Below are 72089 nucleotides of genomic sequence, written 5' to 3'. Positions count from 1 at the left end.
CATTATTATCGTACATTACCTGATCAAGACCAAATTCATCGCCCGTGGTTACTTTACTCATTATCACTAAATAGTGTTTTTTGTGCACCTTGTAAACTGTTTTGTTGTGATGAAAGCAGCCGACAATTACTTAGTGGAATTAATGGGGTAAGTGACTGGCAACATTTAGCTATTATTTTAAAAAGACATGAATCCGGTGCAGCTCATATAAAATATTCTCAAAAACTGTTTAAACTATCTACAACATTAAAAAAAGGATTAACAGTTACTCTGTTCATCAAAAATTATATGAAATGGAGAAAAAATATTGGGGCGCACGTAGAACAAATAACAATTGTACTAAGATGTGTTTCTGCTTTCTGCAATGTTATCTATAGAACATGAAGTATGTGCGACATTGGACATTAAAGATATTGTCAAAAAGTTTTCCGAGACGAAAGCCCGAAAAGTGCGTTTTTAGTTTTTTTATGTGTTTATGTTTCTATTCACGGTTTATTTTAATTAAATTGACGTTTAAATTAGGATATTGGGATATACATATTCTGGACGTTGGATCATGGTTATTAAATTAGGATAATGGACGTTTAAATTAGGATATTAGGATGGGATATTAGGATATAAATTAAGATAATATATGGACGTTGGATCATGGAGATTAGTCTAAATGTTCAAGTAAGTATTTATCTATTTACAAATTATTATTGTTATATTATGCATCTTCTGCACATTTCTTTAAATAATAGTATGTATGTCTAAAGTGTTGGAAGAGAGGCGGCAAATATTAAGTTGCACACGGGCGGCCAATACTTTAGCGGCGGCCCTGCTGGGTAGGGAAAGTGTAAGATAATTCAGAAAGTGAACAAGATGAAGTCATCGAACCTTTTGATATATGTAGATGAAAAAAAAGATATGCAGAACAAAAATAGTAAAGAAACGGAAGACATCGATAAAGCGGAAAATGATGGTCAAAATAAAATTCGAGTGAGAGATACTGGCGACATGGTAAACGTTGTTAGTGTACCTACAAGACTTTACGGTAAAAACAAATGGAGTCGAGTGAGACCCATCAATCGTACTCGACGCACTCAAAAAATATTTTAGTTCATCTAGTATAGATTCGACTCCGTATAAAAGTGACCATGGGAGCGTGGAAGACCAAGTAGAGTTTGTGAATGCTGCCATAAGACCCATTTTTACCATACATACTACCATAATTGAATTGAAGGCACTATTTGGGCTCTACATATTGGCAGGAGTTCTAAACATGAATCATGTCACAGTAAAAGAATTATTTCATAGGTATTCAGGCGTAAGCTATTTTCGCTCGTTGGATACTCAACGATTTGAGTATCCAACTAACTGCTTAAGATTTGACGATCGTAATACCAGGAAAGAAAGAAAGAAATAGATCGCTTAACTCCTATTAAAGCTCTGTTTGATCTTCTTCTTCTTAACGTGCCCTATCAAGTCCCCTTGACGTTGGCGATTAACATGGCGAAATTGTCTCTGTCTTGAGCTATTCTAAAGAATTTCTCAGCTTTCCTCATTCCTGTCCACTGTCCATTTTACCCATTATAATAAGTTGAAGAATATTATATCGGTCTCCCCTTACTACGTGTCCAAAATAGGCCATCTTTCTACATTTGATGTTATCAAGCAGCTCGCGAGCAGCATTTGCTCTCTCAAGGACTGCCACATTTGTCAGCATAGCCGTCCATGGAATTTTTAGTATACGTCTGTGCAGGCACATTTCAAAGGCCTCCAGACGATTAATGGTGGATATTTTTAATGTCCATGCTTCGAGCTGGTATAAGAGGACTGACCAAATGTAGCATTTAACCATGTGCTTTCGAAGTTGAAGTTGCAAGTTATCATTACAGAAGAATGACTTCATTTTTAAAAATGTCGTGCGGGCTATCTCGATTCTACGTTTTATCTCTTGATCTGGATCTAGTTGTTCAGTAATATGGCAACCAAGATAATCAAAACAGGACACTCTTTGAATTATATGACCATCTGTTTGATCATATAGTTCAAAGAAGCCAGGATTTATACGTCACCGAATATTGCACTGTAGACGAGCAGCTACTTGCATTCAGAGGAAAATTTCTATTTAAGATGTATATTCCTTCAAAGGCTGATCAATATGGCATTAAAATTGTTGCATACCCGTTGCAGAATATTATTCAGTTAAAATCCACGGCACAAACAGAAACTGTACATTTGGTAATTGGTGCACTTCTATTCTGATGGCCCAAAAGTTGTTAACAGAACATCAGGTAATTGTAGGTAGAGAGAGTGCAAGCACTCCTGACCACGGCGCAGTAGACGAAATTTGGTTTAGTCCCCACTTCCATGCGAAACGCATTGTACTATGCACTGTATAATTCCACTTACAATAGAACTTTTCTGCCTTTACGTGAATTTGACTCCGCCTTCGCGCAGCTCCATGGTCAGGAGTGTTTGAACTATCTCTACTATGAAAGTGAATAAACCTAAAATATCACCAAGCTTTATAGATAAAGGATAGAAATAGAAATATCGCTATGTTTGCATTGAGTGAAGATCTAGTTCTCCTTTTTTATTGCCCTACAAAATCTTAAAACTAAAAAACTATTATATTGCTATCCTGCATGCATGAGGAATACCATAGAAGGGCTGCATGAACAAAATAACGGAAACAAGAAGAACATATGGACTGGATATAAACACCAGCAAAACCAAGCTAATGATCATCAGTAAGGAAAACATAACTGGAGCAAATATGTATGTGAACCAAATAAGAATTGAACGTGTCTCATAGTATAACTACTTGGGAACTATAATCAATGAGTCGTGGGACAATACCCGAGAGATTAAATGTCGCATCGGAGAGGCAAAAAGTGCATTCTTGACTATGAGCTCTGTGTTCAAGAGCCATGACCTCACCCTAGAAACAAAATAAAGCTCCTTAAATGTTACGTGTACTCAATGCTTCTGTACGGAGTAGAAACGTGGACATTGAAGGTGAAAACTCTGTCAAAACTTCAGGCTTTTGAGCTCTGGTTATATAGAAGGATCCTGAAAATTCAGTGCATTTTGCAAGGTAAAGTTAAAGGAAAAAGGGCCCCAGGACGAAGAAGAATATCTTGGCTTGCTAGCATGATATAGAAAGACCTTAACACAGCTATTCCGTATAGCAACTAACAAAGTCACCATAGCGAGAATGATCGCCAACGTTCGGAACGGACTGACACCCTAAGAATAAGATGCATGAGGAACCGGATAAAGATAACAATGTTCAATTGCCCGAGATAATACGTTCTACAATAGCACAAAATGGGGAGTTGATAGTAAAGACAAGCTTTGTCACCAATACTCCGTAATATAACCCGTCGTTGGTCTCTGTGCATGTTTTACGGACTTCTTAACATTGTGGGAGTTAATACGCTTTTCTGCTAAAGGGTTCAGAAGCAAGAGAAAAGGTGAACGTATCGGACAGGAGGCTGTACTTGAAAACTTTAGCCTTGTCACTCATGCAGCCAATATGAGGGAAAGACTGGCTTAGCCAACTTTGCCAGTATATCATCGCGAAGCTCAAGGGTATTTTAAAGGAAAGTGGGCCTAACGATATTCAAGAAGAAACTCAAGTTGCAAATTCAGGCAAATGCAGTTTCTGTGTGCGATCCCGAGACCGTAAGAGCCGAACGAGGTGCAATGTCTGCAAAAAATTCATCTGTGCAGAACATCAAATTAAAGTTTCTCCAGGCTGTTTTGAGAAACAATGATGTTCACAGAGTTATTAAAATTCGTTAGTTATATTTGTGTTAAAAAGTTGTTTTTAATAAATTCATTCAAACATTACTTTTTGAGTCATTTTTTATTCGGGTTCTAGTGTACCCCAGGGTGGTAAAAGTGCCAGTTAAAATATGCCTAGGGTAAGAGAAAAAAGGTTAAAGCAATTTTGTCTAGCAAATGGCATAAAAAATACAATTATACAAATACAATGATACAATTTAATATAAATTTTTATTTTTAAGCTACCGAAAATTAATTTATGTTAAAATTGTTAAATTTGAAATTTAACTTAGTTGGAGTTCTTGAATACTTTATTACTACGGAAATAACGAGATTTTTACTTCTATAATGATTTCTTGCCTTTTAGAATAGCTCTAGGTAGATTTAAATCAGGATTATATATTAATTTTATTTTCAAGTATTGCTTAAAATATAACTATACAGACATGTATGTCGGAGATACGCGCGACCGTTCTAGTTACTTTGGTAGGCACGCTTATCGGAAGGTTAAGAATGCTACATATGCTGAATCGTTGTGATGAGAATTCAAAATTTTAGAAACGTGGCATTATTTAAACGTGGCAAATTATTTCACTCTGTAAAAAGACGACTGTAGAAATTGCGAAAACTATACAGATATTAGTCTATTGTATGCTATCTGTACAAAATACCAAAAAGTTATTAACAATAAATTAAAAAATACTACATAAGTCATTATATGGTCAAACGGACCGTCATTATTATCACTATTAATACAAATCGCAAGGAAGAAGAAACTAACGGCGCCCATTAAAAAGATAAAACAAAGTTTGATGCTAAGAAGAAGAAGAATTACTATAATTTGTTGTTGGAAAATATATGGAAAATATATCCACCAATCTTTTTGTTTTAAATTGTCTTGGAAAATGAGATTTGTTCGTATCTTCTATAAATATATTTGCTATAAGTGAAGCATATTTCTGAACCTAAACGATAATAAATTTATCTAATTTAGTATAATTATATATTTTTTTTGGTAGACAAGCTGCTGTACTATTTTTGCATCTACCTCTACAAACAGGACCCCCGGGCTTGCCGGGATTGGGGCCGAGCGCGAATTGAAGTTCTTCCGTGCCAGGCGCTGCCTCCCCCGGATCATCGCGAATCCAGAATATCCAGAGGTTTCCATGGGGAGAAGGGAGTTCGTTAGTGACAAATTTCTCTCCTTGCTGTGTTTACGAGGATTCTGAGGGTGGTACGGCGGCAGGATACTGTTGCTATGTCGACAAAATCTGGCTTTGTTAATTAATTTCCCAAAAATACAATTATAATTAATGTTTATTTTCCATAGGTCATTAATAACCTCTTGGAAGTTAGTAAATAAATACTCAATGGTTTCTGTAAAGTAATACCACGGGTTATTATAGATTTTTATTATACAAAACAATATTCATTGGTTTTTATATAATTTTGAAAAGCTAAGTTTTTAAAAATATAATGTATTACAATGTTTAATAGCAAGCGAATGAGTAGGTATATACTCCATGTGAAAATGATTGGTAGCAATTTGTATGATACAGCTAATAATCTCCAACGTACTATCACAAACCAGTGATGAAGAGTTTCAAAATACCAAAATATAGATGCGCCCAGTTATACCTCTCTCGTTTAAGCTTTAGACACAAGATGTGTCCAACAGCATCTAAAAGCAGGTTTCCAAAGTCAGCTGAAAAGTAGATATCTAAAACCTAACGAAAACCTGCACGAATTTGAAACCGATATTAAAAGATTATTGCATTTGGCACCTAAAGATTTTCTGGTACAAATTGGTATACAGGAATTCTTAGATGGACTACAGGATGTTGATTTGCATCAAGGTCTCCGATTACAATATCCCAAAAATCTAAATAGATTACTAATCTCAGCCCACGAGTATGAAGCAGCGAAAAGTATTTCCAAATCTCATCCAAAATTAAAAGAAATAAGATTTCATAAAATAAGAAAGTGACTACCGCAGATAACCAACAACCTATTTTATCCCAAATGTTACTGAACTGTACTGAAAAATTTTCAACAAAAATCTCAAAATAAAAACAGAAGCGAAAGAATTGCAGACATTTGCAAAATAATTGCAGAAGGTCATCCAGAAGACCGTCACATAGTCATATTAGAAATACTAGTAGATATAGGTCTCTAAGCAATTTACCACAACTGAAGAAATAATCTGGAATCTGAATTTGCTCATTTAAAGAAGCAACTAGCGATTAGCAAAAATGAAATAGAAAAGTTAAGATAACAGGTGTCAATTCTGCTAGAGGAGTGCTAATTCTGCTAACGCGAAATAATACAAAAAGTACACAGTCGGATCTATAATACAAATGCGATAAGTTAGTGAAGAAGAAGAATGTGTTAAACGGACAATTACAAGAAATTCAAGATGCATTGAATGAATTACAGGTTCAAAGCCAGTGTCAGCTTAAAGAAAAGGGGAATGTAAGCGAAAAAGTAAGTCTACAGATGACCTCAGTTAAACAAGAAGAAAATAATGATCAAACTTCCCTGATAAGCCTTAAAAAAGTCAAAAGAAAGATGAAAGTCATACTACAATGGTTTAAAAATAGAGTAAGACTTATTTGGCAAGAAATAACCAAATATAGTGGAACTACAAAGGCGTACTGGGCTCAATGGGAATATCTGTATCTTTGAAATGGTCTATCATATTGGAAATGGGAAAGTCCCGACGGGGTACCCGATGGGGTACGTATAGCTCAACAATTGATACTGCCAAAATCACACATTCAAAGTGTGATGCAATAACTTCATAGCAGCCTTTATTGATGACATTTTGGAGTCGATAGAATACTTGCCACAGTTCCAGGCAGATTTTACTGAATCAATTGCCGCCGAGGTGTAGAAGTTTGGTGCAAAAAATGCGATTTATATAACGTAGACCAATTTACAGTGGATATTGTGGATCCACTTCAGATGAGCGAGAAAGGAAACAAGTACTTAATGTTCGCAATAGATTATTTTTCAAAATGGCCTGAAATTGCATAATCAAGCAATCCTAATCAAGAAACGACTACAGTAGCAGAAGTATTCATAACACATATCTTGTCAAGGCATGGAGTTCCTTTAGAGTTACATTCTTCTTCTTCACGTACCATCTCCTCTACGGAGGTTGGCAATCATCATAGCTATTTTAATTTTTGAGGCAGTAGCTCTAAAAAGTTGTTTTGAGCTGCATCCAAACCATTCTCTCAGGTTCTTGAGCCATGAAATTCGTCTTCTTCCGATGCTTCTTCTGCCATCTATCTTTCCTTGCATTATGAGTCGCAGGATGCCATACTTCTCGCCCCGCATCACATGTCCGAGATACTGTAGCTTTCTTTCTTTAATTGTTAGTTCAACTTCCTTCTCTTTACCTATTCTTCTCAGTACTTCATTGTCCATAACTCTATCTAACTAGGAAACCCTCATAATTCTTCTATAGGTCCACATTTCAAAGGCGTTAAGTCGTCTCATTGTGTCTAGATTTAACATCCATGATTCCACTCCATAGTATAGTACACTGTATACGTAACATTTTGTTAGGCATACTTTAAGAGCTAATGTTAAATCTTTGTCCAATAGGACCTTTTTCATTTTCATAAAATTAGAACGTGCTTTTTCGATTCTGACTTTGATTTCTGCAGTGTAGTCATTATTTAAGAGCTAATGTTAAATCTTTGCCACATAGGACCTTTATCATTTTCATAAAATTAGAACGTGCTTTTTCGATTCTGACTTTGATTTCTGCAGTGTAGTCATTATTTTCTATTATAAGTGTTCCTAGGTAAGTGTACTTTTTTACTCTTTCGATCTGCCGGCCTTCTACTGTCAAGATTTCGTTAGTATTATGGTTGTTTTTACAAATTTTCATAAACTTCGTCTTTTTGATATTGAGCGAGAGTCCGTACTCCCTACTACACATTACTATTTTACTTATGAGTCTTTCCAGGTCTTGTAAACTATCGGCTATTATTACTGTGTCATCTGCATATCTGATGTTGTTAACTAAGACTCCATTTACTCTTATGCCGACTGTTTCATCTTCCAGAGTTTCTCGAATTACCTCTTCAGAATAAGCGTTAAATAATAGAGGTGATAGTATGCAGCCTTGCCTGACTCCTCTCTTTATTTCCATTCCAGTTACATTCTGATCAAGGGCAAAATGTTGAATCAGAATTATGGTAAAAATTAATTAAAATCTTGGGTATTAAGAAAACGCGCACTACTCCTCTCCAGCGAAATTTTCCATTCCAGTTACATTCTGATCAAGGGCAAAATTTTGAATCAGAATTATGGTAAAAATTAATTAAAATCTTGGGTATTAAGAAAACGCGACTACTCTCCAGCGAAATTTTCTTCAAAATCAACCTAAATAATGAAGAGTTTTAAAGGGAATTAATGGAAACTAGCGGACCAACTCGACATCGAGTTTTTTAAATGAAATTTTTATTTTGCGGGAAAAATATACAATATATACAATGACCGGAAGTAAAAATATTTTTATCAATAACTCAAAAACTATAAATGATAATTTCGTGAACTTACATTTTTGAACTCTACGTTGAATTCTCTATTGATTTGACTAATAAAAACTAAACCGGAAGTCGACCTCAAAACCGGAATGCAATTTTTAGTTCATCAAATGTCGACCTGGATATCATTTAGCAGTTAATTTTGCATGCTGATCGCTCTATCTTGACGTTTTATGCGCGTTTCGGGTCACTTCCGGTGTCGGATCGCAACCGGAAGTACATATTTAGATTCGTCTTGACGAGACCTTTCGATTCATATATACATCGTGTGGTCTAAAACTTAAAGTAAATTTTAACTTCCGGTCATCTCAAAACCGGAAGTGAATTTTTGTACCAAAAGTATATCTTGACAATCTCATACGTAATACTAATAATATTCCGAAAAACTATTTTAATTATCTAATATGGTTTTTGAGTAAAGTGGTGGACAAGAAAAGGGCTTAGCGTTTTAGTATATAAGATTGTCCGTGATTTGTTTACCTGCCTTATGATAAACCGACCAAACCTCAAAACACAAACTTTTTTCAAATAGAAATTAAAAAAAAAAAACTTTCTCAAAACTTATACATGCATTATGCACGAATGTTCCGCATATAATGTCACAACAACCTACTAAAATTAACGAGAACATGCTTCATTTATTCGTACTAAAACCTTTAGTGTCGTTTAATGATTCAAAGGACCGAACTGCACAAAAGTAAGGCATCAGTTAGTAAGCCATCTCTCGTGCTCAGCTAGACACAATAAACATAAAATTTAAATTCCTCGTGTGCTAGCTCTGGAGCTGGATGTACGAAGAAGCCGTAAAAAAGTAAAATATGTCTACGATGGAGGTCGAGATGGATATAAAGGACACGTTTCGGCACTCGTGCACGAGAAATCGAACTAAAAGGAACTAAGTTCGATGAGGATTCTTCATTCGTAACGGAAATATTTTAAAGGCAACGACTGTTGAAAAATACAGTACCAATCATTTAAACATATAAAAAGAAATCATTTAATAATATATAAAGAAATATGTATCATCATCAATCCACTCTCGAATGTTAATTGATGATCATTTTGAAGAATGCACGTGCCGTCCTAGTATCGGGAATAGGGATAGTTTTTAAACAATTCCTGTATTATAAAAAATAAATGGTTATTTTTGTTATTTACACACGCATCGAGAAATCCTGAAAATTATAGAGGCATTAGTCTGATGAATAGTACATTAAAATTGTTAACGGCAGTCATAAAAGATAAAATCGAGGAAAAAGCGAACATGGCAGATGAACAACAAGGCTTCCGGAAGAACCGCAGCACAATAGACGCAATTTTTATTATCAGACAAATAATAGAGAAGTCTATTGAATATGGAAAACCAGCATACATGTGCTTTGTAGATTTAAAAAGTGCTTTTGACAGGGTGAAGCGGAATGACATCTTAAATTTATTACAAGCTGAACAAATAGACGATCAGATAATAAGGACAATTAATGAAATTAACAAGAACAACAAGACCAGCGTTATAATGCCAACAGGGGAAACAGAATGCATAGAACTAAAAGGAGGAATCCGCCAAGGAGACTCGCTCAGCCCATTGTTATTCAATATGGTGATGAATCAAATAATTCACGAAGTAAGAAAACGACACGGATACCACATGGGAGCACATAAAATCACGATACTATGCTATGCCGATGATGCAGTACTAATTGCTGATAACGAAGATAACCTACAAAGGCAGCTCCACACCTTCAATATCACAGCAAACAAACTTAATATGAGAATATCAGTAGAAAAAACTAAATGTATAGTGATCAGTAAAGAGCCGCGTAGATGCAAGCTAGAAATAGACGGCAAAATTGTAGAACAAGTAATGAAATTCAATTACCTAGGAGTAGAGATCACTAGTGACAGGGATATAAGAACAGAGACCACAAGGCAAGCATCAAAAGCGGCAAGAGTAAGTGGTTGCCTCCGAGAAACCATATGGAGAAACAAATATCTGACCACGGAAAGCAAAATGAAAGTATACAAGACAACAGTAAGACCAATCCTAACATATGCAGCGGAGACAACAAATCAACAATATTAAAATGAAAGTATTAAGATCAATAGCGGGCATATCATTAAGAGACCGACAAACCAACAGAAGTATACGCGAACAAAGCAAAATTCAAAATATTAACAGGTGGATAAAAACAAGAAAAAACACTGGAACGAACATGTAAACCGAATGGGACCAGATAGATTAGCGAACATCTGTAAAAACAACAAGCCGTATAGCAGAAGACCCGTTGGAAGGCCGCCAAAAAGGTGGAAAGATAATGTACAGTCAACAACGACTGAAACAGAATAAGAGGCAGACAAACAGGAGTAATCTTAGTCGCGCGAAGAAGAAGAAGAAGAAGAAGACACACGCATGACTCTTGTTTATTCTTTTATCAAATGAAATGACTATGCAGAAATATGTAGGTATAACAATGACCTATATATAAGATTTAAAATCAGAATGTGCGTGAAAAGCAAGGCAAATTAGACGGGTTCCTACCCTAAATATAACAAGCATGTAGTTAAGTTATTAATAAACGTATTTTGTTGAAAAAATGTTAAAGGAAAAGCGGGTGTTTTTCTACGAATTTCCTGTTGGGTGTTAAACCCTTGTAATGACCTGTCAAAATGGATTTATTCACACGAATTTGATTTTAGGTGACTGATTCTATCTCTTGTGGAGATGGAATTATACACTGCACCTTTCTTTACCGATTTGTTAAACTAATATACAACTAAACACTTAGTTAAAATTACTTTACTATCATATACTTCTGAACGTTAGACAAAGAGAAAACTAAAATTTTTTGTGTGTGGTAGAAAAAATGCCGAGACCGATCTACTTGCTTCAGTTATCTTCTTTTGAAACTGTGTGCGAGGAGACGGAAGTCGGAAGTGATTTTTTGTAAAGTTAAATTTTGTGGAGTGTTAAACAAAATTTTCTTTAGTAGTATACTTGTGTATGAGTTTTCAATCAATTTAAAATCAGTGATACCGCTTTCCATACAAAAAATCTAAAAATCCTTTACAACCTATTCATTGAAAACTCATACCCAAGTATACTACTAAAGAAAATTTTGTTTAACAGTCCACAAAATTTAACTAGTCATTTAAGAAACGATGAAAATCTGTCTGTATCACAAGATAGAACTGGACCTGTAGATCCTTTACCAAAACAAACTACAATTAGATATGTATCTCTTCCATACATTAAGGACATTGTACAGAAACTAAGTAGAATTTTTTCATCAATTACTAACAGGTACTAACAGTTAACAAAGTTTTTTCTAAACTTAAAGACCAATCCGCACTCTTGTCTTTAACGGATGTTGTTTACTGTATACCGTGCGGATCATGTGAACAAGTATACTATGGTCAAACATCAAGATGCCTTAAAGATCGCATTACATCCCACAAGTCAGATAATAGACTGCATCCTGAAAAAAGTGCATTGGGTGAACATGCATTTAAAAATGGGCATCAGATAGATTATAATAACGTCAAAGTAGTAGAACAGGAAAGTAACATCACCAAAAGACTTTTTCTTGAAATGGCCTACATTTGCCAAAATAATAATGCAATGAATCATAGAACGGATATTGGTCATCTAAATAAAATGTTCTCCTATTTGTTACAACTAGATAAATGCAATAATAACACAAACAATAATTTATCAATTGACATTTAAAAGAATTTTGTCAGAATAATGTCATGTATTTATTTAGAATAATTAATGTAAGAACTTTTTACTAGGTAAGAAAAGTTGGTATACCTAGCTGCAGCTATCCAAAAAAAAATCGTCAAGATTCGGTAGTACAGCGCAACCTTTAGATTTAAGTATATATTAAATCCAGAAACTAAATTCTTAAGCACAAAAAGCCGATAAATTTAAGGATTCTACTTGTAAAATAGAACAAATGGCTATCGCTTTCAGCCAATAGCGTCATTCTGATCGTGTTTTGTTTTCGACATGACCTGTCAATTTGGCTGTTTGTCTTTTAAACGACGCGTGCAAAGAGGAAGTGCGACCCTTATTGGTTCGGGATAATAAATTCGTTGTTTTTTTCTATTAAGTTGCCGTTTAAAATGTGGAAGGCCAATGTCAGTGTTTGTTTTTTTGTGTTTAGTTTTCTACGATTGAAAAAATTCGACCGAAAAATTTTACATAGTACTGTTGTAAGAAAGTATTTTGTAGTAAATGTTCTTTTGATTCATAAGTTGTCTTCCCTAGTTAAAAAATTTTAGTACATGCAAAATTTGTAATCAAAATTACAATTCCAAAAGTCCAGGATACAACGGTTTTCTGCTCAGAAATCATTTTATACGCATGGATTTTCTTGAGATTTTGACAGTATGTAGAACCTATGGGGGTTCTTCCTCTGGGGGTGCTTACCACTTCAACTCGGGAGTGGAAAATGTTTATAAAAAAATCTATAGTAATCGCTAGAATAGTGAATTTTAAGACAAAAATGTTCTTTGGAGTTTTTTTTCGAAAAGTTAATATTTTTGGAGTTATTCGTGACGGAAGTTCACAAATTACACAACAAAACAGCAACAAGTGTTAAAGTCCACATATTTTTATTTCTTAATCAAGTGGTATTTGCGCAGGAAATATTATTGTTAATAAGTGAAAATTTAAGTGTTCAATATGTCCAATAAAGACCAGTTTTACGAGAATCTTGATAAACTTATTTCCACAAAAAGGGATGACAACAGTGCTTATTTATCTCTAGTGAAAAATATGATTTAATTTGTGATCAAATGAAAGAAGCGAAACGATAAGCTAAGAAAACAACATTGCCATATCGACGTATATTGGCCAAATACGATGTAGTGAATGTGGGAAATGATTTTAAGCTTATTGTTCTTGTACAAAAAGGAGAAATTTTTATATTACGTAAAAAGAGAGGAGTTATTTGATATTCTGTATGAAGCACATTTAAGTATTGGCCATGAAGGAAGAACAACAATGTTACATTTTTTAAACGATAAATACAAAAATATAACACAAGAAGTACTAACACTTTTTTTTTAAATTTTGCATATCCTGTCAGCAAAAACTCAGTTCAAAAAGGAAAGGCCTTGTTGTAAAACCTATGATATTTGCTGAAATGAATAGTCGGTGTCAAGTTGATTTGATCGACATGCAATCCGAAGCTGATGGACCATTTCATTTCACCTTTGTATATCAGGATCACCTTACAAAATTCCTGCAGTTAAGATCTCTAACTTCAAAGAAGGCAGATGAACTAGCTACTCACTTGGTAGAAATTTTCTGCATTTTTGGAGCACCTTCAATACGGCAATCGAATAATGGCCATGAGTTCGTTAACACAGTAATAAATGAACTGAAAAATTAGTGGCCGCATTTAAAAATTGTCCATGGAAAACCTCGGTATAGTCAGTCACAAGGAAGCTTCGAAAGGGCTAATCGTGGCATTCAGGATTTGCTAATAACGTGAATGTAAACAAATAATATATCTAAATGGTCTGAAGGCCTGAAAATTTTTCAATTAATGAAAAACAGGTCCTTCCATGCAATTTGGGTCGAAAATAAAAGTTGGTCTATCGAATTCTATCTTTCCAAGGGACTGTATTAATGAAATAGATATAGAAGAAAATCTTTAATATTTATTACAGGTACAACTTTTATAATCACTTTAAACATACCAAATGAAAACGACAAATTTAGCTCTTCTGTAGACATTATTATAATAGTAGACGTAACCAAACGAAACCAACAATTCCACGTTATCTATAAATATTATTCCCCAGTTACGACAGAAATCGATGAAACATGTAAAGTACCAAACGAAAACAAAAATTCCTGTATTCCGTAAATCTTCTTCCTCCAGTTAACCCAGAAGTTGAAGCAATAGGTCCTCAAGTAATAACGAAAAAATTTTAACGAAACATTAAATGAGAATCTTATACCCAATAAAAGCCTAATTTTTTGTGGTGTTTGTGAGTCTGCATGTTCTAACGGTTGCGTATGTATCTCGTGGAACATGTATGTTCATACAGATTGTTGTGCTGAAATTAACGAAAATAATAAAAATGATTTACGATGCCTAATATACTGCCTAAAAAATCTATTATCGAAAATAGATTACAAGCAAAAGATCGTTTGCTTCAGTAAGCAAAAAAATGAAACTTAATTCCAACCAGTTATTACCAACTACAAAAATTTATAATACCGTTAGATTACCTGTCCCCGACGTTGATAGAGGAATAGCTGATGCAAGAAATATATTAGGCGTTGTTGTGACAGTTGAAGATAACATGTATTACAAAATCGGTACAGAAAGGGGTACATTAGGACAGTTATTTACAAGAAACCAGTTCAGTGTATGTCCGGCTCCCCTCATTGCTACCGAAAAAATTTCAGTTGTTGAAAAATCTCTTCGTGAAATTGCAACTACTTCATCTCTATGTGGTGGTCTAGGATACAAAAGATGCTCGTGCAAAACCAAATGTGGTTCAAAAAAGTGCCACTGTATAATAGAAGGCATTTTTTATACAATTGACAACGTGGTATTAGTTTTTAATTCACTATTCAACATTAACAAGGAAAAATAGTTAAACGACATTAACATTACCATTAACATTTCTGTGAAAGTCAAGATTATCCGGTTAATGTCGAGGTTATGCATTTTCGAAGTTTAACCGTAACATATACATATATGTATTGTAGCGAGATTAAATAAAACGAGCGGTTCGAATTTATATAAATATATTTATTTATAAGTTTACAGTTCGGTACTCTTTTATCAACTAAACTCACTCATAACATCGTTACATATATATACCAAAAAGTATTATTCTCGAATCTTCTGGGGTAGTCCCACCTCTAATTCGCCTACGTGACGTGTTGTTCTCTCTCGCACTCGATACATCGCGAATGTTCTTAATGCCTTTTTCGAGATGCAACCGTTACATGGGCCATGCCGAAAGCATGTTCGTAACAGTATATAAAATATAATATATCTTTCCTGATTTGAGGCAACAAGCAGAGATATTCTAGAGTATTCTCTTCTAGATATTCTCTAGTTCGATTGAACTTTTTAGGCGCGCTGCTAACAAAGTCGCAGTGGCCATGATGATTTCCAATCTCCGCTAGGAGTGGCAGGAGAAGAAGAAGAAGAAGAAGATATTTTGAAATATGGTAGGTACTGTGCAATATTGTTATATAGAGCTGCCAAAGATATAGAAATAAATACATTGAAAAATGTCGAACGAAGACTTGGAAAAGTATCTTGAGCAGATGCGATATGATTACCTTACAAAGGCTGTAACGATGCTCTGATCGTTTAACAGTTCGAACCGTGGGAGTGTCAATATTTGCGCATCCACTTCTACAACGTGACGGCCAAGTGGGATTCAGAACGGCTATTTAAGGCGTGTGAATAGCGGAATTAGACAGTCTTGTAGCTAGCGCTCTAGGCTCCCGGACTCGCCGGTGTAGTGAACCTGCGAGCCATCCCGGACAGAGAGATTTCCGTATTGAGGATCATACTCTGTCCTTAACCAAGCGGAACCCATCGGTACTGTGTATTGAACATTACCGTGGATCTGCACAGAGGCAAGCCGGACAGAGAGATTTCCGTATTGAGGATCGTACTCTGTCCTTAGCCAAGCGGAACCCATCGGTATTGTGTATTGAACATTATCGTGGGTCTGCTATTTCATTTCTTTATTAGTAATAATTAGTTTCTTTTCTTTTATAGACGTTCGCCGGGGAATTCATTCATCGCGGGACCCAGACGGGAACGTAGAATTCATTTTATTTTTGTTTTATAAGTATACAACGTAGAATTCATTTTTTATTTTTATTTATTGTATATATACTAAATAGATTTATTTTTATTTCAAACCTGTGTTTTACTGAGTCTGTCGCCCCGAAAGAGCTACCCATCACAAGGCTACCACCAAAAGCAGTGCCGTCAAACTATCATCTCTTGTTTCCACTGTAAATGCCCTAAATGTAAAATGCCATAAAAATTATCAAATATAAGTGTGCACTTCAACTAAAACATTCGCTCAAATGATTGGGGGTGGCCCAATTATTGAAGGATATTTGCAACCAATCAGAATACAAAACATGCACCAGAAGAACTTATAAAAATGGTTTTTTGTAATTGCAAAAAAGGTTGTGGTATGCAGCTGCCGAAAAGTTGAGCTTTTTGGCAATCCAAATTGTAGTAGATGTTCAATTGTTATAATAGTAATCTAATTGTAGATCAAGCAGAGAAAGAGATTGATAGTGACGTCAGTACTCAGAACGATTTATGATTTTGTATTTGTAAATATATATGAAAATATTTGTGGATACAATGTTTTTTTTATAGCCCTTTTTCTATCCGAATTGTCGAATAAAGGCCTCTCCCATTTCTCGCCATTCATCCCTGTTGTGTGCTAGGCGTTTCCACATTGGTCCTGCGACTCTTTTGATATCGTCGCTCCAGCGCATTTGAGGTCTTCCTCTTGGTCTCTTCGCATCGTACGGTCGCCAGTTTCCGACTTCTTTGTTCCATCTACCATCTTCGAGACGTTCGTTGTGTCCAGCCCATTTCCATTTTAATTTAGCTGCTTGTTTTGCGGCGTCCTTTATTTTTGTTTTGTTCCGGATTGCTTCGTTCGTTTGCCGATCTACAATTGTACAATGTACAATTATTTTTTAATGTAAACGTTTTAGCAATATAATAAATTATTTAAATATACCATTGAATAATTTTTGATCATTTTTTAATAAGTCATAATAGAAGGAGGTTGTAAGGGTTTTTAAATTATACCAAATTAAATATATTCCAGAAAATTAATGTACATTATCACACCTGTTGTAATATTTAAGGTGTAGTTCTATAGTTTTTAACAATAGGGGTAGTTTTCACCCCTATAAGATAATATATTTATATTGACACAGGGCAGATATTGAAGTATAGGGTAAGTTAAGATTACATACAAATATTCATGCAAATCTACACCCATTAATATAATATGGAGATTATGCAATAACAAAGGCTTCACAGGGTCGCAATAGTAACAAACTAAGGGTTGAAAACTTACAATACAAAATTAATTACGTTTTATTAATATTAATTATATTGCATTGTAATATCAAATTAATTCAAAATATCAGTAAAATAATATTGTTTTACTTTAGTTATAATAAAGGGTGGTTTTTTAGGGGTGGCACATTAATAAAATTAGTGAATAATAAATATTTCAGAGTATCAAACAGTTTGTCCGACATATTTTAGCGTTATTTCTATCTTTTATAAGCTTTACTTTTAGCTTTTCCAAATTTGAACAATAAGGGGTAGATTTCACCCTAAAAATAATTAGCACATATTGGCAGAGTGTAGATTTTAAATTGGAGAGTATGTTGAACTTATCCACAAATTTTTGTGTGAGGTTTTCTACTATTTTTACCGTCATTTCCTGGACTATTAAATCGGATAAAAAAAATCGGTTGAATTCAGTACTGTGAACGACAGTATATTCAAAATTTGTCGTTCATTTAATGAGCGCTGTTTTGGCTATCCGATTGCTTTTTGTTCCATATAAACTAGTACACTTCTGAGTATATATAAAATATATAAAATTCAAAAGCAAAATATACCCACTCCATTTGATGACTAAGTACTGATTCTCCGGTAATCCTATCGGTATTAGCTCAAAGATGAGAAAGCGTCTTGAGAAAGCGGTTAGACTATAGTCGTATCGAGATTCTAGTTGTCAGAGTGGGATTAACTTTTATAATGTAAAATATGAGTAAAAGCCACTTTGATGTCGTGTTTCAGAAGTAGCACTTTACAACCTGGTGCATTTTTCATAGGATTTATAGAACAGAAGATAAAAACTAGGACAATATGATGGTAACACAAAAAGATGTTCTATACTCTATTCAAGATTAATTTGAAAATAATTTCACGTTTCGTTGTGATTTTCCCTTAAAGTAGTAACCCAGGTAGAAGTTTCGTTACCACCATAAAAATATTTTACATTTGCTAGATAGATATGTAAGTTGTAACTGTATTGCAAAATATTTTAATTTAAATTTAATAACCCTATATTATTTATTTCCCATCAGATTGGTTACACCCAGTGGCCCTAATGTCTCAATATAATATGTATTTTGTCAACCTCACACTCAATTAATTTTATAGTTGTTTACTTATTTTGTTATTAGTTATTGACATTTCATTTTATATCGATTTAATTGTTCATTGTTTGTTTTATGTTGTTTTTAGCTTGTAGTTTTTACTAAACAAATATTCGCATACCTGGGGCCTGATAATAGGGGCATATATAATAAGCCTTAATAAAAACCACCTAAGATTGTGAGTATTGACTCATTTTTCATATACTAGTATTATGTACACACATTGGAAACCTTTTCATCATTTAAAATATGTATATATATATACATAGTCAAGTGAGTCACTCGACACTGAGGAGTAGGCAGATTGAGACCTCAGTGCCGAGAGACAGTTCTTGCAATACAGAACACGGTACTGATACTGGTACGTCTCGAGTGAGGGGAGTAGGCAGATTGAGACCTCGAACCGAACCGTATCACTCTTGACAATAGCTCCAAAATGGGTGCCGAAACGTCGAGTAATAAATTCTCAACGCGGTTCTTCCCGAGAACTAAGTAATTTTCATTCATCTGACCGCGGAAATTTATCCGAACATATATATATATATATATATATATATATATATATATATATATATATATATATATATATATATATATATATATATGTATATATTTATATATATATATATATATATATATATATATATATATCCTCATCTTTGTATATTTCCTTGTTGTTTATAATTCGTACAATAATATTATTCATTAGCCTTTCCACAATCAGTCTCGTTCCATTGTACAGTCCAGGTTGATTAATATTACGCAGTATAATGACAACTGATCTTACTTTTAATTTTAAATTGTTAGGTGGGAGTCCAGGCAATTCCAGGGAGTTAAAAAACTCTGTAGGAAGTTGACAACGTCATTCTGATTTATAACTGAGTGAACTGGTTTGAACGAAAACAACTTTCGTGGAAGAAAATTCAGAGTAGTATATTTATCCGAATATACATATAAAATTTCATAAAAATCGGTCCAGCCGTTTCGAAGGAGTATGGCAACTAACTCTGTGACATTCATATGTATATTAAAAAATGGGGGTTAGTGATAGGAGGGTGAAAATTAGGGGATGTATGTGTTTTTATTACATAAAAACCGTTTCGGAGAAGTATGGCAACTAAATCTGTGATACTAATAATGCCTATTAAAAATAGGGGTCGTTGATAGAAGTAAATAAAAAATGTTGACCAAAAAATTTTAAACAATGTTTGGGGTGAATCACACTGACCTCTTAGGGATATGAAAAATAGATTACGTCCTATTGTCACACCTACCGAATACACATATAAAATTTCAAAACATTCAAAACAAGAATTTCAAAAACTTTCATGCTTCTGCGTTAGGGTCCATGTTTCCGCCCCGTATGTGAGGACCGGTCTCAGCAGTGTTTTGTATATAATAATTTTAGATTTTCTTTGGATATTTCTTGAGTGGTGTTGTTTTTGGAATCCCATTAATTTAGCCCATTAATTTCTTCGATTGTTTTATTGGTAGTAGTCACTAGCGAGCCAAAGTATGTGAAGCTGTCAACACGTTCAAAGAAATGACTTCCAAATGCTGTTTCTCGTTCATCATTTGCTATTGGATCCTTATTAACCAACATGTACTTGGTTTTGTCTTCGTTGATGACTTGACTGTTTCGTCGCCGTTTCCAATTTAAGGAAATATTGCTCAACATCTTGTTTGCTATGCCCTATTATGTCAATGTCATCAGCGTATGCTAAGACTTGTATTGATCTATTGTAAATAGTACCACCGTCTCTAATTGGTGTGTCTCGGACTGCCTTTTCGAAAGCAATGTTAAATAGAAGGCCAGTCAGGGAATCCCCTTGTCTGAGTACATCCTTTATCTCAAAGGATCGAGAATTTTTTACCCTGTATCTTAAAGCTGGCTTTTAAGTTAGACATTGTTATTCCGTATCTAGGTCACATCATGCGAAATGAAAAATACCAGTTCCTCCAACTTATAATCGAGGGTAAAATTGAAGGCAAGAGAGGAATGGGACGCAAGAAAATGTCCTGGCTCCGAAACATAAGGCAATGGACAGGGATTAACGACATACAATCTCTGATACATATTGCAAGAAATAGAGAATTAATGGAAAATGTGATCGCTAACATCCATTAGTGGATTTGCATCTGAAGAAGAAGAGATTGTTATTCCCGATAATCGGATAAGTTTTTCTGGTATACCAAACTCACGCATTGGTTGGTATAGTACTGTTCTCTTGATAATGTTGTATGCGGCCTTGAAGTCGACCAATAAGTGACGGGTTTCAACGTTACATTCTAACGTTTTCTAGAGGATCTGTCTTATTGAATGAATCTGGTTAATTGTTGATTTTTCTGGAGTAAACCCGGTCTGGTATTTTCAACTATGGCAACTGTGTAAACTTGTAGCGTTTTGTAGAGAATATTTGCTAGTATTTTGTAAGCAGTTGTTAACAGGGTTATATCCCTGTAGTTGTCACACTGGAGCTGATCGCCTTTTTTATATAACGGGCATATCACCACCATTCTTGTAGAGCTCCCTACAAATTTGATAAGTTCCTGGTGCTTTATTATTTTTAAGCTTTTTAATGACTTGGACAACCTCTTCAGTGGTAGTGGTAGTCTTTCGTTTAGGTTGAATAGATCCCAATCATTTCGATCTGCTACGGTGTTATCTACTTTTTCGGTATAATGGCCGTTAAATTTTGGGCCTATTAAAAAATAGGAGTTAATAATAGAGGAGTGAAAATTAAGGGGTGTATGTATTTTTAAGTTCACTTCAAATAATAAAAGAAAAAAATTGTCCAAAACATAAAAAAAATGTTTGAGGTGAATCATCATTACCCCTTAGGCTAAGCTAACAGATTTAGGGTTAACAATCAAAAAATGTCTTGCCTGACCCTGTTGAGTCAGCAGAAATTATGTGTATTAAATCGGTTTTATGATATTATTACTGTTGTTAGTAGATATAGATTTTAGATACTGTCTTTTGTTTTGCTGTCCATGGACGTATAAATAAAGGACGTGTCTTTATTTATACGTCCATGATGCTGTCGAACTGACTCGGGTTACGATTGTAATGTTGAGTTATCAATAAATAATAAAAAAGTACAATCTTGATTTTTGGAAGCGTAACCATGGAAAATTAATAAGGCTAGCCGGGTGAGGGGCCAACACCTCATGCAAAATATCTTTTTAGTCCTGATGAAGTTAGGTCAAATGTATTTAGATCAAATATCCATTGGGTGATTTATCTTAGGTAAATGACGTTAGGTCAAGAACTGGCCCCATAACATAAAAATTAATCAAATCCAATTTACTAGAATATTATTAAAACTATGTATTTTATCACCCTGTATGTTGCTACAACAGCAGGAAAGCAAAATGTATATACACGCTCTCTTTGCCCGTGCCATAAAGTCGTAATCAGCAGTGGCGAGGAACAGCCTGTCGAGATTATCTGAAAAGCCCACACTCTGCCTCTTTGCCTCTTTCCTTTCCTTATCCACGTCGAGCTGGGGCATTATCTTCGGAATGTGCCTTCCTGGCTTAAATTGTGTTTGTAGATATGTTATGTTAAGATAAAGACGGCATTTAGACGGGGATCGACAACGAGAACGAGGAATGATATTAGTGTGTTGCGTTAGACTTTATTAATATTTGAAACTACTGGGATATGATGGAACGTTACCAGTTTTTTAATGGTTAAAAATGCATTTCTTTTAAAAGAAAATACTTATTTCACCTTAAACCTTATAAATATTAAAGAAAATATCTTAGTAGATTGACTAGACAATAAGAAAAATACAAGATTGTAAAAAATGGATTGTTACGGATGGAAGATAAAATCAGAATTGTTAATTAAATTTATTTCAAACACATAAAAAAAAAACCATTTGAAAACGGAAAAGATAATCTGAACAACAAAATATCACACTAAGGGCCGGTTCTACAATCCAAGTATAAATTGGAGAATAACTATTCTGAGTATAACGTATACTTGAGTTTATTCCAAGTATAACCTTTCGAGCGTTCTACAATGTGAAATCAACAGCGGAATAGTTATTCTGGGTAAAACCACAGAACACTAATGTAAAACGAAATAGTAGATCTGATATCCTCAAAATTAGTTCAAATTGTTATTGACAGTGACATTTGGCGGTTGTCATAATTGTAAAATTTGTTTAAAATTGAAAGAAATTGATTCGCTTTATCTGGTTTTATTCTACGTTTATATTATTATATTTTGCAAAATTAATATAAAATGGATAAAAAAAGATGTAACAATTTTACATATACAGAAATTGAAATGCTTGTGAGTTTAGTTGAAGAACATAAAGAAATAATAGGTATGTAAACAAGAGTCTAAATATGTATGTATGGGTTAAGTATTTATTTTAATTTTGTTTTTAGAATGTAAGAAAACTGACACAACAACAAGTGCCATGAAAGATGAGGAGTGGTTGAAATTGTCAATAAAATTTAATTCTAATTGTGGTACAGGAAGGACAGCTAAAATGCTTCGAAGCAAGTGGGAGTCTTTGAAGAAAACCACAAAGAAACAATATGCCAGTTTGAAGCAGAGTTTGTATAAAACTGGTGGCGGTCCCGAAGAATCCGACATAAAATTATCGGGTGTTAGTAATAGGGTGCTGGCTATTGTTGGTGTGGGAGTAACTGGTACATCTTGCAAATTTGATTCAGATTTTGGTAATAGGTACTTTAATTGTAAGAAATTATACAAGTTTTTACTTATTGTTGAAATATTTTTACAGGGAATATCAGGCCAGATATTGAATTAACACTGAATGAAATTTTACCAGTAGAGAAAATTCCAGATAGTGCAATTGAAGTAGCTGCAGAAATTGTTGATGTAACGGTCAGTAAATGATTACAGTAAAAATGAATTAAATTTTGAATTTATTTTCTGTTTATTATAGCCTAATGAAGTGTAGGATTCTTGGAACCCATCTCAATTGAGAAGCGCCAAACATCCAGCATTACAACTTCCAATTGAGGAAAATAAAGTATCTGAAGGTTAGCATTTGTACTGATACAATTACTGATTTGATAATAAGTTATGTTCTAAATTACAGAAAATGAAGATAAACTTCAGCAGAAGCAATTTATTTCATCCCAGTTGCAACAGAAGAGACATACAAATAATTCTGTACATGAGGAACTGGCAAAGAAGAAAATTGAATATATAGATTTTCAAATTGCACTACTAAAGGAAGAAGCAAAAAAGAAGGAGGAGCGATTAGCTGAAAAGCATAAATTAGCAATTAAAATTTTAAAACAGGAGTTGAGAAATAAAAGAAATAAAGTGTAAAATATTTACTTAGTACTTAGTTAATACAAGACATACCTACTCCAACCTTGTATGGAGAACCCTATGGGGAATAACAAATGACCATTAAAAAGTTCAATGTTCAAAAGTTCGCTCTCATTGTTTAATAATATACAGGGCGAGTTGTCAATTTTGACTGACATCTATTCGTCATAACTTTTGAATGGTAAATTTGATTTGTCTCATATTTTGGTCAAACATTACGCTGCTATCATCTAACGTATTCAAACTAGCAGAAAAATTAGATCCGGTTTTAAAAAAATAGTTCGTTCTGTTCATAAAAGAATCTCAACCTACGGTTTTTAAAAACATTAATAAGAATTTTACAAATTAGACAAACTCTAATATCAAGTTTTTCATAAAATAAAATTGTTTGACTATTTCTGTCCAATTATCTCTCCTGTGCGTGTTGTTTTGCTTCGGAGAATGAGTAACCAGTCATCTCCTTTATTTGGTCCGACCATCGTACTGGAGATCTTCCTCTGGATCTTTCACCAGCTACGTTACCTTCAACTATCATTCGCTCCATGCCTTCTCTTCTTCTAGTTATATGTCCAAAATATCTAACTATATTTTGGTTGATAGTTGTGATGAGTCTAGTTTTTATGTTAAGTTCTGCTAGAATTGAGTTATTTGTGCGATGGGCGGTCCATGGTATGCGCAACATTCTACGGTAGACCCACATTTCAAATGCCATTATACGTTTTGAATCGGCTTTTTTTATTGTCCAAGTTTCTGAAGCATAGGTGGCGATAGGAACTATCAATGCTCGAACAAGGCATAATTTTGTGTTTTTTGTGATGTTAGTGTTATTCCAAATTTTTGTTGAGTTTGGCTGTTGCCGATTTGGCCATTGTGATGCGTCGACGGATCTCGTCTTCACATCCTTCACTGTTAGTAATAACGGAGCCTAAGTGATTAAATTGCCTGGCCTCTTCGTAACCTGCCATGATTCTTATCTCTGCCTGGTTGTTTTTGATTCTATCGATGATCATCACTTTGGTTTTCTGCATATTTATTTTCAAACCATATTGCGTACTCACCGCCAATATAACAGTGTCATCAGCATAACGTAGGTTTTTCACTTTTCTTCCTTCTATCGTTGCTAAGAGCTGCTAAAAAATACAAAATATTTTACAAAGTTGAATTAGAAAGAAAAAAATGTTTTAACTCACCAAATAAAATTAGTTTGGTTAATAAAATTGCGCTAACATATTTCAAAAAGAATTATTATAAAAATGTTCTTATCTAATAAATGTTTCTCTGAAATTTTAATATAATTTTGAAAAACATAAGCCAACTTAAAATTTTTATTTTTGACAATTGTATTGCCAAAAATAAAGTTTCGTTTAAAAATTCTTTTTTGTTTAGTAACAAAAAAGAAGAAGATTTATTCACCATTGATAGATGTCTGAAAAAATGTAACAAATATATGGAAAATTAAATCAAAATGTGATATTTTACTGGTTTCATATATAAACTACAAAGAAATAATATAATTATAAATTTTACTTAGATTTTGAATTTCTGATCTTTTGTTTAAATTATTATCCCTTTTGCTAATACAAACCATTTTTTTTTAAATGAAATTTTTAAATAGAAATTGGGAAAATATACAAAATTATTGCGAAAATTAAAATCCATATTTAAACTTTAAACCATACCATACATGGTGCGATTCATCCCTATCCATAAAAAAGAATCACTAACCGTATGCAGCAATTACAGAACTAGTGCCTTATTCCTCACGCAAGCAAAATCATGCTACATATAATCAATGAACGTCTAAAGAACTACTTGCAGAAATAGCCGGAGAACAATGCGGATTCGTACCAGGAAAAGGAACATAAGAGCAGATACTGAATACCAGACAGTTAATAGAAAAATCGAGAGAACATCCCATACCAATGCTGCCCTGTTTCGTAGAGTAACAAAGGGTTTAGATTCAGTAAAATGGGATCACCTCTGGAGTATAATGGAAAATATGGTAGTACCAGACCACCAAGTTAACCTAATAAGAAATCAGCAAATGATAATTTACTGCACAAGTAGGGGATTTTGAAGTGGTAGACAGATTTGTATACTTGGTCTCCCTGATAACCAACAATGGCGATTGCTCCTCAGAAATCAAGCGTAGACTATCAATGGCCCGAACTGCAACAGGTAAACTGATTAAAACATGGAAAGACCGAACAATAACAAGGAATACTAAACTCAGGTTGGTCAATGCCCTTATTTTTCCCATTGCTACAAAAATAGCTGAAACATAGACTCTCAAAAAAATCGATAGGAGTAAGATCGAAACCTTCGAAATGTGGGTCTATAGAAGAATTCTATGCATGTCTTAGACAGAACATAGAACCAACCTGTCAATTCTGGAACAGCTTCATATAAAAGATAGGCTATTAAAAAAAGTTAACCGAGCATACCTAATTTTACATAGCTAGAAGAACGGGCATCATGGAACTATTGGTAGTAGAAGGAAGGGTGGAAGGCCGAAGACCAAGAGGAAGATCTTCAATATGATATGCAGACTAAATGAAGAAAATTCTTACATGAAGCCGTCCATATGGCACAGGATCGCAGCCAATGGAAACAGCTAATAATATGTGTCAGCACGCCCTGACAAGGGCTCAAGGAATGAGGAAGAAGCATATTGGACAGAATCATCATATTTTGAGATCTAGAAGCTGCAACTCTGAGATTGGACAATCTTAACGAATCACCGTGTATACATCGGTTGTTATTTTTCCTTTATATTGAAATTCCTCGATGGTCATACCATTTTTTTCTGGTGATTTTTTATTCTTCATTACTTTCATTGCTTTTTAGTTATCTCAGGATTTCCTCTAACGGCTTGGGCTTTGAATCATAGAGGTTTGATTAATATTTTATGTCGTTCGTTTCTGTTTCATCTTTGTTATGTATACTGTTAATCTGTATTGGTTTAAGAGGTAGTTTTTTAACATAATACATTCTTATTTACTTGCTATAATACGATAAGCAATATTCTCCTAAAACCATTGTATTGTGGCATTTTGGCTTTTATAAAATATCTCGTTAGGAATTAATCACAAATTACAAAATACTTTTATTTGACTTTTCGGTTGTATAAGTGTTTCATACCTGGGTCGTTAATGTGTAAAACTATGTGAAATAATGTGCTATCAAAAAAACGTTATATTTAGTTGTAAAAATTGACGAAGAGTTTTACCGTAATCAAATATCAACATTATGACAAGTCAAATATGTCAAATACAATATCTGTCACCAAGTACCACCAATACATCAAGTACCACAGTTTATACCCCCCAGATATAATACATATTTTCGCTAATTGTCTGTTCTAACCCTTGGACCGTCTATTTTTATTAAAATCCCAAAAGACTCTCCTAATATCGATGCAATCTATTAAACATTACCGAAAAACCATTGTTTAATGGTTCCAGATTACCACGACATGAAATTGAGGCCCGGAGGGATGGGGTGAAGCACCTGAGACCGCGTCGGGGGACCAGAGGTATACACGGGGGGTGGAGCACTTTAATCACAGGTTGGCCAACCTGTAATCAGACGGAAAGTCTTGATAGAAACACTGTAATTTTCTGCTGCCAACATTATAATAACCTATTAATAATTATTATTAAATATAGCCCTTACACGACATTCTAGGTACCGAGAGAAAGAGTAAAAATCAATCGAAACATAATTTTAAACACGTTAACTTGTTAATTTCGATACAAACTACTAGAAATTCTGATTTTCATTTATGTTGGCAAAGCCTATTTAATCTGTTTATTATCGGGTATTTTAAAATTTAATTTTTTAGAGAACTTGCTCTCTTCTACAGAAGACAATGGCTTTATTTTTAATTTTTTTTTAATCAAAAAAATATTTTATTCTTCTTCTTCTTCGTTTTTATAAGCAATTCTGCTTGTTCATTGGCGGATTGATACCTCTATCTTCTTCTTCTTCTAGTTCATGATCGTTATCGATCGTTGAATATCATGTTGGCTACCATATTCGCTATCGTGACTTTATTGACAGCAGCTCTAAATAATGATGTAGGCGCATTTCCATACCATTGTCGTAGATTTTTCAGCCATGATGTTCTTGATACCTCTATGAAAGCATATAAATTATTATATTTTAAGTCAACTAAATTATAAATTCTTTTGTTAACAGCCTATTCTAGAACTTACAAAGCAAAAAGTTCTGCAAAATATAGTGCTGATTTCACTTAAGCATTTTCATGATTTAAAAGGTTAGGTTAGGTTAGGTTAGGTTAGGTACAACATAATATCGGCATTTTCATGATTTAAAAGGGCATAGAGTATATTGGTATTTTTTAACCAGATTTAGTCATATAGTTCACACTCTCTCTAGGGGGAAAATTCACTCATCTGATACGGTATCAAAAGGATTGAGCTCTGGTGAGACTCTTTCCATTTTATCGAGCCCTAGGTGACTTGGTATGCCGGAGTATCTTCCAAGAATGTTTATGTCCGTTCTCTATTAGGTTTTTCGGAATAATACCAGTAGAAGATATAATAATAGGTACTGTCTGGGTACTTTTCATTCTCCATTGTCTCCTTATTTGTAGTTCTAGATCTCTGTACTTGGTAATCTTTTCGTTATATATAACACGCAAATTATTATTGTTGTGTATCGCCACATCAATTAGTGTTGTTTGCCTAGATCTGATCTATTATGTGCCACTAGTTGATCTGTGAGCACAGTGCGGTCCTAGTATAGCTTTCAGTTATCGTTTTCAAGCATTCTGTCCCGGACTTATTGATAATAAGGGAGATGGTCAGTTTGGAGAAATCCCAGTTTTATTAGCTAGTTCTTGGGGGATAGTCTTTCCTACTGAGTCACGGCGTTATTTATAATCAGTAACAACAAACGCCTGGCAGTCCCCGATAGATGTTGGATGATTTCTTCGGCTTGGCATGCGTATCGGCATTTTTCATTTTGGACTTAACTTTACTTTAACAATATATTTCAAGTACTTTTTAGTTGCTATAACTGATCCTGAATCGCAAGTAGGAAACCCTCTGTCTCGTGAAACATGTTTCTTGATGTCAACCAATAGTTCGACGCTGTATCATCGACATATTCTTGGATGATCTCATTGAGATGTTGCCCATGCAGAGGTTTATTTATCATCATCACTCAAGTGCGCATTTTTTCTTGCTTAGACAGGTGGTTTATGCATATTTCTTGTTCTCTCATTTTAAGCGGCGTTGTTTCATCTACTGCACAAATTTCGAGTAGATGTCTCAGCTGCGTTGGAAAATACGTTCTTAAATTAGCAACTTGTTTAACCAGTTGCTCTCCTATGTCCATAAGTCATCTTCCCCCTAGATATCGAGGTAATGTTGTTCTATCGACTGCACTGCCTGGATGATGTTTTTGTGCCTTTACGAGAAGTGTTCTTACTTTCCGCTGAAGACTCTCTATATCCTTTTTTGAACACTTTATAATACCAAATGAGTAGCTAAGCGGTAACAATCGTACGTATTTAATGCCTTAAACAAATTTTTCCTATTGAGTTATGACCGATTTAGCTGTTTTACTCTTCGTACAAACTTACACGTAAGTTTGTATAAAGTACAAACTAACTAAACGAACGAAGTTAGTTCTGTTTTTATTTGTTTATGGTCAATTTTCCGCGCTTTCTTGACTCCGAAATATTTGTACGTATCACTTTCCCTCATTGTCTTAATGTTTTGGCCATCTTGCATATGGAAATCTCCGGGATGAACTTTTCGTCTGACCATATTTAGTACACGGCACTTGTCTAGTCCAAAGTACATACTGATATCATTTGAGAAAGTTACTACAGTTTTTAGCATCTGATCTAGATGATTTCGAGTGGAAGTCATCCATTTCAAATCATCTATATACAACAAATGATTAAGCTTCGCCATAACAGTATTGTATTTTTGATGCTAAAACCTAAGTCAGTGGAGTTCAGTAGCCGAGATAGTGGGTTCATCGCTAGTCAGAACCAAAGAATATATTCAGTTTCGATATTGTTTTTACCCCGTAGTTTCCACTCCGTCATTATATGCTTTAAAAAGGTCACTATATCGACTTTATAGATTTTCAATATATCTAATAAGCCATTCACGCGGAACTGAATCAAAGGTCTTCTTGTAGTTAATGAAGGCAGTAAAAAGGTTCTGTAACAAGAAGAATGTATGTGAACACGCATTAACCTACCAACTGACAGTTCGACAGTTAAGTTAACCTAAATAAAAAGAAGACGGGACAGTGTGGTCATGGCAATGACATGAATTGTGTTTTATTTTGTTTTGTTTGTAACTATGTATTATAGAGTCAGTGCTTATTTTTGTTAATTACACTATAACATTAAATAACAGTTTATTTCCCAAAGTTTATATCCCATCATCTTACAGGTTCCTTTTTTGGTGTATGCCTAGTAAGAAATTACCGAGTCAATAATAAGTTGTTCTTTGCAAACCATGGATCCCTTAGCGCATCCTTTCTGCTGAGGCTCTATTATATTATTTAGGACACAGTGTTGGTAGATACGCTGGGCTGTACAGGATGTGACCAATTTGTACAAAGTTGGAAGACAAGTAATTGGGCGGTACTTGGCTGGCTCTTGGTGTTATTTTGATTCTTCGGTATCAGATAAGTGGTTTTTTGAGTAAGAAATGATGGTATTTCCTGCGGTTTAGAAATAACATGATTCTTAAAAGTTGCCAAACACTCATGAACACTCCAAAATTTCTTTAGCCAAAAGTTTTGAACTCCGTCTGGTCCAGGAGATTTTCAATTATGAAGCTCTTTGGTAATATTTCAGACTTCTTCAGTTGTGAAGGAATCGTAAGAAATATTATAGTAATATTGACAGTTGTTCGTTGTGTCTTCAATCCATCCAACATTGGTGTTATGAATAGCTAAACGTTTAGATTTGGCTTGGGTTAGATTTATTTTCATTTCCTACAGTGGAATTAAGTTTCCTATAAAACGGCTTTTCTGCATACTCAAAAAGTATATGTTGCATTTCTGGTTGTTACTAACTGTCTATCTCCTTAGGCGGTCTGAATAAACAGAGAGTTTTTGTTTTATCCAGGCATTGTTTAGGTGTGTTGTTTTCTGGATCCTATCTTAGAGTGTTCAGCAATATTTATTCAGCTCTCTTGATGATTTTTCTAGTTCTTACTCCTCGGATCTATTCCGTTATTTGTCCAATGTCCCTACACAATAATTAAATCTTCCTCAGCAGTCGGTTTTTCACAGGGTACAATTCTGTTATCATTCCTAACGATATTAGTATTCCGTCGTGTTGTGATCTTAATACTCATACCATTAGCAATTGCTGTTGTTACACAGTAAATCAGCGTATATTTCTACGATATAATTGGGTAGGACTTCAGTATTCACAATTTGTAACAGCGCTCCTAGTTCTTTAGAAGAGTTTATTTTTGGTAGCGGTGGTCTGCTAAGTGGGTTTGTTCCACTAAACTCCCACAGGTCTAAGGGACACTCAGAGTCAACAATACCTTGCCAAAAAGGTCGATAGGCAGTTTGGTTAAACATTCTACGCAATTTTAAACAAATTTTCTTAGATAAAAAAACCATGAAATGTTCAATCTTACAATCTGATTGACTTTATTTATATTTTCTTATATTTTTAATCGCTTTTGATCGAATGCGAATTAATGTTTTACTTTTGTAAACTTTTCTACAACAATTCGGTCAATATATTTAAAGTACTTTCTGGTATTCACAAATTTTTACTTTTTCTGCGTTTTTTTGTCGTGTAGTGTATTAATTTCTTTCGTTCTTCTATTTATTTTCTAATTATAAGTTTCGTATAAAGAAAAAAACTCGGTCGTCTTATACAGAATACTTCGTGAACGGAATATTTTTGTCGAAACTTTCATTCTAACATTCTACAAATATCCTCGTAATCATCCGTCTGAGAAGTAACGCACACGAACTTTTCTCTTTCCATTTATCAAAACTTTTTTTGAACATTCATCATACTCGTCGGACGCGGACGTCACGTCGGTGTAGCGTCGGCGTCGGTGGTGCGTTGCAGAGATTGAAATCGCAGTAACAAAACCGAAAAACGGCTTTCACGGACCACTGGTTCCAATCAGGGTTTCCTTTCTTATCAATCGCATAGAGAGTCGAAAGCTCCATTTACGGAATTCATTCAGATGCGAAGGATAATTCTACTCCATTCTACCTCTACCATGCTGCAGTATGTACACCCTCTATAGCTTTTTTTTTCTTATTCAAATTGGGTTTGTAATTTACAGGTCCGGTGGATAGAAATTTTTATTTCATGATATCTTTTACCATATACTCCGTTTACATTCGTTTTTTTTTCATATTTTCACGACGCAGCAAGCTATGTGGGTATCAGCGACGTCATTGTAATAAAAATATATATTAAATTAGTTTTTAATTTTTATTGATTTAACGAGACTTAATACTAGTCGTTCTTCTAAAGCTCTAGAGAGATACCAAAAGGTCTTAATTTCCATCAAGTAAAAAATCCGAACCATATGGTATTCATTGATCTTGAGAAAGCATATGATAGAGATCCTCCAGAGTTACTACTGTGGGCGGTTATTAAAGAAAGGAGTTCCCGGTGAGTATTTGAAGATTTATATCAGAGAGAGAGAAGAGACATATCAGGGAGTAACAATTAGTGTTAGGGCAAATATGGAAGAGACTGAAAAATTTCATGTTAAAGTAGAATATTTGATTGCATTAGGGCTCAGTACTAGTCCTTATTTATTCTCATTAGTGTTGGTTCAGGTAAGAGCAAAACTACAGGGTAACATCCTCTGGTGCTTAATATGCTGATGATATAGTGTTTACTGTTTTGACTTAGTGATGTGAAACAGTGATTACTGTTGTTTCTAGTGGGATAATTGAGAATATATATATATATATATATATATATATATATATATATATATATATATATATATATATATATATATATATATATATATATGACCAACCTTGTAGTCAGCGGTAAAATTCTGATTGAGAGCCATAGCATCGATCAAGTAATAGCTTACAAGTATCTAGGGCATGAGATTCGCTTAGGCCGATATAATCAGACAACTGAAATACAAAGAAGGATAGGTCTCACATGGGCTGCCTTTGGTAGATTGAATAACATTTTCAAGTCTGTTATCCCAGTTTGTTTAAAAAGAAAGGTTTTAACCAGTGCGTTTTACCGGTTCTTACATATGGTGCAGAAACACTGACTCTGACAAAAAGAACAATAGATAAAATAAGAGTTACACAACGCGCTATGGAAAGATCAATATTAGGTATTACCATCAGAGATAAAGTACCAAACCTAGAAATAAGAAGAAGAACAGGAGTCACAGATGCAGTGGAAAAAATAGCCATGGCTAGATGGGCTTGGGCCGGACATGTTGCCAGATTAACGGATGACAGATGGACCAGAAAGATTCTGGAATGGCGACGAAGGCAAGAGGCATATCGAAGCAGAGGACGACCACCGACTAGATGGACGGATGATATCAAGCGCATCACCACATACTGGATGCAAGAAGCATAAGATAGGAATAGGTGGAAAATTTTACGGGAAGCCTACGTTCAGCAGTGGACAAATATAGGCTAATTGATGATGATGATATATATTTATATATTTATATATTATTTATATATTTATATTTTATTTATATATTTATATTAGAGGAATAAAAATAGATGGAGAAATACTCAATCATCTGCGTTTTGCCGACGACACAGTACTTATTACCGAAGATCTGGGTGAAGCACAACAAATGGTACAAGAATTAGAAAACGTATCTTCAACAATGGGTCTAAAAATGAACATCAGTAAGACCAAATTTATGACAAATTTAGTTCCCAGCAAACACCTAATCATCCAAAATCAAGTGGTAGAATTGACAGAAAAGTACATATATCTTGGTCATGAAATCAGAATAGGCAAGAACAACCAGACCTGCGTATTTCAACGACGAATAACACTGGCTTGGGCGGCGTATGATTCACTAAGAGACATCTTTAAGAGCAACATCCCGATAGCTATGAAACGGAAGACATTTGACCAATGCGTTCTTCCGATTATGACATACGGAGCAGAAAATCTCATGCTCACAAAAACAACAGCACTAAAAATGCGAGTGGCACAAAGGCGCATGGAAAGATCAATTCTCGGCGTGACCAAAAAAGACAAAATAAAGAATCAAGACTCTAGGAAAAGAACAGGTATCAGTGATGTCGAACTTATAGCCAAGCTGAAATGGAATTGGGCAGGTCACATAGCGAGACTGAAAGACACAGGATGGACCAGAAAACTAATTGATTGGCGCCCACGAGAAGACAAACGCAGCAGAGGACGACCACCAACATGCTGGATGGACGACATTAGACGAATATCCAAGAAATGGCAACAAGAAGCACAGAACCGTGAAGAGTGGCGAAAATGGGAGAGACTTATGTTTAGCAGTGGACAGAAGAGGTTGCATGATGATGATGATATATTTATATATGTGCATTGTATTGGCTAAGATTTTGGTTAATGTGCACTGCATATAATATACTAGTGATTTTGCCCGTCACCATGCGACGGGGAATCCAATCAATTGCCATCTACAGTCACTCCACTCAACTTTTCTGGCTTCCTCCTATTTAAGGCTAGCTTGCTTCTGTTTCAAAGTTGTAATTTTGTACTGTTTGGTTTTTTTATTCCAATAGCTACATAATGGCCTGAGAGGAAAAGTGGTACAAGTGACATTTTGTGGAAAAGTGAGATATGTGTAAGAGTGGCTAGAGTGTGTTGATATTTTTATTAATGTAAAAATGGTACGAGTACAAAACGCACTACATTACGGACATTGTACGTGAGAAGTAAAAGCTCTCGAACAGTTCTGGTAATGGTTTTCTGTATAAGTTGTACAAGTGCACATGTCCCGTTTTGTTCTAAACCTGATGTAGTTGTTTATGGCAGTCACGTTTTAAATGTGCGCAGGGATATTAATACAATTTGTAAAATAGCCTTAAATTACTTTAATGCAAGGTAGGTCTTCAATGCGTTTTATAGATTACATTGTTATTTTATAGAGTCCATACCTTTAAAAAGTAGTAGTTAAATAAACTAATATCAAAAACTTAAAATGTATGTTAACATATCATATTTTCCTTTTCAGAATCTGACAGTTATTCGGAATATGACGATTCAGAAGGGGACATCAACTATAATCCAACAGAAGATAGCAGTAGTGATAGTAATCATGATTAAAGAAAAAGAACAAAAACGTTTGAGATATAACGATTTAGATCGAGGCAAGTAAGAAAACGAAAAAGGAATGCCGATGAATAATACGTAGGCTATAAAAACAAGTTAATAAAGCATACACAAAGTTATATACATACTTGTAGATTTGAATGTCAAACATTCACCGATGAACAAAGACAGCAAATACTTAACCAATTCTGCGGTCTAGGAAATTGGAATCTGCAGAATGCATTTATTACGTATTGTACAGATATCGCTTTGCTCAAACGACGACGTACAGAAACTATGACTAATAAAGGAAAGAGCGTTACTAACAAATTAAAAATATATATATATATATATATATATATATATATATATATATATATATATATATATATATATATATATATATATGTATATATAACATAATGTTTTTTCTTAGAAACCTTGGATATCAGCAATGGACGTTACTCGAGAATTTTAAATGGGATGTCTGACGTCGGAATCACCGCTGTTGATCACAGGATGTGATTGATAAGGTAAAACGACATACTGATATGTTTCCAAAATATACTCACCATTACACCAGACATTACAATCCTCATAGACTGTACAAGTGTTACCTAGATCACTGTCAAGAAAATAACGAAGGCTCCTGTCAAGTATATAGTATGGCTCCTTGTAATAAGTGCGACAGATAAAAATAAAATAACGTGCGAGAGAGAGCTTCATCACCGAACAGCCGAGCAATACAAGCCTAAACAAGACAAAAATAGTGGTCGAAACTTCAAGGAGTGAAGAAGTGGTATCAGTTTGTTTTGATCTGCAAAAAACTTAGCCTAAACTAGCACTTACAACCAACAAAGTGTTTTATATGTGAGTATTATGAGTACATAATTTGGGCAAGAATTGTGCTTCGATGTATGTATATATGGGACGAATCGATTGCACCCAGCGGTTCTATGGAAATTTGTCCATATCTTTGGAAATTTATTGCTGGTCTTAATTAAAATACACATCTTATTCCATTTAGTAATTCTTCTTCGGGATAAAATAAAAACAAAAACATTTTGAGATTTTGTATGACCACCCACAAATTCCTTAACCGCAACATACCTCCATGGAAGTTATTGAAAAGTACAAAAAGCAAGAACCTTATATTTTTATACACAGTGAGTGGATGAATGCTATGAGATACAGTTCTAAGAAGTTTAAATGTGAAGAAATGAAGATAAAGCACTTCATTTTACTTAAAAGATTCAATATAAGCAAATAAATGGAAAGAACTAAAATGGATTCGTTTTGAGAAGAACGAACCATTTATTATGAAATTCAAGTACACTCTCAATGAAGAGACTGATTTTATAACTATTAACTGTATGAAGAAGGTTTGTGGAAGAACACCTCAGAGTATCAGTCTTATACAACTTATAGTTCACCCATGATTCTGAAGTACGAAAAATGGAAAAATTTACAAAACCTACTATACTTTGTGCCACCAATCTACCATCAATTTTACAATCAGCCTCATCATACTGCGAAGAAGGAAAAAAGAGGTCAGAAAAGATGACAATGACAAAATACTTTTGAGTGACTATGATGATGAGGAAGATATCTAGCTCAGTTGCTAGCAAGTTTATATAATATCATTTTGTTGTTATTTTTTATGAATTTTTTGTTTAATTTTTATGCAATGTACATTTGTTTTCGTATCTACTTTAGCTTCTTAAATAAATGTGCAAAAAATTACCTGTATTTCTTTTATAAAAGATTATTTTATTATATCTTTATTATTTATTTATTTACTGCCATTAATATTTACTTGTACCACTTTTACTCTAAAGAGCTAAAATGATTCATGTGCATTTTGTAAAAAAACTTTAAAAATATGAAATATATATAATTGTAAAAATTACTCATGAAAAAAATTAAGAACTTAATAATAATCATAACTTGATTAGATTTTAAAATTTAAAATATTATCTTTTTTTAAATTTCTAGTGAATTAAAAGCGCTTTTTCAATCAATGAAGATTATTGCCAAAATTCTGGTATTAAACTTTGCTGGTTAAGCCAAAAACTGGAATTTTTGCCTGTTCTGTCCTCCGGAGGCGTGTCAGCCGGGAGCTGACAGCCGTGCCGGACGCATCAAGGAATTTGGATATCGGTCAAAATACTTGGGAATTCCAAGTTTGGCCAAATCCAAATTTCTAATTGATTCGATGCAGGGAAATTCCACTTTCGCTACGTAAAACAAAGGATTTGTTTTACATAAAAGCAGGTAGATTTTCTCTCATCGATCAGTCGAGCTTGCCTCTTCTACTGTAGACCTAGTCGGTGCTATTATTGTTCCAACTAAGTTATTGTTTTATTTCTGATTTCCTATATACCATTTTATTTTAGCATTATTGTATATTCAGACCTTTTCAGGTTAAAATATTACATTGATCTATATTTGTTCATGTACTGATTGTTTGATATTTTATTTGATTATTTTAATTGTTTATTTTTCTTGTATTTTGTGTTGTTCTTCCGTAAGTTAAGAACACTTAGAAATATTTATCTTGCTTTTTCTATTTTATATTTTGATTTGTACTTTGTCTAAGTAGTTCTTTCCGGTAAGTCAAAGAACTCTTAGAAATATTTCTCTGAATATTTGACTTGTTATTTTAATTGTGCGTCTAAGCCGTTCTTTTCCGGTAAGTCAAAAGAACACTTAGAAATATTTTCATAATCATTGTTGCATTATTATTTCCGATATTTTATCTGAGATATTTTCTTCCTTAAGTTAAGAAAATACTTAATACATTTGTTTTTTCATTTTTTTATTTTATGCTAAGTTGTTTCTTCCGTAAGTCAAGAAACACTTAGCAATATTTCCACATCTTTTCTGTATTTGATTTTTCGTATTTGTAAGTCGTTTCTTCCGTAAGTCAAGAAACACTTATAAGTATTTGTATTCTTATTTTTCCATATTTAAATCTCTTGTTTGTTTTCACTCTAAGTTGTTTCTTCCGTAAGTCAAGAAACACTTAGAAATATTTCCATACCTTGTTTTATATTTACATATTTCATTTATCTGTATTTCTGTCCTAAGTTGTTTCTTCCGTAAGACAAGAAACACTTAGGAATATTTCTGCACTTTTCTATTCTTTTATCTTGTGTATTTCACTTTTCATTCTAAGTTGTTTCTTCCGTAAGTCAAGAAACACTTAGAAACAGTTTCTTTGCATTGTACTTTTATACCATTTTATTGTTCTTGTTTACTAAGTTATTCCTTCCGTAAGTCAAGGAATACTTAGACTATTTTACCTGTTCTGTTTTCTATTTTTGATCTGTTATTTTGTAACTGCTCCTTGGAACTGTTACCTATAACAGATACTTGTCACGGTAACCGTTATTTTATACCAGTAGCAGTATTAAACCATTTTATCAGTGACAAGCAAAGATGGTCAATACCCGGTCTAATTCCGAGGACAGGAAGAAGTCCGCAGAGCCGGCGATGGGTCCTACAGGCCCAAATGCCCCCTCTCGGCAACAGTTCGTTCCATTACGTGTATTGCTTCTTGTTCAGTTCTATAGATCTTCCCGTGTTAAATTTTGGAAAACCAAAACTTTTCTGTTCCGAATCTGCAAAAATATTTGACTATGTCCTATAAAATATTCAAGTGCTAGCTCAAGCAAATATTAGAAAAAAACTAATGTACTGCGAATTTGATTACATACCACCAAGAAAGAAAAACTACTATCAGACAACTGCACAAATTCTTAGATATTAAAGCCAAATTATAGAAAGCAAATTATTTAAAAACATACCAGTGACAAAATTTATTTTCACTGCATAAAACTCACGTATATCTTCTTTTCTGGTACGTTTACTTAATCATTTATTATTTATTTGTCATTTTATTTTATTATTTATTATTATTATTATATTTAGTGCGATGCGGAACCAATGCCGATGATCTCACACCGACTCTGAGTTGTACGCCAAATCTGATCTTTACGACACAAAACCCATCAGCATCTGCATAAAACGCATGAAAACAGTAATATCCACTCCATTTTACGAAAAAGGCACAGAAAGACACGTAATAATTTAGCATTTAAACACGAGACAAATGCTGGAAGATGGATTTTGACAATATGTCTTTTTTCGTGGGTTTTTTTTAGCTTGGGGATTTGATTTATTAAAGAAAGTACGAATATATATATTCGGGGTTATGCGAGATTTTGGCAGTGTGATTGCCCAATTAATCATGAAAAATTGTTGTAATTTTGATATAATTCGAGCTGGGGTAAAAGAATTATGGAATTGGGGTAACAATGAAGATTTTTAAAATATGCATTTGCATTTATATGATTTACAGGCTTTAAGCCATGTTTTAGGATGGTTTTCGGTTTGATTTATCCTTTTAATATCTAAACCAGTATTATTCCAGTAATACATTCATATCTATTCTTATTAATATTAGATTAAATATGTAAAAGTGGATTTTCTCCTTCTATGTTTCAATATAACGAGCATTTTGAAAAAAAAAAAAAAATACAAAAATCCATCATCAACATTACGTTTGGAATATCTGTGAGAAGATTTTTGTAGCACTTGTGGTAAACTAAAAGTAACTAGCTACTTATGGTAAATTAAAGGAATAAATCAATAACTAACGATATATTCTAGGAACAAACGTAAATGATAAACACAAAGAGGGAGTAGTAATATTACTAGCCCGAAAGGAAAGAAAGATCTAATAGAGTGGGAGCCAGTATTAGAAAGCTTTATTATACTACAACATAAGAGTAGTAAATGTATATGCTCCTACAAATAAAAATGACGACGATTAGAAGAAAGAATTTTACAAATACTACAAGCAATGTATTATAGGATTAATAATAAATATAGAAGAGATATGAAAATAATAATCAAAAACTTTGATGCTAAAATAGCCAATGATAATACAGGACATGAACAAGTGATGGGAAATAAGGACATAGGGAAGAGGAATGACAATGGAAATCGAATAATCGAAATCTGCAAACAAAATGAACTTGTAATAGGTGAAAATATCTTTAAACATAAGCGGATACAAAAGAAAACGCGGAAATCACCGGGAGGGAGGTACAAGAACTAAATAAACTACATAAACATAACAATTGACTCTAAATGGAGAAGCTGGTTGCAAAATGTCAGGAGCTTAAGAAAAGTTACCGTGGGATCCTACCATATGATGGTCAAAGCAAAACTAGCAATCAAATTCGTCAGATAATGAAGATGATAAAAACCAAAAAAACAACATAAAGAATAAATACAACGTAGTAGATACCCTAAAATAAGAAAGTATAACAAATAAATGCACTGAGAAACTGGGAAGGAACCGAACTGTGCCACGAAAAACTGGAGTGTCAGTCGAAGAAACATGAAAGCCCTTTAAAGAAGAAATGATAAAAACAACAAAAGAAACTATCGGATTGAGAAGAAAAGGAAATAAAAACTGGATAACTCTAAAAAGATAGAAGAAATGAAGAAAATCAAAGAAGAAATCTGACAAAAGGAAGGATCAGTAGAGAAGAGGGCACGTGAAAGTAAATACAAGGCAATAACTCAAGAAGAAAAGAAATACAACAAGTAAAGAAACAAACCAAAAAGAATAAGAAAAACTATGAGATGCTAGAAATATCAGAGAATGCAGCGCAAGAAAACGACCTACGAACACAATTTACAATCATATGAAATCTGACAGGAAAAGTGATAAGAAATATACGAGAAGTTAATGATAAACAAGAAAAAAAATAAGAAATACATAATACCAAGATGGAATCTATACTTTAAAGAAATATATGCTAAACATGAAATAACTCAAGTCATAGAAGAGCTAGAACCACAAGAGCTAAAAGTGAATGTTGGAGTAAATTACAATGGAAGAAATTGGAAACAAACTAAAACTTCCTAAAAATGGTAAAGCCACAGGAATCGACAATATGCACATTGACCTAATAAAAACAGAAATAATCAATATATGAGCAATCAATAAAAATGTTACATAAACTCTTAAACAAGATTTGGACTGACGAAGAATTACCAGAGGAGTGGAAGGAAGGATTGATAATTAAAATACCTAAAAAGGACATCTTCCACACTGCCTTACTTTCATACTTCCACATAACGATAATTACATTAAAGGTAAGTGGTTATACATATAGTTCTTTGCTGCTAATAATTAATAATTTAAGAGTTGTACTAATTGTTCGTACTTATATTTACAACCATTTATATTTTTCAACTGCTTTTATCAACCAGCTTAGTTTATAATTACTACAATAAACATATACTCAAGGGAAAAAACATTATATGTAGTAAGAATATTGAGAGCATAGAGATAAAACGTAGTTCAAAGAAGATTAGCGGAATGGACACCAAAAGGAGAGAGACCAAAAAGAGAGACCCAAAATACAATGGGAGGACCAAGTTGAAAGATATTTATAAACACTGGAAATAAAGAGTTGGAGACAGATACTACTGGATAGAGCAGCTTGCAGGCAAGTGGTTAACAAGAGCAGAAATTTTTAGCATCTGTAAGCAGATGTACCAAATGAAAAAGTACGTCAAAACAGAAACAATCTCTTTAGAAATATATAGATTGTAAATAAAATAAAAATAGAGGTACGTATTAGTCTCTTGCAGATAGTTTCTAAAATACACTCGAAAATTATGAACATTTGATTTATAATATATTTATTAGAGAAAGCCATTACAGAAATGGAACACTGCAATTCTTGTATTCACGTCTATCTTCTTGTCACAAAATAATATTTCGACTGCTTTTGTTAATTTTATGTGGTTGTTTTTCTCTTTTGGATTATATAAAGATTTAACGTAAATAACTGACAAAACAATTAAAAATCAGACGAAAATGTAAAGATATTTTATTGAAGCGAAGCTTGTATACTGACGTTGTATTACTTTTTCTCTATAGTAAAATGCTGAGACTAGCATCACGGAACTAGCGCCACGAGAGGACGCCACGGGTAGCGTCACGAAATAGCAGTTTTCACATCGATTTGCTGCTCTCCATCAATTCGTTTCTAGTTATCATATATTCATTCTAAGTAGGTTTAAATTGAAAACTGCATCAAAAATAACTAACGAAATACAAACATTAAATGAAAAGTAAAAAGTTAAAAAAATATCTGTCAAAAAAGGATGCAGTAAAATAAACAGAAAAATAAAAGAATTATACTAGAATTCGATTCGTAACGATTTTCGAACGTCAAAATTTAAAAGTCATTGCATTATAATCCAATTAATAACATCTGTTCAATAACGACCAATTTTATAATCAATTTAAACTGAACATTAAACTAAAAATCCATTTTAAGTGTAAATTGAAGTAATACTGCAACCCAACTTTAACTTAAAAGGTAGAAATCTGCCAATTAACTTGTAAAGTTCACTTTAACCTCAAAATTCTGACAGTCTTTGACTTATTTAAAGTTTGTTTAAAATGTTATTTTTTTTCAAATTAAAACATTTTTGAAACGATACATTTAATTATTAATACAAAGAAGAATCATCGTAATTTATTAGTTCTTCACCCTCCTCGGATGAAGTGCTATCACTTCGTTTATTTTTTTTCTGCTTTGGTGTTGAGCCGCTTACCTTATTTAAATTGACCCTAATTCGTTTATTATTCTGAGGAGTCATTTTTTTGGTTGTTGCTTGTAGTTTTAACTGATCCAAGTCAGGTGTGTTAGTTAAAATTGCACTCTTTTTAGTTTTCCTTGCCTTTACACCTTTTCTCTTTTCTGCTTTTGGAAATCCTTTAAACTCATGAGGGGAGATGAAAGAACTTAAATTCTCAGATGATACTATTGACTTAGAGTTTTGAGACATTATCGGTGTTTCAGGTGTCCTTGGTGGGGATACTTCTTGATTTTCAGGTGTCTTCGATGAGGATGATATAACTTGATTGGAAAGCACACTAAACATTTCTGTCGACTCTGGTTGTGGATTTGGCTGTTCAGTTTTATTTGGTCTATCAGTCACAGAACTGCCAATGAAGTCAGCTTCAGAAAAAATGTCTCTATTAAGGGGAAAAATTCCCGTTTTATTAAAACCTGACAGAATATTAGTAGGTGTTAATGCTTTCATATGTGCCTCTCCTACACATTGTGCTATCTGGTATATTGAAATAGGTTTAACAGGATGGTTCAGCAACCATGAGTCTATAGCAGCATTGTAATACGCTTTAAAGGGAGAGAAAATTGAAACATTAAGGGGTTGCAGTTTGTTACTACAATGAGGAGGCAGAGTCAGTATGATTACACTATTATCCTTTGCCAGTTGAACAACTTGATATGTTACGTGACTCTCATGATTGTCGTAGATCAGTATGGAAGGGTTTTCAATTGAACTGTTGCTAAACTTGATGAAATATTTCATAACGTCAACAAACAGCTCGTTATTCATCCATCCACTTGGATTTGCCAAACCCAGTGTGCCAGGTGGAGCTCCTTGTGTCATATGCTCCTTTTAATATTTCCTTGGAAAAACCATAACAGGTGGCAAAAACGTACCATTCGCACATACAATTACACATGTAGTAATAAGAATACTTCTTTCACCGCTAGTACAACTATTCAGCTGTTTTACACCTTTCTCCGCTACGACTTTCTTAGGTTTCTGCACTGTTGTTGTACTAGTCTCATCAAGGTTATATATCCTGATATTAGACACAGCTGATGGATATCTAGAATAAATGGCATGTAAATTCTCGAAGAACTTGTTGACATTGTGTGGATTAAATGATGTTAATCTTGATAAACTGCAACCCTCTGGTTGACGTATACTGAGGTTCCCACGCCTATTTAAAAATGAACGGAACCATTGGAGTCCAGCTATTTTACCTTTGATCCAATTCGCTGGAACTAGAATATTGTTTTTAATTGCCATGTCATATGCTACCTTTCGTGCTTGAATGGTTGTTAATCCGTAGCTCATTTTGCTACAAGTTTTGATATAGTCACACAGAGAAATTTCCTGTTCCTCTGAAAACACACGTCGTACAGCATAATTGGGTTCCATTCGATCATCATCTGGATTAGTACGTTTTTTTGCGACATATCTTTGTAATGTCTGAAATTTTACTCCGTGTTCAACGGCAGCAATTCTTAATGATTTTTCGTCTAAAACATCCTTATACGGCACTTGTCATATCATCGGAACTGAATGTCGCTCGACTCCTTGGTTTTTCTTTGCGCACCATGTCTGTAAAAAACATAATAAACTTTCATTCTACTTATACAACATATCATTATAGCATAAACACTTGGTACAAATTTTAGTAGTACACAATGGGACAGTCTCATTGTGTACTATCACCCGGTGTCTCATTGTGTACCAAGTAGCATTGTTGTAAACAAATGTAAATAATCATATTTAATTTTTAGTTTTGAGACATGACTATTTGAGGTTAGACTAACTTAATTGTGGTATTTCACGCATACACTTGCAAATTGACACAAATCAACAATTAGTTCTAATAATAAGTCAACAAAACTATATAAAAAGTAACTTCTTACCTTAATTAAACAGTTTATCACTGTAACTTTTACGAGGTCACGAATGAAATGGTGGTATTTTGACTGGCGCTGTAAAATGAAATTTCTGAGATAATGTTGGTTGCAGAATTGAAACTTGGCGGTAAATTTAAAAAAAAATTAGAATGTCTTATTGTGTAAATAAGATATTTAATAAATAAATTGCCAAACTAGAATTACGCTGGTGTTATACCAGCTTTATATTATTTTATACCAGTTTTATAATAAAGCGACTTTACGCAAAAAGTTCAGCGACTCTTCAAAAGTGACATTTGTTATGAAAGTTGTACAACAGATTAAAATATTATTCTGTTGTCATCCTAGCCTTAAATAGGAGGAAAACAGTGGAATGGTTGTATATGCAATTGATTGGATACAGTATATTTATTATAAATTTTCTTGAGCATATTTTTGTTTTAATTATAGTTCAATTTTTAATATTTTTATTTTTAATTCTTATTCCTTAATATCTCTTTAATAATGGGCCTTTTCTCCCTCTGCTTTGTCCTTTTATCGATCATTCTCTTCATTTAAAACTTCCAGTTTACGTTACTGTTTTTTCTTGGTCTCTATAATTTATTTATATTTGGATACTTTCTCAATAATTAAAATCTCAATTTCTCAATTTTCTTTTGGATACAGATATAATTAATAACAATTAACAATTTTACACACAAATTAATATACAACAAGAAATAAGGTTTGTGGACAAAAACAAAGCAAAATTGATATAAACAATTGATATCAACCTACTAATTTAAACACTAAAGTTTACTTTTGTATGAAAATATTGAAAAGAGCTATAGATATTGTAAAACCGGGTGTGACACTAAAATTCTCTAAAGTGAATATTAGTTAAAGTTTACGTAAGGGTTGTCATTATGAAATCGGGCGTTAATGTTTATTCTATACACTTCTCGTTTTAAAATAATTTCATATAAATATAATGTAGGATTTTTGCAATATTATCAGTTTAACTATTTTTGAAAGTGCAACAAAAAGAGATTTTTAAATCAGCACATATTAAATAGCTTTTTACAACTGAAAATAAATACTGGCCTAATTAATGTACTAGCTACTAAAAACTAGTAAATCCTACAGGGTTACAAAAATGTGTGTTTACTAGTTTCGTTTTAACTAATTACATGTCATTAACTAACACTAATTGGTGTTTTTCAGTCCTATGTGTTAATATTTGAATGGATTTTGTGCGTAATTTAATTTTTAGGCCAGTTAAGTAGAGATTGGAATTTTACATAAACACCTAAACTTTTGCAAAAAACTTTAGTAAGAAGTTGGTCGATTATTTACCCAGTGATTATAATATATTATTATTGCTTATATAGATTGTAAATTTATTGGATTAAAATAAACAACAATATAGAGGAAAAACTTTTTTGGTAAAGAACCTGAATTGAATCCTGCTAGTAATACCTTCTCTATTTCCAGAAATACGATAAAATAACCTAAATATATTATTGCCAAGCACCACATGCTCCTAAAACCCGCATAAACTACAAGCATTTCCCCCTCTTAAGTGTCGAACTTTCTCAATGTAAACTTCCTAATTTGCCCCATGACAGTTTTCAGGGAGAATTAAAGCTTGGGCCTCGATCTCTGATTTCTCCTCCCTCGGGATAACTGTTGAATGCCAGAACTTAAATAATTCCATAACTTTTACGAAACATCTCAAGGAACAAAGTTGGAGCGGATACGTCGAAATGAAAAATATAGTACTTGAGTTCTTACAACTTATTTGTCGTGATTTGGGGCTCCTACCACGAAGGATAAAATATTCCTCGAAAGATGGAAATTACTTTAAATCTCTTTTAAATAAAATTGACAACATAAAAATTAATTTTCAGACATTTCTCAGAATTTGTATAAAAATCTTTTTTGAGTACGATTTGTGTAGTGGAAATCCAAATATCAAACATTAGTTATTTAAAAATTTGATATCATTACAATCACAACCAATAATTGTGGCTTAATCCCATAAAAACATAATAGTATATCTGGACCTGAGTATTAAAAGGGCCAAACTCCATTTTTGCCTATATTGAGTTAGTATCACCACAAAAATTATAATATTCGAAACTTTCAATAAAAAAAGGCCAATCTTCTTGTATGAATGGTTGCCGATTTCTTAATTTTAATTTCGGGCTTATCTTCAAATCAGTTTAAATTAAAACGGCCAAAGTGCACATAGAACTTCTCAATCTACTTAAGAGCCAATTAATTACTATTTAAATGGGAATAAGCCACAATTAAAGGTTAAAATACGTTTATTGACGTTTCAATTTCCACTTCGGAAATCGTTCTCAAAAAACAAACATTTTTGTATTTTGAGAACGATTTCCGAAGTGGAAATTGAAACGTCAATAAACGTATTTTAACCTTTAATTGTGGCTTATTCCCATTTAAATAGTAATTAATTTAAAATGCCACAAGAAAATAGCTTCAGAACAATATTAAGAGCCAATATCCAGTGAGCATTGGACTTTGGCCTTTTTATTCTTAAGTCATTGGAGATTGGCCTTTATAAAAACATAACCTTAAAAAAATTGTAAAAAAATGTGAAGAACCCATATCAACTTCTTTTACCCAGCCTGGTTGTAGTAATGCTGCTGTTATTGTGGAAATGATCCCACAAGATATAGACATGCAATTTCAGGCATCTGACAATATTGCAATGGATCAGTCAAGAAACTCTATAGAAGATGCAATAGATAGCCTTGGTACTGATGTCGTTTTTGAAAATCAGGTAGGTAATCTTTAAATTATCTAAATTGTTGCAATCTTTAAGACCTATTGGTTTAAGAATAAAGTACCTAATAAGTTTTATAACCTTGCTGTTGTAAATTTTGTACCTATGTATAACGCTTAGGTGGTTATAGTTTTAAAATGTCGATTCATTTCTTTTAGAATATTCCGCCGTTAAATTCAATGAAGTTGCTTTAAGAACAACTTAATGAAATGAATGAAAGCAATCAACAAAATGAAAAAGCAAAAAACATGAACTTACTTTAAACGTAAGTGCTTCCAACATACTAATTCTTCAACATCATCATGTCTTTAACATTCTTAAAAGCTTAAAAAACTTTTTTCCACTAACATTGTTTTCTACATTTTTTTAGGAATCAGAAAGTAGCGAGGACGTTTCTGGTGATTAAGATCTTAATTATAGTCCAGATAAAAACGATAGCGAAGAAGATGAGTCTATTTTAACAGTTACAGTGGAAAAAAATAAATCAAGGAAACGAGTGAAATGTATTCAAGATTGGAAGCAACATAAAAGACAGGAACAAGAACGTAAAAGCGAGGAATATAAAACTAAAAAGGGGAAGGTAAAGAAAGCTAAAGTATTACAGTCAGCATGCCACTGTAGGCGAAAGTGTTATGATTAGATTGATAATGCTGAAAGATAGAATATATTTTCGCGATTTTACCAATTAAGTAGACACGCTCAAGATCAAGTGTGAGCGGAAAGTGTGGAAAAAAATTCAAAGATAGGCAAAGCCTGGTATCAGAGAAAATGGAAAGCAGATCTTTTTCTAGAAAACATGTTTTTAAAGATTCTACCGGAAATCGAACAGAAGGTTGTCAAATAATGTACTTAAGCACCTATGACATTTCTATTAAAAATATAAGAGTGATTGTAGAGAGAAAAAAAGGGCCCATGATGGGGTATGTCCACCAGATGGAAGAGGAATGCATAAAAACCAGCCCAAAATTGCTGAACAGTTGAAAGATATAAGAAGTTTTCCAGCATATACCAGCCACTATTCCCGTGAAAAATCTTCTAGGCATTATCTTAGCCCCGATTTAAATATTTCAAGTATGTATAGACTTTATACTGAAAACTGCAAAGAACTGAAAGTTGTTTCGCTCAAAGAATTTCAGTACAGAAAAATATTAATAAATAATTTAATCCTATTTTTCATCATCCTGTAAATGATACATGTGCGAAGGGTGATCGATTAAATCTTCGCCTTAAGTCATATTATAATATAACAAACCTTACAGAAAATGAGGTACACAAAAAGATTACAATAGAACAAGATTTAAATAACCATTTGAAAATGGCTCCAAGCTGCTATGATAATAAGAAGATAAAGAAAGAAGTAAATTAGATCCAAGTTATGTGACTGTTTCATTTGATCTGGAAAACTGTTTGTGGGCCCCCTTCTTGAAAAATGGTGTATCGTTTTACAAAAGACAACTGTGGGTCTACAGTCTAGTTCTTTATAAAACAGATCATATTGGCAATGAAGGGATTTGTTTTTTATGGAACGAAGCTATAGCAGGACGTGGAGGTCAAGAAATAGCTGTTCGTTTAAGAAAGTTTGTTTTGGATTTTTCTTCAAAAGACATTAAAACACTTAATTTCTACAGCGATTCATGTTCTGGGCAGAATAGAAATATTTATGTTGCTACAATGTTCTGCATGATGTTAAATGAGCTACCAGACACAAACTCATTATTTGAAATAAACCACTACTTTATGGTGCAGGGGCACACCCATATGGAGGCCGATACGATACATGCATCTATTAAAAAAGCTAACAAAAAACTGCCGAGGTTGACCAAGGAGAATTTTTAAATTATGGAGATATCTTAAAAAATGTAGTGCATAGAAAAAAGGAATTTGGTACCTCGGATGCAAATCAAACAAATAAAGTTTCAAAAAAATCTTTTCGTATAAATCTGACTTTAATGATGGTGATTTTAAAAAAGTTGATATCAGAACTGGATCCATGCGAAATCGAGATGGTCTTACATTTTCTGAGCAGGCAAAACCTTTAAACCTTGAACAACTACCAATAGCCAACCAAAAATATGATGATTTAATGCAGTAGATGCCATACATTACTGAAGGCCAGACGTTTGTCTTTTGCTGCATCCAAAAGCTCGCCAGTGTTATTTATGCCTGTCCAGTTCCTTATATTTCCGTAGCCACGTATATGCGAGCTATTCCTCTCTTGCCTTCAATCTTTCCTTGGGTAAATAGTTGAGAGATTGCATAATTTTTTCCTTTCAGGATACGGCCCTGGTATCCAATTTTTCGTGCCTTGATTGAGTTCAGTATCTCCTTCTTAGTATTTGCCCTTTCCAATACTTCCTCGTTTCTCACCCCATCTGTCCATGGGGGTCCAATGGAGGATATTTTTAACGTCCATGTCTTCATGCCACATAACAATACGGACCATATATAGCATTTAATTATCCTGTAGCAGAGATTTGAAGGAAAACTTGCGGTTACATTGTAGCAGTTTAAATTTAATAAGAACTTGTCTTGCTTGTTCGGTACGACATTTTATTTCTTGTTGAGGATCATTATTTCCAAATATTTGAATGTTTTCACTTGCTCGATTGGAGCATCATCTACTTGCAGTTGTACTCTTGAATGTGCGTTTTTTTCTTGTTGCCATTTATTTAGTTTTTCCAGCATTTGAATCGTTCATTTCAAAAACAACATGAGTCAGAAATTATAGTTTTGAGTAAATCACAAAATAAAGTTTTAAAGCGCTGTATGAAAAACTGATTTAAGATTAATTGTTGCAATAATATTTCACTATCTTGTACATTATGCATTACATATTTTTTTTAAAAATAATTTTTTTCTGAACATGTTTCAGAACAGAAATAAAAAAAAAAATTTTGGAAATTTTATTGTCGAACAAAGTATAAGTATTAATCATCATTAATTGCATCAGTAGTAGAGCATTGCATAATCTTTTTAAAAAATAATCTTTTTTCCTCTGGTAGGTAATCCATGAGCTTGCGTATAATTGGTACTTTACCATCCGGATAGGCCAGAACTGTTGGTAAAAATGGAATTCTATCACTTATTTTAAGTTTAAAGTTATTAGTGATAAAACCATTAATATATTCCGGTACTGTTAGAGTTCCTGGTTGGTTTGAAGAATAAAAAAAATGGTAGTAGTTTAAAATCTGGAAAGTGATTTTTTTATCCTTTTCTTTTCTGCCCATTGAGTCGGTAGACAAACACGTTTTTTTTGTAATGTTTAGGCCACCACTTTTTATTTTCAAAAACATTCGACCACCGTTCCACCATTTTAACAAGAAACTTTTTGTGTCGTGTAGAATTTACTATCATTTTTGTATATATTCTTTTGCGTGGTAAACACGGTCAAATATGACTCTTTTTATTGTGACAAAAGTTTCTATGGTTCGGCAAAATGGAATGGCCACGTTGTGGAAAGTGCTGGTTTATGGTTTTAAAACTTCCAGTATCTACTAACAAAAGTAGAAATCTCACTACAGTATGATAGCGGTTTTGACCGGCATAACTATCAGAAAATAAGTGAAGATGTTTCACAGCAGTAGGCACTTCAGATTTGATATAATCCATAAGAAATGAAGCAACTTCATTGGGACCCTTTCTGGCTTGACCCCCGTTTTAGGTGTAAAACATTCCTTGTTTTTTTTGCATATTGTGAATTCCAAAGACGTTGTAGGTTAGTTGACGTAAGTAAAAAGTCTCTTGTACAGGAACAAGTGGCAGTTGAAGATTTTGCATATAATCAAACCTCAGGACACATACAGTGGCATATGTATTGCATATCTCTGCAATTTCTGCCATTTTATTGTAGAACTTCTTTGCACGTCTTTTATGTACCGATAATTCCCTAACGGCCACGCGCTTCGCTGTCTCGTTTAAAGATGGACTCTTAATTTTTATTTCTAACTGTTCACATTTACAGCAAGTGTCTACCTGTGGACGTCCAAAAGATAGAGAAAAATGTTCCTTGAAAATCTTTAAATAAAATTTATAATTTCCTGAATTATTATTATTATTATCAGAAAATTTAGCACCAAATAAGTCATACATAATTCGCACATTCAATTTTTTGTCTAAGCAATACTTCTCTTTCCCCGTGTAATGTGAAATCTTAGTGGGAAAACTCCCAATATGAGTCTTAATCTGTTCTATTAAATTTTCAGACTTAGCATTCCCTGAAATATTTTTTCCACGTTTATCTAGTGTTGCTTTTCTTTGTACAAGAAGCTTGGAAATTCTTCGACTTCTTTCATGACTAACAGTGTGAATTCCCATGAAAGCTTTTTTGCAAACAATAATTTTGCCATCCGAGCCTGTCACGGAGTAACTAATGTTATATCTTCTATTCTTTGGATTTTTTTACTTCACACTTTCTCATAAGCCCTTGCTAGTATGAATCTTGTGAATTTTTAGTAAGCAGGCTTCTGAATTTGACAAGTATTTAAGCCATTACATCTGCATTAACTTTTCCAAAGCACTTCAAGCGACAACTACAAAAAATATATAATAATCTTACGTTTTAAAACTACATACCTTAACCTTAAAACTTACCGACAGTCTCCTCCTGGTTTACTTGCATGTACAACATTACCTTTATAATTTTCATATTCTTCCCCACAGTCTCGATTTCTTAATAATTTCTGACTTGTAATTGTCTTTTTTACCTCTTTTTTTTACTTTTTTCTAAATTCAGATCATTATTCGTGCCCTTTATTGCAGCCATCTTGATCGCTTACAAATGACAGTTCTGCGCCGAAACAACATCAGTCGATGACTCATGTGGTTTTCGAATGAGATTGCACGATACACTTTTTACACGATACATTTATCGTGTGAGATTGGTATTTTAATTAAGCTGTAGTTTATTACAACAAGTCGAGACTGATGTCACTTCTACTTAGAATGGTGCGTTGACGTATAAAAAACGGATTTATGAAGAAATGTCAATATTGCCAAAAATTGACTCATGTTATTTCTGAAAAGACCGATTCATTTATCTTCAAGCCATATGTTTTTCTACGGTATTTATTTTATTTAGCATCAGCTGCATATCATGTTCGTTGTCTGTGATTATCGAAGTGTCGTAGGCGTAACGAATCTTATTTATTGGTTACCCGTTGACCTTTATACCATACTAAGAGCCTTCGAATGACTGCAAAAACATTCTCCACATAGAGGTTGAACAGCACAGGAGACAAAATACATCCCTGTCGCACCTCTCTTAAAACTTCAAATTCCTCTGTGTCCATTTTGATCCCAATAGATATTTGGATAACTCTTATACCTTTCTCGTCAATGTTAACTTTATGTAGCATTTAGCAACTAAAAAATCGTGTTTACAAAAAATAAATATATTGTTTGATTTTATTATTTATATATAAATAATTTTGTCACCAAAAAACATACTAATCGAACTGACATTAACCGAAAAGATTAGAAAATAATTTTTAAAACCTACGTACTGAAAATGGATTTCTATCTCTGAAAATCAAAGTTCTTCAATTATAATAACCTTGTACTTGCAAAAAGAATTTCCACCTTTATCTCTTTGTCTCTTTGAGAGTGTCACGGTGCTAGCCGGAGGGGTTTTCGGGGCAAAAATGTCTCTTTTATACCATCGCCGCGGAATAATGGAATGGACCCCCAATGTGTGTTCATTGCTTAGCAACAAATCTCCTGTCGAGTTGGAATGGCATTAACAAGAAATTGGATTCACAGACAACTACAGTAATCAATAAAGATGGTTCGTTGGGCCCTTTACGGTGTTACGATGATGAATATTAGCTATTTTTCAAATTTGATGGTCTTTTTGTTTGTTAAAGAAGTAAAAACGTCCATTAGTAATGGTCGGGGCATTTAGAGTTTTAGATTTTGTGGTGCAAGTTGGAAGTGGGTCATTGTCGTTTTAATATTTATGGATGTGTTGTAAACATGAACTTATCTAAATGAGGGATATCTTTTAAGTTAGGATGAATCATATATATATATATATATATATATATATATATATATATATATATATATATATATATATATATATATATATATATATATATATATATATATATATATTGTTGTGATCTGCTTTATGATGTTTTATTATTAATTAACACTAATTTAATTAATCCAATTATTTAATTAATTAATTCACTAATTTATGCAGCGTCATACAAATCAATTACTATTAAAAATTCTCAGGGTGCCTTCTTAATTTTACTTTAATCAGTTTACTTTATATATCTCTTCTAGTGGGTTCAGTATCTCCTAGTTGCTCATAATCGGGATAGAACAGGAAACGGAACTAACATTAAAACAACATAAATATGCACACAAATTATTATTTATTTTCAATAAGCAATACGATGAATATTAATAAATAACTTGTGGGCAATTATCTTTCCCAACAAACTCCTATACTCTAAATTTAATTTTAATTACAAACTATCTATTGATCTGTTTTATAATAATATCAACAAAAAAATTGACCATATAAAATATAATTTATTCACAAAAAAAATAACTCTTTGAAACTTGCAATCTTAGTTCGTATACTTATATTTGATTTTATCTTTAGAATATCTTAAAGTTTTCTTTCATTCAAATTATTTGACTGACCTTTATTTTTTTTACACCAATGATGTCTCCTCTCGATCAAACCACAGTTCCTTCCTTGATTGATTATGTCCGGCTACCATCAAATCTTTCCCGTTCTCAGCATCGATCCAAACCGCATACCAGCAAACTACTCCTCCGAAAACACAAGCCCAAGCCTCTTTTGACCGGTACTCTTTATTCACAAATTCTCCTTTCTTTCTCAATTATGTCTCGTGGACTATGCAGACTCCAAAGAGGTATTAATCTTCTCGATTTTGATCTGCTCTCAGCTTCCACCTTTTTCACTAACAAACGAAAACCCTGGTACTCAGATTGACTACACGAAAACACGTCTTCTCTTCTGGTCTGCCGGTAACATAATAATCTTTTCAATCTCCCCAGACAACCTTCTCAACTCTCTCATTCCCCATCATTCCTTTTTAACCAATCATAAGCATTCATCTTTCCCACTTATTTTCGATTTAGAAAATTTCCAACATAATATTTAAAACAAATAAACTGCTTTCACTCAAATTACTTTTCAGAAACCATTAACAATTTTGCCTTTTTCAACAGAAATAAGTTTCCAAATTCTTGTTATCTCATATCTAAATCTAATTCTTATTTACTTTCGAAAAATGCCCACCGCAAGATACAATTACAAGTTTATTCTTAAATCTATAATTATACGGGTTCCATTGTCCTTTCACTATTCACTCAGTCTTTCAAGGAAAAACGCGTCAGGGTCCCGTCACGGAACAATGTTTTCTCTTATTCTAACTATTACAAATAAGTACAGGGTTGTATTTTAACTTATATGCCCGCGGTATATTAAAATAATAAAAAAACTCTTTTATTATATTTCTGATCGATAAACTGATCCATAACAATATATATATATATATATATATATATATATATATATATATATATATATATACATATATATATATACATATATATATATATATATATATATATATATATATATATATATATATATATATATATATAACTGTTTTGGATAGGTTGGAGTCAGGGCTATTGGTTAACTATTTTTTATCTCGAGCTTTCAATTATGTTTACAAGTATTATCATTAGCTGCTAAAAAGACAAAATATCTTACAAAGTTGAACTAGAAAGAAAAAACAATTTTTGTTAACTCACCAAATAAAATTAGTTTGGTAAATAAAAATTACTGCTAATACATCTCAATAATAATTAATATAAAAATGTCCTAATCTAATAAATGCTGAGATGTATTAGCAGTAATTTTTATTTACCAAACTAATTTTATTTGATGAGTTAACAAAAATTGCTTTTCTTTCTAGTTCAACTTTGTAAGATATTTTATCTTTTTAGCAGCTCTTGATAATAATTGTAAACACAATTAAAAGCTCGAGATAAAAAATAGTTAACCAATAGCCCTTTTATTGGCTCCAACCCATCCAAAACAGTTATATATTTTTTCCAAACGAGTCACAAGTACTTCTTTTTTCTTATATATATATATATATATATATATATATATATATATATATATATATATATATATATATATATATATATATATATATATATTGTTATGATATGTAAAATCGAGAAAAATATTGGTTTGTTTAAAAATATTTCAAAGTTCAAAAACATTAAAATAATTCAGATAAGTAGGATAATATCCAACAAACATTTCGGAGAAGGAAAGTTATTAAATTCTTGGATTACCTGTACTAAACAAAATGTAAGCTTTGCATAAATTATTTCTTTGTTATACTTGAGTGACCCGCATAATTTTAAGTGAAATCCAAAGACAATTGAAATACATTAATGCAGTGATTAAAGACAATAGAAGGGATTATAGAAAGAGGTTTTTGTTAGTTTTTAAGAATTATAGAAAAATATTATTTGTAAATAAGTTTTAGGAAATTTATAATTATAGGTAAAAATTTGTTTGTTATCGAAATGAAAAAATGGGGGAATTGTGACGAGTTTTGATTGGCGGAGATTGAAAAAGGTGGGATAAGTATGTAGGAAAAAGTTTAGCGAGATTGAGGAGAGAGAAAGGAGGGGGAGTTGGTTTCCAAGTCTGTAAGACGAACAGTGATTGTTCTCTGGCGGTTCCTGAAATGTAGCAAGCAGTAGTGTTGAATGTTAGTGAGTTTTTGTGGAGTTAGTGTATCTGACAGAAGCTGAAGCAGCAAAATATTGTAAGTCATATTTCTCTACTTATATTCCAAGAGTCACTGTTCAGGCCAACGAGAGATTCAGTTTATCGTAAAGAGAAGATATTCCAAGAGTCATTTTTCACTCGGGCCAACGAGAGATTCAGTTTATCGAGAGGAGAAAGGCTATCATAATTTGAATGATTTGTGCTTTTGAAGGAGATCATTAAGGACGATATACTTGCAACAATCTATGTAAGATTGCTGATTACATAGGGAGCGGTTGAGAGGAGATAATATAGTCTACAAGGAACAAGGATTTGGACCACTCATCATCAGAGAGAGATATTTTTGTTTCTGCAGTTTTTTTCTTTTATTGATAACACAATTTTTACACGTAATTTAGAAAGTATATAAATATTTTGATTAGGAGAGTTAGAATAGTTTGGGATTTTGAGATTTCAATTAATATTGTTTGTACCATTAATTTTGATTGTTCACGTACGGAGAACAAAATTTTGAGAATCCTTATAAGAGATTTGTTTATTGAAAACTTTTGAGTGTGAATTATTTCATTATTTTTATTTCAATATATAGTGTTAGATCATATGTGTTTTTTATTATTCCGGTATTCTCTGGACCTTACCTTTCACATGTAATAGCATAGATATTGAAGCACGAATTTAACCCTGAGATAAAATAATTAAAAATTGTGATAGAGTCATAATCATATCATTTAAATAATTTTAATTAATCAAAAAAATTAATTAGCTAATTATTGCTTGGCGCACCAAGACTTTAAATATCACAATAATATATATATATATATATATATATATATATATATATATATATATATACATATATATATATATATATATATATATATATATATATATATATATATACATCTAGCGGTTAATGTAAGCTCCGTTCTAAAACGGTATTATACTAACTCCAGGCGAATATACACCGTGTATATTATTATCTGGGTAGCGCTTTATGTGGACTCCGACCAACACGTCGGATTAAGTGGACTCCGTAATAGGTTAAAACACTTTTGGGATCCGTGTACATTTCTTTGCGTACACAACTAAACTCCTCCGATGTTGCCAATAATTTGATTAGTCGTAGATTTTTAAATTTTACAGCAGGTACGTTTTGGATCTTCAAATTTATTTAAATATCAATTAATTTAGTCATCGAGAAATTTCACAAATACGTACTTTTTTATTGTAGTTAAATATTTTATGGTGGTAATTTATATTACTTGCTTTAATTATAGATAAACTTAAATTAGTGTCTATTATAAACTTTGAAAAGGCAAGGGTCCATTTTTATGTACTAGTATGTTTTTTAATGCATTGGCACTGAAACATTTATTATATTATAAATGTACGTTCCGATGTTTCGATTGCTACAGTTTATGACGAATAAAATATTTGTTTCATGAAGTAGTAAAATTTGAATTATAACAATTTATAAATCATTCTTAAAATTCCAATTTTTTACTGTCTAATTTCAGTATTAAGATTTTTAAATGTAGGGAATTCAATATCCTATATACTATATTTTAGATACACATAAACACATAGATACACTTATGGCAGATACTAAAAGAAGAAATATTTCGGTACCTTAGTGTAACCTGATTCTCGGCAACATATCTATTACAATTACATATAATATGTTCGGTCTTATTGTTTTAAATGCTTTGTGATTGTACAAGCTATCGTTATTTCAACTTTAAATAATTGTGTTTTTGTATCTTTCACTGTCAGGCATATCAAAATTTAATATTTAATTTAGAAGTAAATGTATATATAATATTCTTTTTTTTGTCATTTGGTTTAAACATAGATCACTTATATTCTTCTTGCTTATTTATTTTTATTCGTAATACTTATTAACGTACTTAATAACGTACCCGTTTTTGCAAAAAGCAACAACGGGTACAAAAGATATCGGGTATCAGGGGTGGTATTTGTCAATCTAAATGCCACTTACGACATATTAAATTAGAGGACATTTCTCCAAAACTGTATGAAATCGCCTTAGATAAAAACATCACGTGTTTTATCCGCGTATATCTACAGAACAGAAAATTTTTCGTATCATTCAATGGTAAGATGAAGAACGCAGATGAATGGTCTCGCTTGGGGTAGCGTAATGGCACCTACACTGTATTACATTTACACAAATGATTAACCGATACCAGTAGATACTAGGACTTTCATGTAGACGATACATTGCACAACCAAAACTTTTGTTGCTGAAGTGAAAAAAAATCTAAATGATGCCTTAAATATAATAAAAATAAACTACGAATTAATTTTAAGCCAAACCCCGAAAAATCTTAGGAGCGCTCCTTTAATTTGTCTAAGACAGGCGCTTTCACAAAACTGAATATCTAATCTAATATAAATCTAATATAATATATAATCAAATAAAAATACCTTTTTTTTAAACGCATCTACCACGCAGAGGCATTAGCGTATTTAGATTAATGTTACACTTGATACAAATAGTGTATATATATTAGTTTACAATTAATAATAATAATATGTATGTGTATTACAATTTATGTTTTAAATCTTATGAAGAAGTTGACAGTCTTTAAGATAAGAAATTCTTCTTTGGGTATCTGTATTTTCTTCTAGGGCAGTTGGGTATGCTATATTTGAGTCGTTCACTGTTATATTTAGGACACTGTATTAAAAAATGTTTTACCGTTAGAACATGGTTGCACACTTCACAAACTGGTTTATTTTTGCGCTGTAGTAAATAGCCATGAGTAAGTCGTGTCTGGCCGATACGGAGACGGGTGTCATCAGGTGCCACCAATCACGCACCTCGATGTGAATTGCCCTTCCTTCTGGAACTTTTAATTAAATTTAATTTGTTGAGAAATGAAAAAGTTTCATATAAAAGTTAATTTATCTTTAAATATGGGACATTTTCGGATCTCAAGTCAGTATGGTTTTACCCGTTTAGGGTAGCTCTCTAGAGCACTTTGCTCGAAGGGCTCTGCGAATTTTCTAAGACTCTGAAGCTGAGTTTTTTTCTTCTTAGAAAACCTGTGTTTTATTTCTACAAAAGTAAATAAACCATAAAGGCATTGTCTTTTTCAAGACAATGCCACAATAAGGGCGTACCGGCTAACTACGCAATATTGCAACATATTGCGCAATAGTTTGAGACATTAATAAACATGGAAACTTGCACCAAGATGCTATCGACTTTTCATACGTTTATTAATTACACCGGAGACGATACGGGTAAGCATCACATGCTCTCTTCTGTCTTTTACTTTTGGTTTCCAAAGATATGGATGTTTGTTAACTTCGTATAGCCTTAATGGAGTGTTGTTCCAAGTTTGTTGCCATTTTTGAATTATTTTTTGTTTTAAGTATGGTTTTAAATCGTTTTGTACCATTATGTTACTTTCTTCGGACATCAGGTTAGTTGGTGCGTTTTTAGCTAGTTTATCTACAACTTCGTTACCTTCAATTCTGACATGAGAAGGCACCCATAAAAAATGAACTTGGATGTTCTTATTTGAAATGTTTTTAAGTTCTTTTTTAATAAGAAGTAGAAGGGGGTTGTCTTTTTAGAATTGCGAATAATTCAGCCGAAAAGATGGTTGTAATTGACGACAATTTGAAACTAACTGAGATAGGTTTGTTAGACTGATGTCGATAGCCGGAATAGATATTGTCCATGGCGCAGGGTTGCGGATTGAGGAGGTATCATAAGTTTTTGGAAATTGAAAATTTAATTTGGATAAGTATGAGCGTATACGAAAGTAAAAAGGATGATCAATTTGATGTGTTTGAAAATTTATTTGTAAATCGATCAGCAAAAACGTTATGCAGAACTGGATTATTTCGGTTTCATGACACCGCTGCTGCATATGTTAGGCTTATCGGAAAATATGAATTTTACTACAACGAAATATAAACAATTTATGAAAATTTAATGATTTGAAGGAAAAAAATGTCAAATTAGGCTAGAGCAATAACTGAAACAAAAGAATCAAGTGGAAATAATGTCGAATTAATTTGAAAAATTATAATACCAACATAAAAACAAAAATAAAAGAGGCTCTTTGAGAAAGAAAAATAGACACACTTTATTAAAAGAGGTAAAAGTAAAATGCTAAGAAAAAAATGCTTATATAAAATGAAGACCTAAAAGTCCGCCGGAGGGTTTGAAACAGATGTGAAAGAGGTCAAAAACCAAATCAAAGAATTGATTGAGATCAAGTACATCCCTAGAGAAGAATGAATAACATATCTCAGATAAATAAACGGAACAACAGAAACTGAGTATACACTTGTAACTCCAGAAATATCATTAAATTAATTAACGCAAATCGTACGAACTGAAATACAAGAATTCATCACACAGTTAAAAAATAGAACCCCCACGAAAAAAATACAGTAGAGTATAACTACTTTTGTACTCTAGCATTATGGTAAGAAGTTAAAAATATAAATACCTACATAATTATATTACCGAAAAGTTAATAAAAACTTCTGTTTTCAAATTTAACACGATTTCAAGCCTTGTAGTGAAATTTTGTTTCTTATTACAATACCGGATCCTGGAAAATTTTAAATACATTAAATTAAATCTCTCGTAAATTATAAAGCCTATTCTTAGATTAAAATAACAGACTTCTTAGTATTATGATATGTAGTATTGTGATAATGTATAGGTGTCAGTATTCTTTTAAAAGAGATTTATAGATTGGTATATAAATTTCACGGTCATGTTTCATACGGTTTTATCTTTCATACAAACATTAAAAACCTTAAAAAGTTTCATTTTACATACAATTAGCACGTTGGCTCTGAAAATGACCTATAAATATGCATTGTTAAAAATCGTATAGATTTATCAATTTAAAATGTTCTTTGTCGTCTTGATTATTTATCTCAATTCGTTCCTAATTAAGCATATGTTGTCCACAAGGTACCTCTCTCATTTTTTAATTACTACTTTTTTTTACCTTTTTGCCATAGTTTTCCTCATTTTCTTTATTCATATCGATTTCACTCATAACGAATATTGGGTAGTTTATTGTTTCATGAAACTTTCTCCTTATATGTCCGTATCATACAAGTTGTCTAGTTATTATAGCGTATATAATGTCGTATGTTAATTCCATTTTATTTAACAACAAAATACTAAAAACTTTGTTTTCAAAACTTTCACCAAATTAATTGTATCTTATCACTACAGCTGTTTCGGCAGAGTGCCTTTCTCAAGTCTCAAGTTTCTCGAATCCATCAATCATCTATTGCATTTCTTATCAAGATTTTGAAGCAGCTGTATTCCATTAGTCCATTTTTGTTGCTTTTTGTCACTGTTTCTTTTTTTTTCTTTATTGTCATCATTACGTAGCGCTACAACACTGAGTGGGTCTTCGCTAACTACAACTTTTTTCCAAGTTGATCCATTTTCCACGAATCTTCAATGAAATGTTAATTTTCTAAGATATGATTGGATGTTTTCTCTCCATTGTATACTGAGACGCCCAAGTGGCATTCTTCTGTGCTAAGTTTCTTCCATACCAGTTTTACAAGTTTGACATCTTGGCGTCTATGCATGTGTCCGATCTACCTTAAGCGATTTATTTTCCTGAACAATATCGTTATAAGAGCTTTCTTTATTCAGTATATGTTCTTATTCTATACGGATTTGTAGTGATATAATAATGAGGTTAAAAAATTTTAGAAAAATTATGCTCTGTATTTCTTTAGTGACATTATTATTAACCGTGATTATTGATCTAAGATATTTAAAGTATTCCATACTTTCGAAATTGAAGTTGTTGACTTTATTATTTTATCTAGATGTATTGAATTGCTCTCTTCTTTTGATTCGCTTGTATTTCGTTTTCATTTTGTTGATTTTAAGTGAAACATTTTTCGTACTCTCTTCACTTTGTTAATGTCGTTTGCGGACGGGAGAGAGTTTCTTATGAAATCAATATCATTAGCATATGCTAGGAGTGCTTTGTACCTTGGTCCATTAATGGATTGCATCTTAAATATGCGTTATTTCTATTTTAGTAAGCTGTTCATAAATTTTTTGAATATTTAAATCGAGAATCTGTATTTATTCGACTGATTTATAACACAGTTTCTTGGCGCCTATTTTAATCTCTGTTTTTTTGGTTCGGTTATCATTATTACAAAGATTTTTCGGGATATCGACATAGGGAACTCGATGGTATGTCCTTAACGTTTCCATAACCAACGTTCGAATATTTGTCTTACTGTAAAGTCATGACGATTTTACTAGGAAATATAGTGCTATTTAATATTATTAAAGTTCAAGCAACAATTCCTATATGCCTTAACTTGGTACTGATATCTCTGCTCCCCGATCCCAGGTAGCAGTCAAGAAAACATTAAAACTGCTACACTCATGTTTCCTATTATCCAACGATTAGCCAGTCCAGGACTATACGCCTTATTATAGTACTGATATTGCTTCTGCCCCTCATAAGTGAATCCCCCTCATCCATTGTATTTTTTATACTTTCATTTCAATCCCTTCCAATCAAGATTTTGAAGCAGCTTTGCTCCATTAGTCCATTTTTGTTGCTTTTTGTCACTGTTTCTCCTTTCTCTTTATCATCATTGTTACGTAGCGCTATAACATTGGGTGAGTTTTCGCTAACTTTTCTCCAGTTGGTCGATTTTCCACGAATCTGTAATCAAACGAAATGTTAATTTTTTGAGATATGATTGGAAGTTTTCTCTCCATTGCATACTGAGACGCCCAAGTGGCATTCTTCTGTGCTAACTTCCTTCCATACCAGTTTTACAAGTTTGACATCTTGACGTCTATGCATGTGTCCGATCTACCTTAAGCGATTTATTTTCCTGAACAATATCGGTATAAGAGCTTTCTTTGTTCAGTATATGTTCTTATTCTATACGGATTGGTAAGCGATATGATAATGAGGTTAAAACATTTTTTTTATTATTTTTCTTTCATATATTCGTAGTTCTTTCCTATTTTGTCCATGATTCGCATCCATGTATTAAAATAGGTCTAAAGTTTGAATTATGCTCTGTGATTCTTTAGTGGCATTATTGAAGTTATATTTCTATAGGCACGGTCGGCGTTGGAAATTTGCACGGGAGTGAATCTGTGAAACCATTACATATGTAAGATAATGAGTAAGAGAGAGACATAAGATATATTTTCTCTCTCTTTCTACCTCGGGAATAAAAATGTTCCTTTTGTATATATATTTAATATTATAAATATATTATATTATATTATATAATGTTATATACTTATATAATATAATATATATTAATATTATTATTTATGTGATATGTTTTGTATTATTTATTAAATGTTCATAATTATTTTAGGCTTTTGCATTTCAAAATAATCACTGTATGACAGACAACTGTCAATTTTGAAATCCGTTAGTATCATGTCTAATTGGCAAATCTTTTACGTGTTTGGTTCATACGCTGGTGTATGTGAGTTCGAATCCCAATATGAATTTCCTTTTTTATTTTTGAAATATTTAAAAACCTCACGTTAATGTTATTAAATATATGTAATATACGCAAAAATGCTAAATTTTAAAATTAAATGAAAATTTACAACATAATCCGAGTTGTTGGTTTTTTATTTTTATCTTCGTAAAGTAAGTTATGTATATTGGCAGTTTTAAATACTTATGAATATTGCATTTTAATTTGTATTGTATTATTATATTGAATTATGTTGCAGTGTATTGTATTGTCATTTTTATATTAATAACAAAATAAACAATGCATTTTACTGCAGAGTATGCGTAAAAAAATTTTTTTGCATTCAACTCCTTTTATACGTATATCAAAATAAAAATATATATTTTCATTAAAATATTGATACAATCCTTCATTTACTATACTCCTATTACAGGTCAAATGTTTATATACAGCAAACGATGCACCATATACCTATATATCAATTATTTTTCTCTTTCTGCTCTCTCTTACCTATAGCATTAAATATGTAAGGATTGTGCAGATTGACTCCCATATAAATTTGTAACGGCGAACGCGTGTATAGAAGTATAACTTCTACCGGCAGTCCCACTGGACTGCCACACCCGTTTTTTTTATTAACCACGATTATTTATCTAAGATATTTAAAGTGTTCCATATTTTCAAAATTAGTAGTTATTAACTTTAATATTTTATCGAGATTTATTGAATTGGTCTCTTTTGTTGATTCGCTTGTATTTGGTTTTCATTTCGTTGATTTTAAGTGAAACATTTTTCGTGCTGTCTTCACTTTATTGAAGTTTTTGGACGGGAGAGTTTCTTATTAGAGTTATGAGATATATATCATTAGCATATGCTAGGAGTGCTTTGTCCCTTGGGCCGTTAATGGAGTACTTCTTAAATAGGCGTTATTTCTATTTTAGTAAGCTGTTCATTAATTTTTTGACTATTTGAATTGAGAATCTGTATTTTATTCGACTGTTTTATAACACAGAGTTTCTTGGAGCATATTTTCATCTTTGGTTTCCCGTATCATTATTACAGGGATTTTGCTGGATATCGACATAGTGAACCCGGTGGTATGTACATGATGTTTTCATAACCAACGTTCAAAAATTTTTCTTACTGTAAATTCATGATTATTTTACTAGGGAATATATTGTTGTTCAATAATAATAAAGTTCAGGCAATAATTCTTATATTCTCGGTATATAACTCGGTAATGATAATTCTGCTCCCCGATACCAGGTAGCAGTCCCGAAAACAATAAAACTGCTACACTCATGCTTCTCATTATCCAACAATTAGCCAGTTCAGAACTATACGCGTTATTATGGTACTGATATTGCTGCTGCTCTTCATAAGTGAATAGAATATGCAAGGAAGGTTTTGACAATTTAATAGGATTTTGTATGTTAGAATATCTGAGAAAGTAAAGAATATCTATTTGCTATCCGGATTTAATCCATAAATTAAATAATAAAATGTTATAAAATAATGCTAGTAGCAGCAAAAAAAGCGGTCTAATAGTCACTAATGAGAAAATCAAATAAATGTTCTTTAACATACAAAAGAGAGGATCTAGATTAGGGCATAACGGAACAATAAAGCCATATAATTTTGAAAGATTGCAGCGTCTTAGATATCGTAGGTAACGTTGTTACATAAGAAATAAAAGGAAATATTCAGGTAGCTAACTGATGTATATGTATATATAACCCTCTTTTAAATCCAGAAGTCTAATTCGAATCCATAAAATTAGGGTATATAAAATAGTGAGCAAACCAGTGCTAATATGTGGAGACGTGACGAGAACGTATTAGACCAGGATTGCTAGAAAAGCCATCAGAGGTATTTTCCGACTTACAGAGGTCCGAGTACTAACCAATACCGAACAGAACTAATTCCAAGATCAAACACATATATAAAGATAGCAACGTCGTACAAGAAACTAAATCTCAATGCTAAAGTTGCGCTGGCTTTATCCAAAGACTATAATAACTGCATTTCCATGTTAAATTGGGAGGATGCCCCAAGAGAAAAAATGTCCTTAGGACTTCCACAAATGAAGGGGGAGGTAACATATGGCCAGATTTAGGAATAATGAGACTATCTACCGACCCATCATATTTATCAACACCTGCTATCCTACCTACAATCAATACTTATCTGTTGTGGACTATCAAATCAATTACATATAATCAAACGAACTAGGCTTAAAAAATTATCCTAGAAAAGGCACTTCAGAAATATTGACATAAATTTTAAAAACGCCATTTACGTGGCTGTATTTTCAAAAAGGCAATAGAATCTTGTTGCGTTCTGACTATACGATGACGATGATCTTTATATAGAAAATATAGAAAATAAAAGCAAGAGAACTATAATTATGAAACGACAAGATTACGAAATGAAAAGATTATATAAATCCCTTATATTTACACAGACTGGTTTACAAAAGGTAACCGAATGAGCATAAAAACACAGCTGTTTTAAAAACTTAATATTATTAGACGAATTTAGGATCAATTTCACTCAAAATATCATATGCTAAAATATGATATGACAGAAAAAAAGGCAATGACTTTTACAGCTGATTGCCACATAAATATCAATGTAAATATGATAATTGAAATATGAAATCCAAATATGATGATTTTGCCACAGCATATGAATATTGTCTCGTACTGTTATATAGCAATTTGTTGTCCATATATGAGTTGTAAACCGATATTACAAGCTCATTTACTTTTCACAAAGAGACTATATAAGTACAGTTATTACTAAACAAATCTGACTCGAAATATCGTCTATAAGTAACAGTATGCAAAATTTAAATTTTTATGGAGTTCAAAGTAAAAGCCTTCACGAAATTTGAAGTTACAATAAGACCACCGCAATCGAGCGTACTCTTACTCTGGATAATGAATAATTATTTAATCGGTTAATTCTTCAATCACCCGTTCAATATGATGTTTGTCAAATCGGTCCTTTTTAGGACCAACTATTCTACTTATGTCTATAAATAGTAAGGACATATCTACAGATACACACACTCTACTTTACTTAAGCTTATCAGACATATACGCTTAACACAATTGTGACGTATTTCTACTGCAGGAAGCAAATAGAGGGCCAAACCTAGGGTATTTGGTATTAAGCTAATCCCTGAAAATAACAAAATAAACATAATAAATTCCGGCAAAGAAGCAAAGAAAAACTTAAAATAAGAGAGGACAAAATCAGTCAGCTGAGGAAACCTTTCAACGATGTTGAGTTTGGATCCACTATCCACGTATATTATGAACAATATTTTGGCTCCTGACTGAGGATCTAAACACAAAACTAATTATAAAATTTGGACAAAAAAATACAACAGTGGCTAATATCCAAAGTCTATAGACAAGCAAAGTAAAGACAAAGTTGTTGCCTTGCTTAAACCTGACAAAAACCCCAACGACCACAAAAGTTATCGGCCAATATATTATTTATTTTTTTACCTATACACAATACTTCTGCATATGATCCTTAATATAAACCGATAATAGAAGGAAAACTTAAATTTAAAGATAAAAGTGGCTATATATGACAGGGTAGATCATGTTCGCCACACATACTAAATCTTGCCCAACACAACGAGGACGGATATAAAAAATATCAGACATGAGGAGTGGTATTTGTCAATCTAAATTCTGCTTACGACACCTTAAATTAAAGGACATTTCTCCAAAATCTATGTGATATCCCCTTAGGTAATAGAACAACAGAAGATTTTCCGTATCACTCAATGGTAAGAAAAGATGAAGATTGAAAACGTAGAAGAACGGTCTCCTTTGGGGTACCGTAATGGCACCTACACTGTATAACATTTACACAACCCATAACAGTAAATACTAGGACTTTTATTATGTAGACGATACATCTATTGTTGCAGAACCACAAACTTTTGTTGCTGAAGTGGAGAAAGATCTAAATTATATCTTAAACACAATAAAAATAGATTATAAATTAATTTTAAGCCAAACCCTGGAAAAAGTCAGGTGTGCTCCTTCAATGTCTCTAACAGAGACGCTTTCACAAATTTGAACATATACCTGAACCAATAGTGTCATGAAATCATTAAACACACTTTGTAATTTACAGAACTTTGTTTAAAACTAAATGGCAAACTAGAACCAGAAAAATAGTATTCTCCGCGAACTTGTCAGCTAAAAACGGGAAGCACATCCTTTCACTCTTAAAACGTAGACGCTTAAACTCTATGCTTCTGCTGCCAAATATACCTAGCTTGTATGGGTGACATCAATACATACTTGACACGTAGATTTAGCTACAAATTAGTCAGCCAAATTAAGCGGATATTAAGACTCTCATCCATACATAAGCTCTACAATATCGTAGTTATCAATCCACCTAATATCCGAAGATAAGTAGCTAGAGAACAAAAGAAACAAAGTCTAGATTCGTAACATTCACTCCTCGAATAACAACCCATTTTATGACTAGAATCGAGGAAAAACTGGCTAGATCAACACATCTGCAAGATATACAAAAAAAAATAAGCTGCTTCTCGCCATCTGAACCCTCAAAAGGAACTTCCTTATGGTAGTTATCTTCCTTAAATCTGCCAGGAAGACTCTTGCCTGCAAACAGCGGTTAACCTGTGTGAATCTGGGGTGATAAAAGATTCATTACACTTTCTTCGTTGACTTTGCCATTCAAATCGCTCTTTTCTGAAGGGACAAGGTTTATTTATTTAAACTCAACATGTAAAGTACAGTCAGTAAGCTATTACTTATAAAGATCATTGCAAATTTAACACTAGCTTCACTTATATTGACTACATATTACCCCTAAATAGGAGATAAAACATTCAGAAGTATCTAATATGGGTGAAGTGGTATAATTCTTGTTAGATAAATTAAGCATTCTTCCCTTTTTTGTGCACTACTATCCATTTTTACACAAAAATATCTATTTAAGCAAATAAATATTTATTTTGAGATAACCTTCTATCCAGAATTATATGTAGTACACAGATAAAACCAGAAATAAAATAATAAAAATCTGTATACAAGATATCATAAAACATTGGATGAAATAAAAAAAGTTCTTACTTATCGAATTCTTAAATAAAACGTATGAAGACATACTCACGTTAACAAAATACATTAGGAAATTTCCGCATATGAAAAAAATCCAATTTGGTAACGAAATCCTTTTGTATCTATAAAGCTATTTTTAGAAAAGCACGTACCTACCAAAAACAGGTAGTTAATAGTATACATATCTGTTACACACTGTAATGCGTATGAACGATAACAAAAATAAGGAGTCCATATCAACCGTTCAGACTATACGCGAGAAGTATACAGCTTAATGGCAGAGTTGCCAAACTATCAGAGCTTACTTAAACCGATATACCTATGGTTCCAATATACAGTGAAAAAGATCTGAACGACCCCTATAAGATATACACGTGAACTATGCAATATACATTCATGATACAGGGGTACTTAAGGGCTCCACAAAATTTTTAAAAATTATGAAACTATACATGTTGACGAATCGACAGAGCCAATATTATGGAATGGTCAAGTGAGCTCCGTATATCGGTATCCACTTGACCACGGAGCTCAATTGAACCTGAATTTTAACATGGGCGGAGTTCACTTAATGCCGTAGATATATATATATATATATATATATATATATATATATATATATATATATATATATATATATATATAGACGTATTTCGAACACAACCATGATTTTCAAAATAAATTTGTTTGCACAATTTGAAAGCGTTGTCCATTTAGTCTGTTCCCTTTCTATATCTAATAAATCCGCATATACATCAATTAACATCTCAATCTTTAATAATAAAGAATCATCTAAGCATCTTGCATATATCTGCATTCCACCAAATGTTGATAAAAACATATAGGGCCTTTTTATATAATTTTTTAGTTTATCACCCTTAAGTCAGATAAATGTATACATGGTTGCCTACCTACTTAGTAATTAAAACTTATCTAACTTCAATCCACCCACAATAATACCTATTCTACAATTTCCAACAAACTTTCACGGTATATCATACTTTAAGTTCCAACATATTGATGGTTGCTACTGTTATATAATTAATCAAATTTTAACATATTGAATTATACTTAATGTTGGCTATAGTCACATTTAGACACATACCTCCGGTTACATTGACTGCTTTATTCAGAATTCCGTCCTAATATGTCATTTTGAACAGTTGCTATCAACAAGTCCTCAGAGACACTTCGTCTAAGGGAGTCCTAGGTTGCCATGAAGTTAATTCCATTTATAACATAAACATCCTAGATTTTATCATCAAAAATGTAATTTAAAATTAAATTAACGATATTTAAAGGGTTTTTATCCATGTATTTAGTGGCTTCAAACATGTAAATCTTTGTTAGAACGTTTGCTTAAATTAAAGTGGTAATACTTAGTTTAGGATAGCACTGATGACGAAATAGTAATTCCGAAAACGTTCTGTGATGCAGCCCGATAGGGTTTTTATATTAATATACCTTTTATAAGGGATTTCTTTAAATAAAATTTTTTATTTGTGATAAACTTATCTGCTACTAATATTCAACAACTAGATATCAAGAGAAGACATAGAGGTAAATATTATGTAATTGTTTTTTTCTATTAGATCTTCTTCCTAAGGTAACCTTTTCAGTTATCGTAATAATATTTAAAAATCTTGCTACTAGGACAACTACATCACCATGGTATCAACTACAAACCGTTAGTAATTATGAAAATCGGAGTCCCAGATTGGGCAGTAGAAAAGAAGAAGAAGAAGAAGAGGAAGAGGAAGAGGAAGAGGAAGAGGAAGAGGAAGAGGAAGAGGAAGAGGAAGAGGAAGAGAAGAATAGACCTTAGAATATGTCATGCGAAAAATATATCCAAAAATCAAACCAGAGATAACTGCTCGGGGAGCAAAAATCATACTCGCCTTTGCCGATGACGAAGACGCAGTAGCACAATCAACATTAGAAATTAAAGATATTCTCTCGAACTTTGAAGAAGCTGCATTAAACATCGGTCTAAAAATAAATGAAGACAAAACAAAATACACGGTCGTCTCAAAACAAGAACGACGGCGAATAAGGCAAAACATTACTATAAATGATCACAACTTCGAAGTGGTTAAAAAATTTAAATATCTAGGAGCAACAATCACAAATGACAACAAATTAGAGCGAGAAGTTGAAACGAGAATAATGACAGGAAACAGATCTTTCTTTGCAATGCAACATCTAATGAAGTCAAAACTTTTTTCACGAGGTACAAAAATCCGGATATATAAGACCATAATACGACCAGCAGTCGCGTATGGAAGCGAAACATGGACGCTAACAAAAAGAGAAATAAATAAATTGCTGGTGTGGGAGCGTAAAATTCTTCGAATGATATATGGCCCTCGCAGAGACAGCGTGACAAACGAATGGAGGGGCAGATACAATAACGAGCTAGAGTCTCTATTCAGAAAAGAAAATCTAGTCAGATATATAAAGGCCAATAGACTCAGATGGGCAGGGCGCAATAGTAAACGCGGCAAAGACTGACGAAGAGTTGTAGCGCCATTGATGATGATGATGATGATAGTGTCTTATTGTATAACTCCAAAAATAGTGCAGAAGACTAATAAAAAGACATTCATTGGTGTAATGCAGGTATTCGTGGTTCCAAATTACATGTCTTAAACATCGTGTAATATTTTAGCTTTGTTGATAAGATATGAAGTTTGAAATCTTTTGCATTTTGAAAGATCGTATTCACTGTAGAGGTCAATTCTTGAATATTTGAATTGTGAAATCTTTATAACAGCTCTTATGAACTCTCTAGCTATGATCATGCAGTTTGTCTTCTCTTTTGATTTGTTTATGTTGAGTTCGTTCTTACCTGATGAAATTTATGCAATTGTCTGTAATCGTGCTCGATTTTCAACTACAATTTTTGCGTCATCTGCAAAGCAGTTCATGCTGACTCGTTTGTTATTAATGCTGTATCAAATTTTGATGTGGTTGCGTATTCTATTATATTATTTAGTAATAAATTAAGGAGAAATTGACTTAGGCTGATTTCTTCTCTGATATACCGTAACGAACTTTAGACCTGGGTGGGTATAGACAACAGAAAATCCAGGAGCATGTATGTCCACCTTGAAATTCGGCGCTCAGGTTTTTTGAAGGACA

The sequence above is a fragment of the Diabrotica undecimpunctata genome, chromosome 7, assembly GCF_040954645.1.
Source record: "Diabrotica undecimpunctata isolate CICGRU chromosome 7, icDiaUnde3, whole genome shotgun sequence".
NCBI classification, from domain to species: domain Eukaryota; kingdom Metazoa; phylum Arthropoda; class Insecta; order Coleoptera; family Chrysomelidae; genus Diabrotica; species Diabrotica undecimpunctata.
Note: the sequence above shows the minus strand (reverse complement) of the source record.